This window comes from Rana temporaria, chromosome 2 (assembly GCF_905171775.1).
Source record: "Rana temporaria chromosome 2, aRanTem1.1, whole genome shotgun sequence".
NCBI classification, from domain to species: Eukaryota; Metazoa; Chordata; class Amphibia; order Anura; family Ranidae; genus Rana; species Rana temporaria.
In genome coordinates this window covers 56,846,517-56,918,605 of record NC_053490.1, presented here as the reverse complement: position 1 = coordinate 56,918,605, position 72,089 = coordinate 56,846,517, and the positions used below count along the sequence as shown (strand labels likewise).

The 72,089-nt window shown below is 42.3% G+C and overlaps 1 protein-coding gene across 2 annotated transcripts; it reads left to right on the top strand.

Moving 5' to 3' along the window:
* Nucleotides 1-23,233: 23,233 nt before the first annotated feature.
* On the top strand, nt 23,234-59,209 carry LOC120929039. 2 transcript variants are annotated; one of them, XM_040340223.1, is made up of 8 exons: nt 23,234-23,452; nt 29,024-29,125; nt 30,406-30,561; nt 37,794-37,874; nt 42,955-43,080; nt 47,274-47,369; nt 51,165-51,236; nt 59,008-59,209. In XM_040340223.1, the coding sequence occupies exons 1-8, from the start codon at nt 23,363-23,365 to the stop codon at nt 59,197-59,199; spliced, it is 915 nt and encodes a 304-aa protein (XP_040196157.1). In that variant the 5' UTR covers nt 23,234-23,362; the 3' UTR covers nt 59,200-59,209. The 2 variants fall into 2 exon arrangements, with proteins under 2 accessions (XP_040196157.1, XP_040196158.1); XM_040340224.1 differs by lacking the exon at nt 47,274-47,369 and having other exon boundaries at nt 23,235-23,452.
* The last annotated feature ends 12,880 nt before the right edge of the window (nt 59,210-72,089 follow it).

The following is a 72,089-nucleotide window of genomic DNA, read 5'->3' as shown; positions in this document are numbered from 1 at the left end:
CTTTTATAGTAGGCTGTGGTGTACCCATCTGGGCCAGGACTTTTTCCCATCTTAATATTCCTTATAGTTTGACTTATTTCATCTGTTGTAATTTCCCTTTCCAGATTACTGATTACTTCCTCCGATAGACCCGGGGTCTTTGCTTTTTCTAGATATTGTTTAATTTTCATTCTCCTATTCTGGGTTTCTATTGTACCTTGTTCTTGATTAACCTTGTATAGATTTTGATAGTACTCCTGAAATATTTTAGTTATTTCCTTAGTAGAGTGTCTTAGGGCCAAATCCACAAAAGGGATACGACGGCGTAATTGCTGTAACGCCATCATATCCCTGTTTCTAACTATGGAACTGATCCACAGAATCAGTTTTCCATAGTTAGGCAGAAGATCCGGCATGTGTAAGGGACTTACACTGCCGGATCTTAGGATGCAGTACCGCATCCGCCGCTGGGGGCATTTCGTGACGAAATGCCGCCTCGGGTATGCAAATTAGCACTTACGGAGATCCACGAAGCTTTTCAGCTTCGTTTTTTCTCCGTAAGTTTTAGTTTGCATACGCAAAATTAGGGCTGCTTTTACATGGTGTAAAGTTAGTACACCATGTAAAAGCAGACCTTTCTGTCCAGCGACGCGATTTTTTTTAAATTTTGATTTTTTTTTTTCGCCGTATCTTTTTTTTTTCCCGACGCAACTTTATTGACCCGTCGCAATCCACAAAGCTCGTCGTAACGTAATTTTGCGCTATGCACGTCGGGAAAATGACATCACGAGCATGCGCAGTTCGGCCGGCGCGGGAGCGGGCCTAATTTAAATGGGAATCGCCCCCATTTGAATAGGAACGCCTTGCGACGGCGCAATTTAAGTTACACAGCCCAAAATTTCTAGGTAAGTGCTTTGTAGATCGGGCACTTAGGTAGAAATTTTAGGGCAGTGTAACTTAAATGGAAAAAATTAAGTTAGGCACGATCTTTGTGGATTTGGCCCTTCTTTATCTTTTATTTTTAGAATAAAATTTTGTGAGTTTCTTGGTTTAATAGTCCTTGCCAAGAATCTCCCTGGTTTATTCCCCATAGCATAGAAGTTATTGTTCATTTTATTAAACACCCATTTAGTTTCCTGTTCTAATAGGCTACATAGGTCCTCTCTCTTCCTAGTTAATGATTTGTATACCTTTGTATACCTCTTCTTCCTGTGATCTTTTATGTAGCTGTTCTAGGCTCCCAATTTCTTCTAGTAACCTTTGCTTCTGTGCCTGCCTGATTTTCTTTCTTTTAACTTTTTCAGCTATCAGCCTACCTCTCATGTATGCCTTGTGTGTCTCCCATAGCATTGAGGGAGCGACATTTTCTATATCATTCTCCTGGAAGAATAGGCACATATCCTTTTCCAGATCATCGGCTATCTTGATGTTATTTAAAAGAGATTCGTCTATTTTCCATGTTTTCTGCTCCCGCGGGACTTCCCCCACATCTAGGGACATCACCACTGGAGCATGGTCAGATAGCATTATAGATTTTATATCCACACTTCTCAGTCCTTCTAATAGCCGATGATCCAGAATGATATGGTCAATTCTTGAGTATGACCTATGAACTGATGAGAAATATGTAAAGTCTTTCTCTCTTGGGTGTAAAATTCTCCAGGCTTCTACTAAATGCATTTGGTGAAGTTTATATTTAATTGCCCTTAAGTATTTTCCCTCTGACCTCAGTGATACCGGCTGGGTATCCAGCAGTGGGTCAAAGAGGTTTTAAAGGCAACAAAAAAAACATTCTTTACATTCTTAATGCATTCCCTTCATCAAGGTGAAAAATGTCCCAGTAGAAGTATTGCCCCCTCACCCCCCTTGTATTTACCTGGATCTTATCTCAATCCATTGCTGTGACCGTCTGCAGCTGTGCTAGTCTCTCTTTCTTCTCACAGGGCAAAGAGGCAGCAGCAGGAGCCATTGACACCTGCTGCTGTCAATCAAATCCTGTGTGTGTTTCAGGAGTGAGCCCGCAGGTGTGCCCCCATAGGAAGCAGCTTCCTATATTTGAGCATGGAGAAAAGGATGAGCCAGGAGCACCGGCAGGGGACCCCAGAAGAGGAGGCGTGGGGCCGCTCCGTGCAATACCATTGCACAAAGCAGGTAAGTATAACATGTTGGTTATTTAAAAAAATTAGATCACCCCGCGGTATCTACTCCCAAAAAAGGGTAATTTCGGCGGGTTTCAGAATGGAATTTTTATATTAATAGAAAACAAGGGAACCCGTTTAAAAAAAAAAAGTATGGTCTTTTTTTCCCTTTTATAGGAAAAATAAAAACCCACCGGTTATTAACCACTTCAGCTCCAGAAATGTTTTACCCCCTTCATGACCAGGCCATTTGTTGTGATATGGCACTGCGTTATTTTAACTGACCTTCGTGCAACGCTGTACCCAAATAAAATTTACGCCCTTTATTCCCCACAAATAGAGCTTTCTTTTGATGGTATTTGATCACATCTGCGGTTTTTATTTTTTGCGCTATAAACACATTTTTGGGGGAAAAAAAACACCCTGAGGAAGTCACGTAGTAGTGGTGATATACGTTGGGTGGAGTCGGGTGATGTAGTGCATCGGGAGTGCACCAGAGCCACAGCCTCGCCGGAAATAGGGAATAAATGCACTGTCTCTAATTTATTTTATTTTTTTATTCTTTTTATTAGATTTTGGTGTATTTCAACATACATACGAATATACAACACAACAAAACCTTCCGGTCCCAGGCACTGAGCCCACACAGAGTATATAATACACAGAGGCCTTGAGGACTGTAATAATATACAACAACAAAAAAAACACTAGAAGACCTGTGTACATCTAATCACTCTAGTCACATCAGTTACTGAGCTAGAAAGTTTAAACTGTAAATAACAAGTGCCCATGTTAACTATCCAAAGCCGTTGGTTTTGATTTATAAATTTATACTGAAAAATTCTATAATTCAAAACCAACTCCTCTTGATTTAAAACAGGAGGAGTTGGTTTTGATTTATAAATTTATACTGAAAAAATCTATATTTCAGCAACTCTATCCTCCCTCAATGGTTGCAAATCTGGTCTCCTCCTTATAATCCAGACTTCAATTCAGGAATTAGAATTATATTGCTTGCGTGATAAAAGACGTATGGTAGGCGTGCATTTTCAGCTCATTATTATATATTTGTGTTTTTTTGATTTTTTGATCTACTCATGTATATTTATATAAATATTTTTTGACAGTTTTCTCTCAAAATTTGTAAAGTATAATCTTCTTATGCTTGTTGTTTATGTTGTAGTATTTAAACCTCATGCAACACTTATGAAAGCTCCTAAGAAAACTCTTCTGAGCGAAACATGTAGAGTGAGAAGTGGTTGCACATGTTACAGTATTTGGGTGATATGTCTTTATGCCATTGTATTTTAAAAAGAACATATTCTAAAATAATATGTATATTTTTATAAAACTGAGATGTTTTACTGTTGTTGGTACCTTAAGAGCCGGTTCACACTGGGGCGGCACGACTTTGGGGGTGACTCGGCAAGGCGTCCTGAAGACGACTTCAGAGGCGACTTGCAAAATGACTTCTGTATAGAAGTCAATGCAAGTCGCCCAGAGTCGCCCCCAAAGTCGTACACGAACCTTTTTTCAAAGTCGGAGCGACTTGGGTCTCTCCTATTAGAACGGTTCGATTGAATACAATGGGACGCGACTTGTCAGGCGGCTGAGTCGCCTGACGAGTCGCCCCAGTGTGAACCGGCTCTTAACGTCCCGCCTTCCGATTACAAATAATCACTACACAGAGCAGTTAAGTATAACATGTTTGTTATTTTTAAAGAAAAAAAAAGACTTTGGTATCACTTTAACCCCTTAAGGACCGCCCCACATCGCTTTACGTTGGCAGAATGACACGGCTGGGGACAATCACGTACAGGTACGTTGCCCTTTAAGAGCCCAGCCGTGGGTCGCACACGCACTGCTGGTGGCACGCTCGTAACCCGGGTCACAGAGTTGAAGAACGGGGAGAGGTAAGTGTAAACAAACCTTTCCCCGTTCTTCCTAGTGTGAGTGTCACTGATCGTCTGTTCCCTGTCATAGGAAACAACGATCAGTGACGTCACACACCAAGCCACGCCCCCCCCACAGTAGTAATCACTCCCTAGGAAACACTTAACCCCTTCAGTGCCCCCTACAGATTAACTCCTTCACTGTCAGTGTAATTTTCACAGTAATCAGTGCATTTTTATAGCACTGTTCGCTGTAAAAATGACAATGGTCCCAAAATAGTGTTAAAAGTGTCTAATGTGTCCGCCATAATGTCGCAGTCATGATAAAAATCGCTGATCGCTGCCATTACTAGTAAAAAAAAAATTGTTAATAAAAATGCCATAAATCCATACCCTATTTTGTAGATGCTATAACTTTTGCGCAAACCAATTAATAAACGCGTATTGTGATTTTTTTTACTAAAAAGATGTAGAAGAATACGTATCGGACTAAATTGAGGAAAACATTTTTTTTTTATATATTTTTGGGGACATTTTTTCTTATAGCAAAAAGTAAAAAATATAGAATTATTTTCAAAATTGTCGCTCTATTTTTGTTTATAGCGCAAAAAATAAAAAACGCAGAGGTGATCAATTACCACCAAAAGAAAGCTCTATTTGTGGGGAAAAAAGGAAACCAATTTTGTTTGGGAGCCACGCCGCACGACCGCGCAATTGTCAGTTAAAGCGACGCAGTGCCGAATCGCAAAAAGTGGCCTGGTCCTTTAGCAACAAAATGGTCAGGGGCTTAAGTGGTTAGGGGGCAATCCTCCAGCATACTGCCACATGTAAGTCTGCCTACTTGAACCACCTTGTTACAGAATTGTAAAAGTGCAGTAAGTACATATGGATGCTTTGGGATCATTACTGCATTGTTGTACTATTTAGTAAGCATTACATAAACCAGGAAAACTCTTATGCCGCGTACACATGATCGAAATTTCCGACAACAAAGATTTGAGAGCTGGTTCTCGTAAATTCCGAGCTTGTGTAGTCAATTTTGACGCACAAAATTCCACACATGCTCTAAATCAAGAACGAGACAAAATCGATCGGTCTGGTAAAACTAACGTTTGTAATGGAGATAGCACATTGGTCACTCTGCAAATTTTTGAATCTTTTAATCAGTAATGGACTGAAAAGCACGAGGCTGAAAAGCGTGCGTGACCGCGTTCTTGGTGATCAGAATTTCCGACAACATTTTTGTGCCCGTGTGTATGCAAGACAAGTTTGAGCCAACATCCGTCAGAAAAAAATCCACGGTTTTGTTGTCGGAATGTCCAATCATGTGTACGCGGCATAAGAAGACATTGGCTTAACTGGTCCCTTAAAATCATGCCACTCCGTTAGCCCCACCCACAAACTATATTAGGTTGATAAGAATTTACTGTAATGACTTACTGTACATGAAGCCAGCTGTGAGTAGTAAAAAAAATCTTCCCCACAATCAAAGATTGATCTTAGATATTGTTATTTCCTGTTTTCCCATCCTCTTAGACAAATATAGGTTTTCCACAGAAATAATATTTCTTTGGCCCTTTTGCAGTATCCGTATAGTTGATTATTATATCCTCCTTTAATTTACTTTGGTAAATCCATAACTGCTTATCTACAGACAGCCATAAAGTGACTGATAAATGTGACCTCACTGCTCATCATATTATGGGGAGAGATAAGGAGAGATTATTGCGATGAAGATGGAATCACATGGGACAGAACATACATACTAATGAAACACATTACTGCAGCACCTGTGGTGTAATAGGCCGTGGCCCTTTATTATAGGTATAATATATTTAAAACTTCTTAAAATCAAATATTTAATTCACTTAAATATATTAAGTACAACTTATAAAATATTTATCATACATATAAGTCTAAATATAGCGCAGCTATATATATAAGCTCAAGCTATTACATAACTCAATAAAACAACATCCTACAATATACCAAGTAGCAATATTCAAATAAACACCCCCTTTCAGTGAAAGGGACAAAACCACATAACTAGGACCACGACAAAAATGGGGGGGGGGGGTTAGGGCGGGACAAGTTATCTTCTGTCTTCTTCTCGCCGTCTGCCACAATATCAGCGTATTTATTATCATGAATGCATTATAAATCATACAAAATGATAGCATACAGTAGAAACATGGCTACACATATATTTACATGTTAGATTTGTAGCACACAGGATAGAGATTTTTTTAACTTTTTCTTTTTAATGTTCTTCTTTACCGTTGTTCTATTACTTTGCCATGGCCTTCTCTTTCCTCACTCTATCGAACACTAAGCAAAAAAGTTGTAGATAAGGGCCCGGATTCAAAGAGAATTGCGCTTTTTTTGCGGAGGCGCAGGGCAACGATTTTGCCCTGCGCCCCCGCAAATTTGCTCTGCTGCCCTCGATTCACGGAGCAGTAGCTCCGTAAATTGCGAGGGCACGCCGGAAAAATTGCCCGGCGCTAGAGCACGCAATTTAAATTATCCCGTAGGGGGCGGGAATCATTTAAATTAGGCGCGCTCCCGCGCCAAGCGTAGAGCGCATGCTCCGTCGGGAAACTTTCTCGACGTGCATTGCGGCAGATGACGTCGCAAGGACGTCATTTGCTTCAGAGTGAACGTGAATGGCGTCCAGCGCCATTCACGAATCACTTACGCAAACAACGTAACATTCAAATATTGCGACGCGGGAACGACGGGTATCCTTTAGCATTGGCTGCCCCTACTATTAGAAGGGGCAGCCTTACGCTAAAGACGCCGTACGGAAACGACGTAACTTGCATACGCAGGGCTCGCGCAACATTGTGAATTGGTGTTAGTATGCAATTTGCATACTATAATAAAAAGCAAATATCCGCGCTTAGGAAACACTAATTGGAAATATGTGACAGTATTTAAAATTCAAACATGGAATAGGTTTTCCAAAGTAAAATAAAATTATAAAATTATAATAAGACTGCAGCCCCCCCAAGAATGTGATCCCCTAAAGGATACAGAAATAATGGGCAATGGTGTGGGGGTGGTGGCGCTGTCTAAGTGGAGGCTGATGTTACCCAGAGGTGGTATGAACAAGCTATATGGACCTCAAAAACAATAAGTGATATATGTGTCCTGAATATAGTGCCTCTTGAAATATGTGATGTGCCAGTGGTAAATAAATAACTCAAGTGTGGCTAAGACCACATGCTACAAATATACAAATTAGTATATACAACGTGGGATAAAAGTATTAATACTGAAAAGTGATAGCATACAGCACGAGTGCCAAGAAAAGTGTCCAAAAAAGTAAAAAATCCAAAAAATCCAAAGAATGTCTAGAAATTCAGAAAAAAATGTATATAAAAAATATATATATAAAAAGCAACAATCCGGGTGTGTAAACCAATATTACATAAATTAACAGCAGTCCAGAGTGATAATGGTGACAATGTGACTTTCCAAGTAGATAGGTGATCACAGTATGCAATAGTGCAGTGATGCGAAGTGGATCCGGTGCTCCCCCTCCTGGGTCCCTACTCACCAGAGGCCCTCACCCCTGCAGGGGTAAAGTGCATAGAAGATATCCAACCGACTCGGGTCCTCGCTCTCCTAGTAGGTCCTACGGTCAAGCTGGTACCAAAAAGTTCCTGGGTGGCCAGATTCCTCCAGGGGATGAAAAAAAGGGTCTCATAGAGTAGTAGGTTCAGGTTCCAGTGGGTAAGTTTATTAGTACAGCCAAAGGCTTATACTGAAACAATGTAAACAATTTTATGGCAAACAGGAGGCTCATATTATGCTATAATCTTTCTTTACTGTCATCCAGCAGCAAGAGAGTTAATGAAAAGAAAAAACGTTACACAGATAGGTATGCAAATGAACATAGGTAGACTGTCCAATCAGGTAACAGGAGTATGTTATAAAGGTGAGGTACAGGTGATATTCTTCCTCTTTCTTGCTGCTCCAGCCAGATAAGTACATTGAATTTTTTATTTTTTTTTCCTCAGGTGCTTCTACATATATTATATATATATATATATTGTGACAAGGTCGCACGGAATAGCGGTAATGTAATGCAGCAAAGTCACTGAACTTAAGCAATAAATATGGCTTTATTGCACTCAAAAGAAATAATACAAAAACAAAACGGCCTACTTCAGCTTAGGAAGCTAACTAACAGTACGGTCCCTGACTACTGTGTACTGGAGGGGCTATTCCAGCCTCCAGTATAAAACAAATAAACAAATAATAGTCCAAATAAGTGTTTGTCTGTGACAGACCTTTTTTCTCCAAAGAAGACAGTCTCCAACCTGTCCTGTTCAGCTCAGCATGCCTCAGGCTGAGCTCTCCCTCCTCCAGTCTCTATCAGGTGTGCGTAATTAATAGGGAGAGAGAGGAGGTTTTCCTGTTGGCCAGGCTTAACCCTTTCTAAGACAGGGAAAGCTGATCTTTACAACCTCTCACTGACATACATGGAATCATGTACCCTGTCACAATATATAACTCATTACATATATATATTTTTATATTCATTTTCTGCAGAGTTTTCCCTGCAACCCTGCGCTTGTCACAGTTTGCAGGGCCGTACTTTTTATCCTTAATGGCAGTCCCAGCATTGCCCACCCCCCTTCTATTCATTATCTTCCCAGGTGGTCTCCTCACCATTCCAATACCCCCGCTTACAGCACACTCACTTGTTCTCTGACGGCCCGTGTCCCCTCACCGCGGCCGTTCGGCGGTATCCCGGCAGTCCGGGATATCGTTTCCTCACAGCTGGTGCTCAGCTGTGGCGCGGTCCCGCGCGCATTCGCGGCCCGACACGCAGTGTGTCTCCTCACTGCGCTGCAGCGCTGCTATACTGCCGTTCCCTGACAGAAAGTCCGTTCTCCTGTGTGGGTGTGTGCCTGCCACATACCAACCCTGAACCCGGTTTAGGTTCAGGGGTGTATGTTTGGCACACACAAACAAATAGTAACACATTTACACAAACAAATTTAAATAAACATATGTTTGTTCATATGGATATGTGCATATAGATATATGTATATATACTTTTATATATATATACTTTTATATATATATATATATATATGTATATATATGTAGATATAGATGTATGTATATATATATATACATATATACTTACACACTTTGAACTGCAGTCAGAATATTAGTAATAAATATATATATATATGTATGTTTGGGTATACGCTCATAATATATGTGCCCTCTTGCTGACATATATATTGTCTGCTGATACAAAAAATATATATAGTTCTGCTGCATATATATTAAATAGTTGTTTATTATTTTTTCTCTTTCAGAATAATTTGTCTTCAGTCAATCACATTTACTCACACCTCACTATGTCTAATAAAGATTCCACTACTGTTACCCCCTCAGATATCCCTGAGGAAAACCAGAAAATCCAATCCATAATAGATAAATCCATCCAATCTGCTATGCAGACGGCCATACATGATTCCATTGCACAATCGGTAGTCATGGCCCTGTCTCAAAGTAAACCTCAGGTTACCCCTGAACCTTTACCTATTACCCCATCTGACATTTATTGGTCAGCGGAGGACTCTACATACCACATGATTCAGGGATTGAAAAAAGCGGGTAAAGTGTCTCAAAAACGACATCATATATCTCATACGGGTCCCTCCGATTCTAAAAGAATGGTCCTGATGGAGAACCAGGGTGAATCTTCTAAGCCTCCTAGTAAAGGAAAAGCTACTGTCAGTGACAAGAGGTCACACGTTATACCCTCTGCCCGGGAGGAGTTGATCTTACAACGGGTAAAAATGGCCTCAAAGAGGCAAAAACCAGACTCTTACCGTACCTCTTCCAGCAATTCTTCTTCTGATGAGGAATCTTTATCAGAAGAAGGAAGAGACTCTGAATATGAGAATGTCTCTGATGCAGAAGAAGGAATACCCTTGAAAAGGAGGAATCCGAGGATGCTATTATAGACGGCTCTGGTGATCCGTATTTCGACCCAGGTCAAATTAAACATCCCCGTTCAGGGGAATGGGTTACCCATTCCCTAGTTATGAAATGTTTAAGCCTCTGGATCCAGAAACCATTAGATAAGAACGAGGCTAGTAAGTTAAGAGCAGAGTGCCCGAGACCGTCCCTCCCAAAGAAATTAGCCAATACACCCTAATTAGACCCCGCATTAGTTAAATTCCTTCTAAAATCAGGAAAACACCCAAAAAAGGGGGTGGACAGATCATATCGTTTCTGTCAAGATAAATTATTAGACATGTTAGGCCCCTTAGCTAAGATTCTAGATTTAATAGAAGAAGCAGTTTCATCTAACACCCCAATAGATTTAAATGTCCTGAAAGGTTGGGCTCAGCGAGCCATTGTACTATTTGGCAACGCCAATGCGGCCATCTCTAGCGAAAGGAGAAGATCGATTCTGATGAAGCTGGATCCACAGCTTATGCATCTCGCTTCATCTCAACCATCTTCCATCACCAAGGGTCTACTTTTTGGTGACTCTTTTATTAAAGAGATCAACAAATACGTAGCTCTCTTTACTTCTTTAGACAAGGCCCAATCATCACTCAAAAAGGTTTTCCAACCAAAGTTTTTCCAAAGGGAAACGCAAGGGCCGATTTCCCAACAGATCTTCTACCGAAGGTCATTTCCCCAGAGGCCCTCTGAACACCGTGTTAGGTTACCAGATAGATTTCACCTCTTTACCGACTCAAAGTCAGGATCCTATTCCAATAAGGTTCTCAGAAGAGGAGATAAAAGAGCTTTACTCCAAAGGGGCCATAGTTCAAGTTCCCTTGCAAACTCCAGGTTTTGTGAGCAACCTGTTCCTGGTCAAAAATAAGGATGGAGGTTTCAGACCAGTAATAAATCTGAAATATCTAAACAATTTCGTCCATTACCGCCATTTCAAGACCATAAAAGACCTTTTATTACAAGGAGACTGGTTGGCAAAAATAGATCTGAATGATGCCTATCTTTCAGTGCACATGCACGAGAATTCCCAACCATTTCTTCAATTCCTGTGGCAAAACAAGAAATGGCAATTCACCAGTCTACCATTCGGTCTGTCATCTGCCTCCTGGTGCTTTACGAAACTACTGAAACCAGTAGTAGCAGCTCTAAGGAGCAGGGGTGTTCGTCTAATAATATATTTAGACGACATTTTGATCATGGCACAATCACTTCAGACTATTCATTTACACATTCAATGGACGATATCCCTTCTGAACATGCTGGGATTCATAATCAATTACAAGAAATCCATCCTAACCCCTTCAAAGGAGGTAGAATTTCTGGGTTTTCTTGTCAATACCCAACTATCCCTTCTGAGTCTTCCAAACAGGAAATTGAAGACGATCAGAAGAGAGATTCGCTCAGTCCTGAACAAAAGTCAAATATCTCTTCGGACAATTGCGAGGATTGTCGGTCTATTATCAGCTTCCATTCAAGCGATATTTCCGGCACCTCCACACTACAGAGCACTACAGAGACTAAAAGTCCAACATCTAAGAGACGGCTTGGCATATTCCGACGAGATAACACTAACTCCGGACACCAAAGAAGAATTACTTTGGTGGCTGACTCACATCCAGATGTGGAATGGGAAGACTATTTTCCATCCACATCCGGATTTAATAATAGAATCAGACGCAAGCAACTCAGGTTGGGGTGCTCGCTGCGGCCCTCTTACAACAGGAGGGAAATGGTCTCCAGACGAAGCTCTGTTACATATCAATTGTCTCGAACTCTTAGCGGGATCATTTGCTCTCAAGAGTTTTGCGAGAGACAGATCCGATTGTTGTATTCTACTGCGCATGGACAACATATCCGCAGTACAATACATCAATCGCTTAGGAGGTACAAAATCCAAACCTTTGGCGAACATTGCGAAGGATTTTTGGCATTTTTGCCTGGACAAGAACATTATATTGAAGGCGGAATACATCCCAGGCCTATCCAATTCCATTGCAGACTGGAATTCCCTGTTATCTAACAGATTCCAGCGATTGGATGTTGAACCAGACAATTTTTCAACATCTAAAACTCCCTGTGGGGTCCTTTCCAGATAGATCTGTTTGCATCACGCCTGAACAGACAGATTCCAACATATTTCAGTTGGCGTCCAGACCCAGAAGCATTGGGGACAGATGCCCTTCTACAAATTTGACTGAAAGGAACATCTTACGATTTCCCCCCCTTTGCTCCAATATCAAGTGCTCTCCTTCTGACACGTTACCTAGAATCGAACATAGTTCTGATAACCCCTTACTGGCCATCCCAAACATGGTTCCCTCAGGCTCTGGAGATGAGCATAGACTACCCACGATTACTCCCAGTATTCCCTTCTATTCTACTAGACCTATTTCAGAATCCTCATCCTCTTAAATTTTCTTAACTCCTGGGGTGATAATGAGAATCTGTCTTTAAAACTTCTATCTTTCAAACTAACAGTACTACTTTGTCTCATCTCCCTTAAAAGAGTAGCGGATGTAAAAGCCCTAGATATATCCCGTAGACAATTCTCTCCCCAGGGTGTTCAATTTTCCATTTTCAGACGCACATAGACCAACTTACATTCGGTCTTCTATCCGGCCTTTCCCTTCAATCCAAACCTTTGTGTAGTCCAATGTCTAAAAACCTATGAAACCAAATCTCAACCTTTTAGAGACCCTGACTCATCTCAATTACTAATTTCCTACTGCAAACCCTTCCATCCAGTTTCCTTACCCACCTTGGCTAGATGGGTGAGACAAACCATGGATTTGGCAGGCATTGACATTTCCATATTTGGCGCCCACTCCACCAGAGGTGCAATGGCCACTAAGGTATTTCAATCAGGTGGTTCTCAGATTTAATGCGAACCGCAAACTGGTCTTCAGAATCCACTTTTAAGAATTTCTACTTAAGACCTGAATCTCATGTGTCTATGAATGTATTATAACTATAGGTTGTACGTTTATTTAATGCTCTAGAGTATACAGCTTTGAACAAGCATAATATGAGCCTCCTGTTTGCCATAAAATTGGAGATTTTCCTACCCTCGGGGACGGAAAATATAGATTTTGTTAAAAACAGGAGGCGAGTATTATCCCACCCTAATACCCTACCCTTCAAGATTTATTTTGCTCTTACATAATGCATTCTTTTTCAGCTTAATGCGCCTATTCAACTGTGGACTTCATGACATATTGAAGAATGAGTTCCAGTTCAAGTTGTTCCAATTAGTTTCCAGTTCAAGTTATTTCCAGTCTAGTTTTATCATCAAGAAAGAGGAAGAATATCACCTGTACCTCACCTTTATAACATACTCCTGTTACCTGATTGGACAGTCTACCTATGTTCATTTGCATACCTATCTGTGTAACGTTTTTTCTTTTCATTAACTCTCTTGCTGCTGGATGACAGTAAAGAAAGATTATAGCATAATACTCGCCTCCTGTTTTTAACAAAATCTATATTTTCCGTCCCCGAGGGTAGGAAAATCTCCAATTGTATATAGACAAAAATAAAAATAAAAAATATATATATAAAAATAGATTTAAAAATGAAATAAAAACGGGGACCAGATAGAATGCTTGTGGATACAAGCAGACAATTATCTGTGTAATAGCAAGCTTCCCAGCACAGCACAAGCTCCACAAATAAAGATCAGAGCCAGCATGGGAACGGCGTGCGTTCCACCAGGTGAACTGCTGGTTAGTCCAGGAAGTGCGTGCGGGCGTGCGTGTATCCGCTTTACGCACGTTTCGTTCTCTTACGTCTTCTGAAGCGGGTCATTCAGAAGACGTAAGAGAACGAAACGTGCGTAAAGCGGATACACGCACGCCCGCACGCACTTCCTGGACTAACCAGCAGTTCACCTGGTGGAACGCACGCCGTTCCCATGCTGGCTCTGATCTTTATTTGTGGAGCTTGTGCTGTGCTGGGAAGCTTGCTATTACACAGATAATTGTCTGCTTGTATCCACAAGCATTCTATCTGGTCCCCGTTTTTATTTCATTTTTAAATCTATTTTTATATATATATTTTTTATTTTTCTTTTTGTCTATATACAATTGTATACATTGTTTCAGTATAAGCCTTTGGCTGTACTAATAAACTTACCCACTGGAACCTGAACCTACTACTCTATGAGACCCTTTTTTTCATCCCCTGGAGGAATCTGGCCACCCAGGAACTTTTTGGTACCAGCTTGACCGTAGGACCTACTAGGAGAGCGAGGACCCGAGTCGGTTGGATATCTTCTATGCACTTTACCCCTGCAGGGGTGAGGGCCTCTGGTGAGTAGGGACCCAGGAGGGGGAGCACCGGATCCACTTCGCATCACTGCACTATTGCATACTGTGATCACCTATCTACTTGGAAAGTCACATTGTCACCATTATCACTCTGGACTGCTGTTAATTTATGTAATATTGGTTTACACACCCGGATTGTTGCTTTTTATATATATATTTTTTATATACATTTTTTTCTGAATTTCTAGACATTCTTTGGATTTTTTGGATTTTTTACTTTTTTGGACACTTTTCTTGGCACTCGTGCTGTATGCTATCACTTTTCAGTATTAATACTTTTATCCCACGTTGTATATACTAATTTGTATATTTGTAGCATGTGGTCTTAGCCACACTTGAGTTATTTATTTACCACTGGCACATCACATATTTCAAGAGGCACTATATTCAGGACACATATATCACTTATTGTTTTTGAGGTCCATATAGCTTGTTCATACCACCTCTGGGTAACATCAGCCTCCACTTAGACAGCGCCACCACCCCCACACCATTGCCCACAATTTGCATACTATACACTGAGCACAATGGGAGCGCCCCCTAGCGGGCATCACAAGAATGCAGCCTAAAATATGCGTGGCATAAGAGCCTTATGCCACGCAGATTTTAGGCTGCAGTCGGCGTTACGATGTTCCTGAATCAGGAGCATTCGTAACGCCGGAGCAAGTCAGCAATTGCGCTGCGTAACTATGGTTACGCAGGCGCAATTGCTCTCTGAATCCGGGCCAAGGTTTATTGTCATTGTAAAAAACAAGTTCTGGCTATCGCGGGCACGAGAGCCAGAACAGGGATGTGTGTGTAAACACACACATCCCAGTTCTGTGAGAGCCCATTCACACAGGGACGACTTTGGATCCGACTTCAAGTCACCCCAAGTCGCCCCTAGTCGCCTCAAGTCGTGCTGCATGAGAAAATCAATGTAAGTGAATGGAGCCGTCTTAATGCACACTACTGCAGTCGCTCCGACTACAAAAAAGGTTCCTGTACTACTTCAATCCGACTTCTAGGTGACTTGTAGGCAACTTGTACCCATTGATTTCAATGGAAGTCGCCTCAGAAGTCGGATCACTGTCTTAAATAAAATAACAATACAGGAAGAGAACATACATTTCTCAGGCAAACCCCTCCCTCCCCCTCCCGACTTTAAAGCTGATTGTTGTTTGATTGGCCACTGGAAAGCCTTCTGTCCTTTGATGGCGACTTGAAGTTGCCTTGTACTGTCCTGGAGGCAACTTGAAGTTGCCTTGTAAGTTGCCTGATGATTCATACTCAAGTCTTGTCCAAGTTGCCTCCCAAAGTCGTGCTGGGAGTCGTGTTGCCCCTGCTCCATGCAGTGCTAAAACTATAGGGTCTTCTGTACTTCTATTTATGCTGCGTACACACGATCATTTTTCGGCATGAAAAAAACGTTGGTTTAAAAAAATTTCAATTAAAATGATCGTGTGTGGGCTTTACATCATTTTTCGGCTTCTGAAAAACGACAAAAAATAATTTCGAACATGCAGCATTTTTTAGCGACGTTTTAAACAATGTCGTTTTTCGGGTTGTAAAAAATGATCGTGTGTGGGCTAAAACGACGTTAAAAATATGCGCATGCTCAGAAGCAAGTTATGAGACGGAAGCGCTCGTTCTGGTAAAACTACCATTCATAATGGAGTAAGCACATTCAGCACGCTGTAACAGACAGAAAAGCGCAAATCCTCTTTTACTAACACGGAATCAGCTAAAGCAGCCCAAAGGGTGGCATCATCTGCATGGAACTTCCCCTTTATAGTGCCGTCGTACATGTTGTACGTCACCGCGCTTTTGCTAGAGCATTTTTAAAAACGATGGTGTGTGCCTAAGCCTATATGCAAACTGATAGGGATCTAAACTGTCTGGTAATCTACTTCTGATGTATTTCAAGACCAATCTCTCAAAGCACTTTATCAATACTGAGGTCAAAGCTATTGGCCTATATTGTCTAAACTTTCAACAGTTGACTTTTTTGGATAAGGAATTTCTGTTTTTAAACAGGACGGAACAACAGCCATTAATAATAAATGATTAAAGATCTTAGAAAAGACTCCAGCTGATTGACCAACAGGCCTTAACAACCCTCCCTGGGATTCCATCTGGACTTGATGATTTTCTTATATTAAAAGCCTTAAATGCCTGCCTCACCTCATATTCCTGTATAGTACATGTACAGTTTCCTAGATCTAAGAGACACCCCATATCCTGCTTGGGTAACACAACCTCAAACCATGGGAAAAACCTAGTTAATTCTTCAACCAGAGAAGCACTGGCATTTTCTTCCATTTCCCTCTATGGTTTGTTAAATGCTGTATGCCCCTCCAGCCCTCCCTCGTGTAATTTTCATGAAAATAATCCTACATTTTCCTTTTATAGGCTAATTTGACTTCTTTTATGCCTCTCTTCAAGTTAGTTCTCGCAACCCTATACTTTCCCTTACCTCCAATTCTAAATGCTCTATTCCATTCTCACCCTTTCCCGAGGAGCGAACGCACATATGTGTCCTCGGCTTTCGGGCGTTATACTGGGATGCTGCCCACAGCTGCAGGCATCATCCGGTATCATTTTTTAGAGCCGGAGATTGGCTATCCAGGGATAACAATCGATGCAGCTAAAAGCCGATTGGTTGTTATGCCGGAGGAGCGGGAGGGGACATCCCCCCTTCCGCCGCCTCCGCCGCTCTTACCGCTCTTACTGGTCCCACCGGGAGACCCGATCCTCGATGCGCCACCTCCGGCGCCTAGTGAGAGACTGAATCGAAGCCGCGAACGGCTTTGATTCAGCCTCTTCAATATAAACATAGAAGCGACGTCATGACGTCACTTCCAGGTTACTTGGCTGCCAATGGCGCCGGATTTAAAAAAATATATACAGTATTCAGAATCGCTGTTTTCGGCGATCTGAATACTTTGAAGTGCAAAGGACCCCCGATCCCTCCATAAAGAGTACGTGTCACCACTTATTACTGTCGCAAGGGATGTGTACATTCCTTGTGACAGCAATAAAAGTGATCACATTTTTTTTTTTTAAAACACAATTTTATAGTATAAAAATAAATAAGAAAAAATAATTATTATTTTTTTAAAGCGTATATGTAAACAGTGTTCAAATAACACATGTGAGGTATCGCTGCGATCGTCAGAGCGAGAGCAATAATTCTAGCCATAGACCTCCTCTGTAACTCTAACCTGGTAACCGTAAAAAAAATTTAAAGAGTCGCCTATGGAGATTTTTTGAGTACCGTAGTTTGTCGCCATTCCACGAGTGCGTGCAATTATAAAGCATGACATGTTTGGTGTCTATTTACTTGGCGTAACATCATCTTTCACATTATACAAAAAATTGGGCTAACATTTTTAATTTTTAATGTGAAGAGTTGGCTTCTGCTTGCTTTGCCAGTCAGAAATGTATAAGTGGGAGATAGGTAATGAAGGAAACTGTTTATAGGTGCCAGGCCCTGTTTGAGGTAGCAAGTTGTCCTCTGTTGAGTAAGGGGGGACTTCTAGGGTCAGGGGGAGCCAGCAGGTACTTTGTGAGGATTTTGTTCCGACTGTGGAGTAAACAATGAGCTCCACAAAGATGTTCAGACTTTACAGGCTGCTCTTTCCTCTGATGGATGACAGGCAGTTGACGAGGATGCAAAATAAAGTCTGAATTCAAATTCTGCAGTATTTTCCATATTTGATGCCATATTATTCCTTTCTTTGTAAAAAGGGTTTATGCAAGTGAGAGAATTAAAAATTAATGGATCATGTAGTGTTGGGTGTGGACCTGTGACCAGTTGCTACGTGGAACTAGAAGGGAAATAAAAATGAGCTACCAACACATTGTACAAGCAGGCAGACTATAACTATCTTCTGGGAAAACCTGAAGGGAAGTGAAGACCCTACTCATGAGGGGAGAAGCTACTCCATAATACAGAGACCATGAGTTCTGTCCACTGAAAAGGAAGATCTAGCTAAAGCAAATGGGCAAACTGGGTTTGCTGTGAGGATCACTGTTATGTGCTCCTCATTACATTAACACAAATCAAAATGTTATCAATCTTGTTAAATAAAAAAGTTTGAATAAAAGGTTTTTATTTTATTTTTTTAATTGATGATCTTTTGGATCTTTGTTTGTAAGTAATTTTCTAGTTCTTGTTGTTAATGCCACTTTTCTGCAAACATAACATTTTATTTATGCAACATTTTAGACATTGATACCATTGCTCCATGTGTCCATTGTGAAACATTTCAATGGAAACACATCCGAATATATGAAATCATGTTTGCAACCACAGAGGTGTAATTTTACCTAACAGGAATTATTGTTTGTGTAAGAAGATTAAAAGGAATCATACTTATTTCAAAAGAAAGCTTTCATTACTACTGAGAAGTATAGGCTGAACACATTTACAATGTTATATACTACCATGCCCCTTCTTGTTTAATAACTACACAGAAACTATTAGTTGGAAGGGCAATGCCACAGCTTTATTGATTTATATTATAAATAATAAAATACGCAAATACCATCAACATCAAGACTAACATTCACATGGATTCTTAGTAAGTTGCTAATCTCACCCTTTAATTCTTTAATGCAAACCACTTGCCCACCCAAACTACAAAAAAACGTAAATACCCAGGAATGAACTTTTCTCTTACTGCATTCAAGAAGGCTAGAGATGCCATCCACCCAAACCCTACGGGGCATCATTTTGAATCAAACTTTAATAACTTTAATAAAAAATGGTGCAACAGCATGTAAGTTTTTTCTTTTCCATGCAATAAATGAGGTCAACAACACAAAAACAACCAAGGTCATCACCTCCAGCAATTGAAACAATTCAGAAAAAGCTGAGACCAGAACATGCCTCAGATACGACAACAGATGACCTCAGAAGGAAAGCTCAGGATTCATCCATGAGTTCTGCATTCAGCACAATGATAGACCCAATAAATAGCTGAATCTCTGATGATCCAAGTCACAACCAGATGGGAATCTAAGGCCTTGTACACATGACCGTTTTCCTCGGCAGAATCCATCAAGAAACTTGGTGGGAGAGATTTTTTGCTGAGGAAACCGGTCGTGTGTACATTTTTCATCGAGGAAACTGTCGAGGAACTCGTTGAGCCAAAAAGAGAGCATGTTCTCTTTTTCCTTGACGGGAATGGAGAAAATTGGCTCGTCGAGTTCCTCGACAAGCCTAACAAGAACTCGACGAGGAAAACGATGTGTTTCGCCCGCCGAGTTCCTCGGTCGTGTGTACGAGGCCTAAGGCTGAAAACGAAGTTGAGGTCTTAAAAACAAAAAGTAACAGGAGGCTTCCCATCTACCCAGATGACGTTGTTTCTCATCACTAAAACACGAATTAAAAGCAGCCATGGCCACACCAGTATGGAATAAATGTGTGCAGAAATAATTTACTAATAAACCCAAATTAGTCAGTCATAATCTAAAAACTTGAAGGAATTGAAAATGGTTCAAACTTTTTGAATTGGTGTGTACTATAAAAACAGGGGAAGGGGGATGTATAGATGTGTATAGATGTGCCAAAGGGGCAGAAGGGACCACCACATTTAAAAAATATAACTCATTTACCCTGGTCTAGTTGGTCAGTTTTTGAGGTATGAAGTAAAATGGGGGTCTTGCAAATATTTTGGAAGGTGGATAGAGTGTAGCGCTAACCCTTATGTGAAATAGGAATACACATAAAAGGATGAATGTTCCAAAAATCATTCAGAACTAAATGAGTAAGAAAGTCACATGTAATAATAATCATTCAGTATAAGAAGAACAAGGAAGTCCAACCTAATATATAAAAAAGTGAATGCAGTTCTACCGTATTTTCGGGTGTATAAGACAACCTTTTGTGCTTAAAGCGGCAGTTAACCCAAATTTTTTTTTTTTAACATTCGATTGGGCCTAATTACGGGAAACAGAATCGGGTGTTTTGATTAAAATCAATGCAGTACTTACCTTTTTTAAGATAGATGTTCTCCGCCGCTTCCGGGTATGGTATTCGGGACTGGGCGTTCCTATTTGATTGACAGCCTTCCGACGGTCGCATACAGCACGTCATGAGTTGCCGAACGTCGGTGCGGCGGCTGGTCGGCAAGCAGTTAATGACCAGGCCATTTTTTCCGATACGGCACTGCGTTATTTTAACTGATAATTGCGCAGGTGCGTGACGCTGTACCAAAATAAAATGTATGTCCTTTTCCCCCCACAAATAGAGCTTTCTTTTGGCGGTATTTGATCACCTCTACAGTTTTTAATTTTTGCTCTATAAACAAAAGAATACCGACAATTTTGTATATATTTTTTTACTTTCTGCTATATTACATATCCAAAAAAACCAAAAAAAAAACAAATGTCTTCATCAATTTTGGCCAATATGTATTCTGCCACATATTTTTGGTAAAAAATAACGCAATAAGCGTATAGTGATTGGTTTGCACAAAAAGTTATAGCGTCTACAAACTACGGGATAGATTTATTGACTTACATTTTTTATTATTGTTTTTACTGGTAATGGCAGCGATCAGTGATTTTTAGTGGGGCTGCGACATTGCGGTGGACACTTTTTGGGGACCAGTGACACCAATACAGTGATCAGTGCTAACATCAGGGGTGATCAAAGGTTTAAATGTTTTCTCTCAGTGTGTTTCTAACTGTGTGGGGGAAGTACTGACAGAAACAACACAGAGATCGCTGTTCCTGATTACTAGGAAAAGACGATCTCCATGTTCTCCCCTGTCAGAATGGGGATTTGCCTTGTTTACATAGGCAGATCCCCGTTTTGCCTCTCTGTGAAGCGATCTGTGAAGGGTGGCCGGTGGACATCGGGTCAACCAGAAAAGTGCATCGGCTCCTCCTCCGTGCAGCGACAGGTACATTGTTTCGTGCAATAGAGTCGTCCTGCCACAGTATAGATTGCAGCAGTGGTGGCTGGTGCGCAAACAAACGAAAAAAAAAAAAAACAATTGCAGCCTCACTGTGCCCATCAATTGCCGCCACTGTGCCCATCAAACGCAGCCACTGTGCCCATCAAACGCAGCCACTGTGCCATAAAATTGTCGCCACTGTGCCATGCCATCAAATGCAGCCACTGTGCCATGCCATCAAATGCAGCCACTGTGCCCATCAATTGTCGTCATTGTGCCATGCCATCAAACGGAGCCACTGTGCCATCAATTGTCGCCACTGTGCCCATCAATTGTTGCCACTGTGCCATGCCATCAATTGTCGCCACTGTGCCATGCCACTGTGCCCATTAATTGTCGCCACTGTGTCATGCCATCAATTGTCGCCACTGTGCCCATCAATTGTCGCCACTGTGCCATGCCAAACACAGCCACTGTGCCATGCCATTGTTGCCACTGTGCCCATCAATTGCCACCAGTTTGCCCCTAAAATGCCGCCAGATTGCTCCAAAATACCGCCAGATTGCCCCCGCCCGACACTTACCTTTCTTGGTCAGCCATCCTCCTCCACAATTCCTCGATGTCTTCTCCGGCCCTCGATGTTGCTTCAGCCAATCAGGTTACCATTATTGTCGCCACTGTGCCATGCCATCAAATGCAGCCACTGTGCCATGCCATCAAACGCAGCCACTGTGCCCATCAATTGTTGCCACTGTGCCATGCCATCAAACGCAGCGACTGTGCCATCAATTGTCGCCACTGTGCCATGCCATCAATTGTCGCCACTGTGCCATGCCAATAATTTTCGCCACTGTGCCATGCCATTGTCGCCACTGTGCCCATCAATTGTCACCACTGTGCCATGCCAAACGCAGCCACTGTGCCATGCCATTGTCGCCACTGTGCCCATCAATTGTCGCCACTGTGCCATGCCAAACGCAGCCACTGTGCCATGCCATTGTCGCCACTGTGCCAATCATTTGTCGCCACTGTGCCATGCCAAACGCAGCCACTGTGCTATGCCATTGTCTCCACTGTGCCCATCAATTGCCACCAGTTTGCCCCTAGAATGCCGCCAGACTGCCCCAAAATACGGCCAGATTGTTTTATGTGCAGGGGGCTGTGTAATCTGCAGGGAGGCTGTGTAATATACAGGGGTCCAGAGGTACAGGGGCTGTGTAATGTAAAAGGAACAAGAGGTGTGGAGCTGTGTAAAGTAAAGGGGCCCAGAGGTGCGGGGGCTGTGCAATTTAAGGGGGTCCAGAGGTGTGGGGGCTGTGTAATATAAAGGGGTCCAGAGGTGCAGGGGGCTGTGTAATGTAAAGGGAACCAGAGGTGTGGGGGCTGTATAATGTAAAGGGGTTGAGAGGTGCAGGGGGCTGTGTAATGTAAAGGAAACCAGAGGTGCATGGCTGTGTAATGTAAAGGGGTCCAGAGGTGCAGGGCTATGTAATGTAAAGGGGTCCAGAGGTGTGGGGGCTGTATAATGTAAAGGGGTCCAGAGGTGCAGGGGGCTGTGTAATGTAAAGGGAACCAGAGGTGCATGGCTGTGTAATTTAAAGGGGTCCAGAGATACGGGGCTATGTAATGTAAAGGGGTCCAGAGGTGTGGGGCCTGTGTAATGTAAAGGAGTCCAGAGGTGTCAATTATTACTATGTTAAGATTATTATTATCTTCATTTATTAGCAGGTAAATGCGGCCCTCCATGCATTCACATACATTGAACCCAGCCCTTAAGTGGAAAAGGGTTGCTGACCCCTGCTGTAGGCTAAGATAAAGATGTTTTTTAGTGCATGGCCATCTTTACTTATTTGTTCTTGTCAATAAGTGCTCTAGAAGCAGTCTTTATTTCAGTTTATAACACCTGGGTGACCGTTTTACTTTTGCAAGTCTTTTTCTCAATCCCCTGGTCTGTTCCGCAACTCTACCTTATCGTATGTAATTTGCAGGAAGCTGTCAGCAACACCTATATTCTCCAGAAAAATATGGTTTTATCTGTTTCTTTGCGGTTCTAAATTTCCTTGGAATTAGGAGAAAAGGTGATATAAATTGATGGCAATCTGGACAGACGCACTTCTTTTTACAAGTCCAATAAGGGAACAATGCGTTGTTTTCCAGTTGTGTTGTTATTCTGGGCTCTATCCGTCACTGCACTCCCTCCTCTATGGCAAGAGAACCAATCACCTGAAGAGGTACATTTAAAATTGGATATAGAGCTTTAGAGACTTTAATAATTGTACTTTTTTTTTTTTTTTTTTTTTAAGATTTGTATGTGAATGTATAGAAATTATTTTGGACAACTAAAAATAAATACAATTTAGGATAAAAACAGAGCATTGAATACAAAAATATAATATATAGCATATAGTAATCTATTTTATTACAGAAACAATTTTTGCTGTTGTATGTATAACAGAGGGAGAATACTGTTTACTGTGGGTATTCCATTGTGATTTAAAATTGCGTTATCATGGGTTTTGTTTTTTTATGTTTTTATGGGCTTGGGTGTATATATTGTATGTTTTGTAGTGTTTTTATTCTTTAGTCGTTTTTTTTTTTTTTTTACTTGTATAAATATACTTTTAATAATTTTAATGCAGGAACTTTCAGTTTCAGGAGTGCTTTCCAATTTTTGTGAGTCTCATTTGTAAAATTTTAATAATAACAAAAAAATCTAAAACATAGATAAAATGCCTATGTATATCAGAGTTTTTAAAATCGAAATTCCATTGTTACTTTTATTGGCAAAAAAGTAACAGTATATTTTAGTGAACTTCATTACTGTTGTTTTTATTTTTATACTGGTGGCTAATGTTTGTATTTGCATATTAATTAATATGTTTCCTTTACTTATGAATTATTCCCAGTCTACATGGTTATAAATGTGTAAATACACATTTTCATGTAGTTAATGGTTCATGTAGTAAACCTGGTGTAGAGTTATTGACACTCAGGTCATTACAAAGGTCAAGGGGACTCTTTACGCCGGGTTCACACCTATACGAATTGGTTGCGGCTTAAACCGCATTCAGTTTGCATAACATTATAAAATACATTGATTTCAATGAGGCTGGTTCACATATGTGCGATGCATTCGCACTGCATATTGCCGCAAAAACGTGTGTGTTTTCTAGGCATTGCGGTGCGGCTCAGGTGCGAATTCAGGCCCATTATCTTCTATGGGCACGCATCTGATTTGCAGATGTGTTAATTTCTCTTCAGGATTTCTCTCATTCACCTCAATACACTTCCCCCCTCCCCCTTTCCTCTCCCAGGTCTCCAAATTCACAGCTAAAACAAAGATGATCTGCTGAACAGTTCTCTTATGTCTCCGCAGAGATAAGAGAGCTGAAATTCGCACCACACGAGTGTGAATCCGGGCCTTAAGTCTGGAGGAAAAGAGATTTAACCTTGACATACAGAAAGGCTTCTTCACAGTAAGGCACCTTTCACACTGGGGCGGGAGGCGCGGTGGCGGTATAGCGCCGCTAAAAATATCGGCGCTGTACCGTCGGATTTGCCGCGGGATTCGGCCGATGGCGGTGCGGTATTAACCCCCGCTAGCGGCTGATAAAGGGTTAATACTGCCCACAATGCGCCTCTGCAGAGGCGCATTGCGGGCGGTATTACCGCGGTTTCCCATTGTTTTAAATGGGAAGGACCGGTGAAGGAGCGGAATACACGCCGCTCCTCTCACTGCTCCAAAGATGCTGCTGGCAGGAGATGTTTTTCTCTCCCGCCAGCGCATCGCCTCAGTGTGAAAGCCCTCAGGCTTTCACATTGAGTATGCAGTGCAGAAGTTTTTCAGGCGGTATAGCAGCGCTATTTTTAGCGCTGTACCGTACCGCCTGAAAAACTCCTCAGTGTGAAAAGGGTCTAAGGGCCAGATCCACAGCCCAGCAGCGCAACGTAATTTAACCGATTTAAGTTACACTGCCGCAAAGTTAGGTATCGATCCACAACACACTTACCTGGAAATTTGCGGCGGTGTAACTCAAATCCGTCCGGCGCAAGGCGTTCCTAATCTAATGGGGCGAGTCCCATTTAAATTAGGCGCGCTCCCGCGCCGGACGTACTGCGCATGCTTGTGACGCAATTTTCCCGACGTGCTTTGCGCGACGTGACGTAATTTTTTGATCGGCGCGTAGCGTAGTTCCGTATTCCTGTACGGCTTACGCAATCGACGTAAAATTTAAAAATTCGACGCGGGAAAGACGGCCATACTTTACACAGCATTACGCCTGCTGTGTAAAATTAGGGCTGGTTTACAAAAGTGTAACTAAGCGACGGGAAACTAACGTAGCGGCGATGTAGCGAACGCGAAAAAGCTTTGAGGATCGACGTAACTCCTCATTAGCATACCCGACGCGTAATTTCGACGATGAATGCCCCCAGCGGCGGTCGCGGTACTGCATCTTAAGATCCGGCAGTGTAAAACTATTACACCTGCCGGATCTTCTGTCTATCTCTTGGAAACTGATTCTGTGGATCAGTTCCAAAGATAGAAACAGGGATACGACGGCGTATCAGTAGATACGCCGGCGTATCCCTTTTGAGGATCTGGCCCTAAGAGCTGTGAAAATGTGGAATAAACTCCCTCAAAAACGAATTCGACCAGCTCAGAAGATTGTTCTAAAAAAGAGCTCTACCTATACCAGTGAGGACAGATATCAGATACATGGGTTGAGTATTATATGATTAAGGACAGACAAAATCTACAGAATCTTGTGTTTTTCAATGACTGGACCCAGGGATCCATATGAAATAAGAAAGATCTTTGACATTTACATTCTAAACATTTTCATTTTCGGCACTATCTAGAAAGGTTTAGGATTCGGAAAAGCCAACATTCAACTTATAATAATGGATTCAATGGCAAAAGTCAGAATGATCCGGTCACAGAGGGCAAACAGGGAAAAATAAAGTATAAAAACTAATTATTTAATATTCCAGGAACATTGATTTTTTTTTACAGGACTATCTAAAAAGACTTAAAAGGGGTTATTTACTAAAGCCAAATCTACTTTGCACTACAAGTGCACTTGAAAGTGCGCTGACAGTGCACTTGGAAGTGCAGTTGCTGTAGATCCAAACTTTTACCTTTAAAAACCTCCATAGGCTTTGTTTAAAAAATTCTACAGGTTGCATGTTTTGAGTTACAGGGCTAGAATTATTTGTCTCGCTCTAATGATCGCGGTGATACTTCACGATTTTAATATGCGGGCGCTACTCACGTATGTGTTCGTTTCTGTACGCGAGCTTGACGGGACAGGGCGTGTTTAAAAAAAATATATATATTCTCATTTATTTTACCTTTTATTTAAAAATGTTACACTGTTTTAAAGAAAAAAAAAATGTAAACATCCCTTGTAATAGAAAAAGGGCATGACAGGAACTCCTAAATATGAGATCTGGGGTCAAAAAGACCTCAGATCTCATATTTACACGAAAATGCAATATTAACCACTTCGTTACCGGGCCTATTTTGGCACTTCTCTCCTTCATGTAAAAATCACAATTTTTTTGCTAGAAAATTAATCAGAACCCCCAAACATTATATATTTTTTTTTAGCAGACACCCTAGGGAATAAAATGGCGGTCATTGCAACTTTTTTTCTCACATGGTATTTGCGCAATAATTTTTCAAACGCCTTTTTTTAGGGAAAAAAACAGTTTCATGAATTAAAAAATACCAAAACATTAAAGTTAGCCCAATTTTTTTGTATAATGTCAAAGACGATGTTACGCCGAGTAAATAGATACCTAACATGTCACGCTTTAAAATTGCGCACACTCATGGAATGGCGCCAAACTTCGGTTCTTAAAAATCTCCATAGGCAACGCTTAAATTTTTTTTACAGGTTACTATTTTTGAGTTACAGAGTAGGTCTAGTGCTAGAATTGTTGCACACGCTTTAACGCACGCGATGATACCTCACATGTGGGGTTTGAACGGTGTTTACATATGTGGGCGGGACTTGCATGTGCGTTCGCTTCTGCACGCGAGCGACCGAGACAGGGGCGTTTTAAATTTTTTTTTTTTTAATTTTTTTTTTTTTTTTTACTTCATTTTTTTTATTTTTACACTTTTTTGTCATTTTTTTTTTTTTGATCACTTTTATTCCTATTACAAGGAATGTAAACATCCCTTGTAATAGGAATCAGTGTGACAGGTCCTCTTTATGGAGAGATGTGGGGTCAATAAGACCCCACATCTCTCCTACAGGCTTACAAGCATGAAATCGGTGAAAAAAATTTCACCGATTACATGCCGACAGCCGCGATAGCGGCTTTGTTTACTTCTGGGTACCAGGCGTGACGTCATAACGTCGCGCCCGGCCCTCCGACGGTCATAGAGATGACTGTGACCGTCTGGTCACCAGTCATCTCTATGGTTCACCAACGAGCGCCGGCCGATTCGCTCTCCGGGCCCCCGATGGCACGGGAGAGCCCGGAGAAGCACCGGATGGCGGCGGGAGGGGGGACGTCCCCTCACGCTGCCTAGAAGAACGATCGAGCGGCGGAACCGCCGCTTTGATCGTTCTTCTGGTGCACAGAATCGCCAGCTGAAGACAGCGATATCTGAATGATGTCCTACGGTCCTACGGATCTGAAGTGGTTAAAAAAAAAAAAATGTCATTTGAAAAAAAAAGTCCCTGGCAGAAGTGACGTTTTGACATCGCTTCCGCCATGCAATAATATGGAGACGGGTGGGGGCCATCTTCCCCTCACTTGTCTCCATGCCAAGCCAGGGACAGGACGCGATCACCTCTGCCGCTGCCAGCAGCCGGGCACCGAAAAGCGTCAGGAGGGGGGGGTGTCCCTCTAAAAGTGATCGTGCGGCGAATCCGCCACAGAAACCACTTTTATCTTGAAGCAGACTGCCCGCTGAAGAAGAGGATACCGGGGTTATCGCCTGTAGTGTTAACCCCTTCCACTGCCAGTGCATTTTTTTACAGTGATCAGTGCATTTTTATAGCGCTGATTACTGTATTGGTGTCACCGGTCACTAAAAATTTTCACTTAGGGTCAGATTTGTCCGCTAAAAATCCTGCTAAAAAATCGCAGATTGTCGCCATTACTAGTGTAAAAATAAATAAATAAATAAAAGTCCCTAAATCTATCCCGTAGTTTGTAGACGCTATAACTTTTGCGCAAACCAATCAATATACGCTTATTGGGATCTTTTTGACCAAAAATATGTAGCAGAATACATATTGGCCTAAACTGATCAAGACCTTTTTTGTCCTAGGGCCCTTTCACATGTACGGATCCCGTCAGGATCTGTACCTTTATCATCCGCTTGCTCAGCGGGGATCACTCCGTTGATCCCCGCTGAGCCAGCAGATGACAGGGTCTGCCCTGTCAGATCTCTGCTCTCCTCTATGGGGGAATCGGATTAACACGGACCGTCTGTCCGTCTTCATCCGATCCGATCTGCAGACGGATGGAAAAATAGGATTTTCTTCCGTCTGCAGAAACGGACCATAGAGGGGACTGATGAGATCGAATGTCAGCGGATGTTCATCCGCTGACATCCGCAATCCCATAGGGATACATGTATGTCTGTATTTCATCTGAAAACGGATGGATGAAATACGAACCTATGGTCCGCCGGTGTGAAAGGGCCCTTACTTCTTTTTACCCCAACTGGCCACAGCCTGGCCGCTCAACAGCCTAATACAAAGTATGCTAGTCTTATTTGAATACGGATTGCTATACAACATACATTTTGACATTTAAAATAGATTTTTATTTTGCAGGACTATCTAAAACGTATTAAGGTTCAGGAAAACTTACCTTCATCTGAGAACAATGGTCAATACCCTGGCAATGCTCAAAGCCTGGACTCAGAGGTCTCACAGGTGAGCAAATGTAGCTGTGGTTTCATAAACGTTGCAAAATACAGTCCAATCGCTCGGATGTCCATATAAAAAACTGTTTAGGAAGATTAAAACCTCTGCTTTTTTTAATCATCTGTGTTCCATTGGGGAGATTTAGCTTACTTTATGTCCCATAGACACAAGAGGAAGTAAGAAGAAACTTCTGTAGGAATAAGGTCACTGGAAAAGTATTGTCTCTACTGTAACATTGTTCATTTATTTCTGGTATATATGCAAAAATGTAAATGAAAAATTTGTAGCGCTGTGTTCATAAATCCCATAAACATATCTAAAACATGTAAATAATATAAACTAAATCACCACGTGAAAAAGTGTCAAAAAAATGATTAAACATGACAATAAAAAGAAAATATAGAAAATATATACTACAAATTATATATTATCTCTAAACCAGTGTTCATAAGTGGTCATCCACGGGTACGGTCACGGGCGCCCGCTAGGGGACAGGATTTAAAGCAACATATATATACATTGCTTTGCCCAGGGATGTATTTAGGTTTTGTGCTGCCCTAGGCCTGACTAAACTTGTGCACCCCCTAATTTAAATGTGACCCACCCCTTCCTGCCAAGGCCACACCCCTTGCGGTTTAAGACCCACCCTGAAATTTTCAAGTGGGGACACTAGTTCTTTTGGCCTGTGGGGGGGGGCAATGGATTCCCTGAATTTGCATAGATTTCCTCTCACTTCCGGTTTGGCTATGGGACAGGAAGTGAAGGGAAATCTCTGCAACGGGACAGGAATGGTAAAAAAAATGTAAGCAACGCCATACCCCCCCCCACAGTTGCAGAATGCCAACCGCCCACATACTGGAAGCAGTGCGGCCGATTTATGGGGGCGTTAAACTAATTTGCCTAACAGTGTAGCGCAAGCCGGCAGAGACACTGTCCGTGCTGCCCCCCTACAAAGTGCTGCCCTAGGCCTGGGCCTTGTTGGCCTAGGCCAAGATACAGCATTGGCTTTGCCTGCCCGTGCCATTCTGCCTACGTATATCTGTGTTAGGCAGTCGGCAAGCGGTTAAACTCTCCTAAATGTTTTCCACCTCTTTTCTCTTTTTTTAAATAAAACAACCAAACGTTCTAGTTATCCCCCATCCTTGCTCAGCTCTATGACTAGAGAGCCTAACGTCTTACTTCTTTTTATTCCTACTGGCCACAGCCTGGGCCCCAACAGTGTGACAAAACGTATGCCTGTCTTATATGAATACGGATTGCTGTACAACATACAATTTTTCATTTTGCAGGAATATCTAGAACGTATTCAGAGAAACGAACCTCCAGCTCAAAATCCTAACGTTATTCTACGCCGGGTGACACCTCAATATCCTGGTATTGTTTTTCGCCGGGTGACACCACAAAATCCTGGCCATATTCTACGCCTGGACCCAGAAGTCTTGCAGGTAAACAAATGTAGCTGTTGTTTCATGAACGTTGTAAAATACAGTCCAATCACCCGGAGGTCCATATGCAAAGGTGTTTGGGAAGGTTAAAACTTCTGCATTTTTTTAACCATCTGTGTCCCATTGGGGAGAATCACCTTACTTTATGTCCTGTGTATCTATTTGTTTTTATTTCAAATTTTTTTTTTAAAACATACACAATTCACATTATATTACATTTATGTTAAACGTGTACAAAAAATTCATCTTTAAATACACTCAACATGACTTAAATATACATTACAACATTAAAGACAACATTCTCGATTTGGGTCTATCTTACACCTTTTTATCTTTCTCCCTCTCCTTTATCCTCCCTCTTCTCTTATGCTTTCCCTCCATCTCCCTCCAAAAAAAAAAAAAAAAAGGGGGGGGGTTTTATTAACCCCCACCACACCCCCTTTCCTATTCCCATTAAGTGTTAAAACCATATTTAATTCCTTATTAAATCTCTTGTGAGAAAAAAAAAAAAAAGGGGGGGGGGGGGAGGGGGGAGGAATTAAATACTACGTGTATCTTTATCCTCTTCTCCCTTTCGTGATACCTATCAAAATATCTTTATGTGTTTTACTTTATATTTGTTCCCAGTGACTAAATCCATTTATTTTTATTTTCTCTTCCTTTCCCTTCCTCTTAAGGGGGAAAAATTCATTAACATTTCTCCCCTTTAAATCCACTCGTGCAAAAAAAAAAAAAAAACCCACGACTCCCACCCTACCCACTTCCCTTTTCCTGTTCAGTGTCAAATCATTATTTAATTCCTTATTAAATCTCTGTGAAGAAAAAAAAAAAAAAAACCCATGACTCCCAACATACCCACTTCCCTTTTCCTGTTCAGTGTCAAATCATTATTTAATTCCTTATTAAATCTCTGTGAAAAAAAAAAAAAAAAAAAAAGGGGGAGGGAGGGGGGAGGAATTAAATACTACATGTATCTTTATCCTCTTCTCCCTTTCGTGATACCTATCAAAATATCTTTATGTGTTTAACTTTATATTTATTCCCAGTGACTAAATCCATTTATTTTCATTTCCTCTTCCTTTCCCTTCCTCTTAAGGGGGAAAATTTAACTAACATTTCTCCCCTTCAAATCCACTCGTGAAAAAAAAAAAAAAAAAAAGGGGGGGGGGGGGGGAGGGAAAGACAAAAGAGAAAAAAACCCTTTAGGGGGTGACCTCCCTCTCTCTCCAGAGGTACTAAACCCTCAGGCATACCTACATCCTATCTTCCCTGCTCATAAGATCTTGATAGAGCTGGGATTGCTTAAAGTCCACCCAGCCTCTCCAGATCCCTGCTTCTCTCTGGTTTATTTCCCAGTACTGGTCTTCCTCCATATTTCTAATTTTTTCTACTTCCCTTAACCATTCTTGTATTGACGGGGCCTGTTTTTCCTTCCATTTTTTCGGAATCAGTAATTTTGTTATATTTAGTAAAATAGGCACGATTGATGTTTTATATTTTTTCCTGGGTATGGTTGTTGCATGGAACAAACACTGCCAGGGCTCCAAAATAATCTCTACTTTACTAATCTCTTTTATTAATTCTAATATTTGTTTCCAGTATTGTTGGATTTTAGGGCACTGCCACCAGATATGGGCATGGGTTCCCACCTCCCCACACTCCCTCCAACACAAGGGTGAGACCTGGGGGTTTATCTTATGTAGTTTTGCTGGAACATAATACCACTTAACTAATAATTTAAAATTCATTTCTTTTATCCGGGTATTTATTGATGTTGAATGTACATAATCTACAACTTTATTTCTCATATTTTCTGGTAATATTTGGTTTAATTCCCTTTCCCAGCTTCTTGTTGGGCATATAGCTCCAACTTCTTGTTGTATTATCAGAAGCTTATAGATGGTTGAAATTCCGTAACCCCCTGTGTCTGTTTGGTCCACTAATTTTTCCCATACATTTAATTCACCAATCCCCCGGAGTGGTCTAGGAAGGGAACCTACAAAATGTTGCAGTTGTTTATATCTCCAGACCTCCCAAGGGGAGGGCCCATATATTTCACGGAGTTCATTTAGTGAGCAAAGGACATTACATCCCTCAATCTTAAATAAGGTGCTGTAGTCCATTTTAGATATAATTTGTTGTCCTTCCCCGGAGGAAAGTAGTTGTTTCCTGTTAAGGGCATTAAGGGACTATTTTGTTGTAGCTGTGAACCTTTGGCTAGTTTATCCCAGGTGGTAAATACTACCGAAGTAATTGATGCCATTGGTTCCGTCAACCCTCTAAACTGCCTTGGGATCCAGAGAATCTGCCCCAACACTACTTTAGAGGTTTTTTCTTCCAAATCTACCCATTTTTTATTTTTTTTCCCCTGGGAAGCATATGCCCAATCTACAGCTCGCCTTAAAATCGCTGCCTCGTAATATTTTTCAAAATCGGGGAAAAAGACCCCCCCCTTTTCTTTAGTCTTTGTTAGTATCCGAAAAGCAATACGATTTTTTTTGTTATTCCATACAAATCTCTGTATTACTGATCGTAATGTTTTAAAGAAGGTCCCAGGAATATCTATTGGTAAACTCTGAAAAATATATAGGGCCCTTGGGAGGATCATCATTTTGACTACATTTATTCGCCCGAACCATGATAGTCTATGGGCAGGGTATCCTTTGAGTTCACTATTAATATTATTCAGCAGGGATATATAATTATCTTGATATAAATCTGTATTTGATTTTGATAGTAACACCCCTAGATACTTCAACCCCTTTGTCTTCCACTTGAATGGGTACATTCTCTGAAGGTCCCTACTGTGATTTGTTGGTACCGAAATATTCAAGATTTCTGTCTTATCCATATTCACTTTTAGATTTGATACTAAGCTGTATTTTCCCACTTCCTCCAAGGTTTTTGGGAGAGTTTGTATAGGATTTCTTAGATATACTATGATATCATCTGCAAAAGCCGATATTTTGTATTCTTGTCCCCCCACCTCTATACCTTGAATCTCTTGATTAGTTCTTATCGAAGTCAGAAATGGTTCCAAGGACAACACAAAGAGCAGGGGGGACAATGGGCAGCCCTGTCGCGTCCCATTAAAAAGCCTAAAGCTTTCAGATAGGGTCCCATTAACTTGAATTTGCGCCGTTGGAATAGAATATAGGGCCCCTATCCATTTAAACATTTGTGGGCCTAAACCATATTTCTATAATGTCTGTAGCATAAAATCCCAGTCTAGTCTATCAAAGGCCTTCTCGGCATCTATTGATAGAAACAAGGCTGGTCTTCTGCTTTTTTTGGCTTTGTGTATTAAGAGAACAGTTTTTAAGATATTGTCTCGAGTCTCTCTACCCGGTACAAAGCCTGCTTGATCTTCCTCTATAAGATCTGGCATAAAGGGTTTTAGTCTTTCGGCCAATATCCTCGCATAGATTTTCATATCTTCGTTGATTAAAGATATTGGCCTAAAACTAGAGCACATTGTGGGGTCTTTTCCATCTTTTGCTAAGAGGGATATATAGGCACCAAGGGCTTCTCCCCGTATTTTCTGTCCTTCCCCTATTGAATTCATATATCGGTGAAAATGTGGGCACAGGATATCAACAAATTTCCTATAATATAAAGATGTGTAACCATCAGGGCCGGGGCTTTTTCCCAATCTGCTGTTTTTTATGGCCAGCTCTATTTCTTCTCTAGTAATATTTTTATCTAATCCTTTTGAGTCATCCTCAGTTATCTCTGGTAACTTAATTCCCCTTAAATATTTGTTTATTTTATCTTTTCTATCTTGGATATCCCCTGGATCCTGTACGTCATTTACTTTATATAGTTGTTGATAGTATTCCATAAAAATCTTACTGATATCTCTGGTGGAATGTTTAATTTCCCCCAATTTGTTTTTAATCTTAGCTATATAATTTGGTTTTCTCCTGGGTTTAATCTGTCCTGCCAGCATTTTCCCCGGTTTTTATGCCCCATTTATACTGTTTTTTAGCCATTTTATTAAAAATACGTTTAGTCTCTAATTGTAACATATCTCTCAGGGCTTCCCTTTTTTCCAGCAGCTTAATCAGTACGTCTTTATCATTTATTTTTTTATGTTTCTGTTCTAAATCCTGAATATCCTGTAATAGTTGTTGTTTTTGTGCTGTCCAGATTTTTTTCCTCTTTGCTCCCTCTGCAATCAATCTCCCCCTCATAAAGACCTTATGTGCTTCCCATAAAACAGATGGAGCAATGTTCTCTATGTTGTTCTCTATAAAAAAGAAATTAATTTCCTTTCCCAAATCCTCTGCTATACTCTGATTATCCAGAAGTGTTTCGTCCAGCCTCCAAGATCCTTGCCTTTCCGGTACATCTTCCAGCTCTAGGCTGATTATGACCGGTGCATGATCAGAGAGGGTGATCGACTTCACCTCTGCCTTTTTCAATCCCTCTAATAACAAATGGTCTAAAAAAATATAATCTATTCTTGAATAGGAAGAATGCACCTGGGAGAAGTATGTAAAGTCCTTCCCTTTTGGGTACAGGACTCTCCAGGCATCTACCAGGTGCTGCTGATATAGTTTTTGTTTAACTGACCTTAGATGTTTACCCTCTGATCGGAGAGAGATGGGTTGGGTATCCAAACATGGATCGAACACAAAGTTTAAGTCCCCCGCCATGATCACTTTTCCCTCCCTAAAGTTCTCTAGCCTTTTCAATACATTTCTTAAAAATAAACTAGGATGAGCATTAGGGCAATAAATGTTTACCAGCGTGTATTCCTTATTAAATAGGTAACCTTTTACAAACAAAAATCTCCCCTCTGGATCTGACTCCATCGCTTTTAAAGTAAATGGGGTGTTCCTATCAAAACCTATGGCCACTCCTCTAGATCTCTTGTCCGAGGAGTAACCATGCATCCATACTGGGAAACCAATAGTATTCAGTCCTACCTTGGTGGAGTGTTTAAAGTGGGTTTCTTGCAAAAAAAACGACATTCGCTGTCCAACTTTTTAATTCTTGCAGTATTTGATGTCGTTTGCTAGGGTTGTTTAGACCTCTGACATTATAACTAATTATTTTTAAAGGAGTCATTTCTCAGATATAGGCAATATTTTTCTATGGAGGAATTAACTCTTTTATTTTTATCCGTGTTGACCCAATCGACTGACAACATAAAAACAGAAATTACTAAACTACACATTCCTTCTTCCCAATATCCCCTCCCTCCCCCTCCCCCCTACATTGAATATCAATGTCATATCCCATCCAGCTGTCGCCAAAGACAGGCGTCCAACTGGTTGGGGTTGGCTCCTAGGGGTCTCAATATGACCTGCCGATCGCCGGGTCCTCATCCCCGCTACGGGAATGGTCCACGGAGACCGGCAGGGCATAAGCCATCCCGCCGTACCCTCCCCAAGAGGACACTCCCTTACTCCCTCCCCCACCTGCAAGAGACTCCTGTGGACAGAAGAGGATGTAAAGGGAAATCTCTGTAAGAGGAAAGTCACTGGAGAAAAGTGTTCCTATTGAAAAAAATTCCCTCCATCCCTATTGCATTGACAACTCAATTTTTTTTTTATTTTGCCTCAATTTCAGTCCAATTTACAGTGGTTGCCAGGACACATAGTGGTTGATTTACTAAAGGCAAAAATAGACTGTTGCTCCAGAGCTTAGTAAGTGAGGTAAAGCTTCACTTTGCAAAGAATACCCAATCACATGCAAATAATATATATCAAATGAATAAATAAAACAGCATTTCTGCTTGCACAGGATTGGATGATGGAAGTCAGCAGAGCGTCTGCTCATTTACTAAATTCTGGAGCAACTGCCCTTGCAGAGTACATGTGTAGGGTTTGGGGTGTATGTGGAATAACAAAAAGCTCCTACAGAGACACCAACCCCTAAGAATATACAACTATGTTTCAACAAAAGGGTTGATAGGGGTGGGACTTTGAATGTGCCTCAGAGGAGGGGTGACCCTGACCCTGATGAAGTCACGTGCTGTGACGATACGCGTCGGGATTGGAGGGCTTGACACACTCTAGCATCCGACGAATGGACATACGAGTTCGCCACTCGTCAGATTGATGCAGAAATTTCGATTTTAAATGTGAGTTTTTAATTGTTTTTAATAAATATTTCACGTCTGACCGGGCTACGCTATGGTTGTCTATTCACTTCCCCCTATGTATGACTGCGACATCTGAGCATTCAGCCTGAGCCATAGACAGAGGGGAAGAGGTGGAGGCACATATTCATTGCGAGTCCGCACTCGTGGAGGAAGGTCCTTTCTTTCATATTGTTTATGTGAGTGCATTACCATCTGGGCATTCCTGGGGTTTTGTTGTTGTTCACGATATCACACGATCAGGCTTGTCCTTCTTTTTTACCCCACATACACCACCGAGATCCTCATACACATCAAGAGTTGATCCGCGAACCATTGGGGACACGGGACTCCTAATCTTGGAGAATTAGTAAGGGAGAGGAAGGAGGGACTGACGAGCTCGGCGCTCGTGGATAAGAGCCCCAGTTTTACACCCACATGTGAGTGCATCTCCACTGGTTTAGATCATAGATATTACCACCCCCCTCTGTGACGTTATCACACCATTTGGCTTTTACCCCTTCTACTTTTTCATGTAATACACTTTATGGAGACCCGAATGTGATATCCAACTCCGGACCATATCCATCAGGACCAGGCTGATTAAGTCCAGCTTGCCAGATCCGAGGTGAGCTGCTGGGATCACTAGAGGTGCATATATGAGATCTTGGTTACGGCTCACCTTCTGTCTTTCACCTTAATTTCGGATACAAGGCCTCCTTCTTCTGAATTACTTTGACCCTTATTTTTATTTTTAATCTTTATTTTTATTTTTATTGCTGTGTTTTTCAATATTTTTTATCTTACAACGCTATTGATTGGATCAAGCATTGATGAACTGCACTTTTACACGGCTGGATTGTGCTGTACCTGGACCTTTTTAGCACTGTGTCCTTGATTAAGGACCATTCAACATTATTGTTCACTGGTATATTAGTGTCACCCCTTTTGGACTTTCCCCACTCATTTTTGTACTTGTATATGTATGTGGTTATATGCACACACACATTAATTTGTATAACACTTTACAGCGCAAATATTTCACTTGTTACAGTGTGACAGAACGTATGCCTGTCTTATATGAATACGGATTGCTATACAACATACAAGTTGCCAATTAAAACCTCTCCTTTTCATTATGCAGGAATATCTAGAACGTATTCAGAGAAATAAACCTCCACAAAACCCTGGCATTCCTCGGTACTTGGACCCAAATGCCTTCAAGGTGAACAAATGTAGCTGTTGTTTCATGAATGTTGTAAAATACAGTCCAATCGCTCGGAGCTCCATATAGAAAGGTGTTTGGGAAGGTTAAAACCTCTGCATTTTCTCACCAATCTGTGTCGCATTGGGGAGAATTGCTTTACTTTATGTCCTGTAGACAGGGCCGGTGCAAGGATTTTTGCCAACTAAGGCGAAGGTGCATTTTAACCGCCCCTCCCGGCGCGCGCACGCACACACACACCATACATTATATCTGTGCGCCACTAAGCTTTAATGGTTATGATGCTTAAAGTGATCGTTTAACTTATTTATCTTTTACAGAGAAAGATAGCATAGATGGCGTTATTCTGCATTGCGTTGTATATAATGGACTATTGCTGGGATTTCTAGTCCTCTATAGCTGGTGGTATTCTCCATTGCGTGGTATAATGATTATACTGCGCAATGCAGATTACCACTGACCAGTTATAGAGGAACTACAAATCCCAGCAATAATACATTATACAGCGCAATGGAGAATACCAGCAGCTATAGAGGAACAACAAATTCCAGCAATAGTACATTATACAGCACAATACAGAATACCAGCAGTTAGAGAGGACTACAAATCCCAGCAATAATACATTATATAAAACGCAATGCAGAATACCAGCAGTTACAGAGGACTACAAATCCCAGCAATGATACATTATACAGGCTGCTTAATATATTATTGCAGGGATTTGGTGTTTTTTTTTAAACAGGAAACTTTAAAACAGGTCCCCCTTACCTGTTTCTGAAGCCTTGTAAGTCACGGCGGTGGCTCTGCGGGCATGTGTCCGGCCTGTGTGGTGAGTGCGGCGTGGTCTGGACTCGTCCTTCAAATGCCGCCCGCAGCAGCAGCCCACACACACTGCTGCCCCCCAGGACAAACCACCCCCCTACCCCATTAGTACAGACCCCCCCCCCACAGGACAAACCACCCCCCCATTAGCAGAGACCCCCCTTCCATTAGTACAGACCCCCCCTGACAAACCACCCCCTCCATTTGTACAGACCCCCCCACAAGCCATCCCCCATTAGTACAGACCCCCCCACAATTGGTACAGACCCCCCCACAAGCCATTCCCCACAATTAGTACAGACCCCCCCCCCACAAACCACCCTTCATTAGTACAGCCCCCCCCACAAACCACGGTCACCCCCCTCCATTAGTACAGAGGCCACCACAACCCCCCCCAGGACAAACCCCAGTCTGGAGAGGAGAGGACAGTGTGCAGCTGCGCCACCCGGGTGGAAAAGATAATGATCGTGAGGAGGAGGAGGACTCAAAATACCGCGGCGGTGGAGAGCTCAGAGCGCAGCCTCAGACAAGGAGAAGAGGAGGGAGCGGAGCACTCTGGCGCTTGAGCGCCTTCACCTCTGTGGCGCCTGGGTGAACTGCACCCCGCGCGGCGCACTCATAGTGGAAACGGCCCTGCTGGATTTGTTCTCTTTCTGGAGGTGGAGGTGGAGGTCTCGTTCGGGCGTCTGCAACCGATTTTCTGCCCTGACCCCTGGCTGGCGCTGGCACCGTAAGGCAAGCGCCAATGTTGCCTTGCCCTAGCGCCGGCCCTGCCTGTAGACAGAAGAGAAAGTTAAGGGACATCTCTGTAAGAGGAAAGTTACCGGAGAAAGGTGTCTCTATTGGAAAAATTCCTCTATTCCTGTTGCAGTGATAACTCAATTTTTTTCATTTTGTCTCAATTTCAGTCCAATTGTCAGTGGTTGCCAGAACACATAGGGCAGGGATAGGCAATTAGCGGACCTCCAGCTGTTGCAGAACTACAAGTCCCATGAGGCATAGCAAGACTCAGGCCTCGTACACACGACCGAGGAACTCGACGGGCGAAACACATCGTTTTGCTCGTCGAGTTCCTTGTTAGGCTGTCAAGGAACTCGACAAGCCAATTTTCTCCATTCCCGTCGAGGAAAAAGAGAACATGCTCTTTTTTTGGCTCGTCGAGTTCCTCGACAGTTTCCTCGTCGAAAAATGTACACACGACCGGTTTCCTCGGCAAAAAAAACAGCAAGTTTCTTGCTGGTTTTTGCCGAGAAACTCGGTCGTGTGTACGAGGCCTCAGACAGCCACAAGAATGACACCCAGAGGCGGAGGCATGATGGGACTTGTAGTTTTGCAACAGCTGGAGGTCCGCTATTTGCATATCCCTGACATAGGGGTTACATAGTTACATAGTAGGTGAGGTTGAAAAAATACACAAGTCCATCAAGTCCAACCTGTGTTTGTGATTATATGTCAGTATTACATTGTATATCCCTGTATGTTGTGGTCGTTCAGGTGCTTATCTAATAGTTTTTTGAAATTATTGATGCCCCTCACTGAAACCACCGCCTGTGGAAGAAAATTCCACATTCTCACCACTCTTACAGTAAAGAACCCTCTACGCAGTTTAAGGTTAAACTGCTTTTCTTCTAGATTTTAGTGAATGGCCGCATGTCATGTCTTAAATTCCCTTCCACAAATGTATTTGTACATTGAAATCATATCCCCTCTCAAGTGTCTCTTTTCCAGAGAGAATAAGTTCAGTGCTCGCAACCTTTCCTCATTACTAATATCCTCCAACCCCTTTATTAGCTTTGTTGCCCTTCTCTGGACTCTCTCCAGTTCCAGCACATACTTCATAATGACTGGTGCCCAGAACTGGACGGCATAGTCCAGGTGTGGCCGGACCTCTTGTAGATTGGGAGAATTATCGCTTTATCTCTGGAGTTAATCCCCTTTTTAATGCATGCCAATATTATTTTTGCTTTGCTTGCAGCAGCTTGGAATTGCATGCCATTGCTGAGCCTATCATCTACTACAACACCCAGGTCCTTTTCCATCCTAGATTCCCCAGAGGTTCTCCCCCTAGTGTATAGATTGCATTCATATTTTTGCCACCCAAATGCATTATTTTTCTACATTAAACCTCATTTGCCATGTAGTTGCCCACCCCATTAATTTGTTCAGGTCTTCTTGCAAGGTTTCCACATCCTGCAGATACGTTATTGACCTACTTAGCTTAGTATTGTCCGCAAATACAGAGATTGAGCTTTTTATCCCATCCTCCAGGTCATTTATGAATAAATTAAATAAGATTGGTCCCAGGACAGAACCCTGGGGGACCCCACTTTCCACCCTGGTCTATTCCGGGTACTTCCCATTTATCACTACCCTCTGAACTTTACTAAAGGCAAATGGACTGTGGGGAAGGGGGAGGGGGTAGTGAGAGAGAAGGAAGGGGGAAGAGGGGTAGTGAGAGAGGGGAGGTAGGGAGAGGGAGGTTGAGAGAAGAGGGTGGGTTGATCAGTATGTCTGCTATGTATGTCCCACCATTATACAGAACAAGAATGCTTCATAAAATTGTTACAGCAAAGGAAAGGATTATAAGTGAAGTCTCCGCAGATTGCAACATGGCATTCAATAAAGAAAGCATGACACATGGGGGAAATGCATAGGACTTGGCATTTTACAACTTTTTTTTTTAAGTACAGTACATTCCCCACTCACATACACAGGTATCCTCTCAGAGTGGTCTCACCCTTCTCCATGTAGAAGGCGGGCTGTCACACTACGGTTCTTAGCTGCTCGCCGGTCCCTCCTCCCACCGTCACAGTCAGCAAGTAACACTTCAGTCCAGGAAGTGTCCTCCTCCTCCTTCCCGGGCTCTCTCGGTCCCTCTCTCTCTCCTCTCAGGACCAGGAGCCCGTTCACGCCATCCATCCTGCCCCGTCCATCCTGGAGTCTCTCTACTTGCCTCGGCTCACGGGTACTCACGGGTACTCAGCCCGAGATCCTGAATGGTCAGTCCACCCCTGGGGGTGGGCCTGTCACTGAGCAACCACGGCCGGCGCTGCTCGCTCGGCATTGCCTCGTCCCCCTCAATAGTTGAAAGAAGATGACAGAAGGCCGGGAGAGGAGTGGAAGAGGCATGGGAGATCAAATTTAGAACAAGCGGCCCGACGGCCAGGCGGCCTACCGGGCAAATGCCCGGTAAGCCCTATGGCCAGTCTGGGCCTGCCCCCTGGCATTTCTGGTGTTGGCCATCTTGGATAATGTACCATTTTCTTCCTCGAATCCATCTGTCCTTGGCTCAGGCATGTAGACAGGAGGACGTGCTTAAAGCAGATGTAAACCCTCTCATATACCCAGTGAAGTGAACAGCCTCAGATGATACACAGGGTTGAAACAAATCTCCCTACATAAGTTTTACATGTATATCTGCTTGCTATAGTCTTTAGAATTCTAACATCGGGTTAGAATTTCTACTTCCTAATTTTTAGCTGTAGGAGTGAATTCTTGGCATACACTGGGAAACAGCTGATTGGAAGAAAGGCACATAGGTACATAGGTAGAGGAAGGAAGATACTTGCAGAGCTGTGCTGTGATAAGACAAGCTCTCTGCTAATCTATTTATAGCAACCTCCCACCACACAAATTTCAGAAGAACTTGTTAGAAGTTATCATGCTGATAACAGAGCAATGAAACAGCAACAACATGCGGGACTTAGAGCTATATATATGTGCCAGGTCAAATTTCATGAATTGGGTTTACATCCACTTTAACTAAGAAAACCCTCCCCCCCTGAAGACCCCCGGGATGTATGACATAATTTGCCTAGGCATATAAACCAGGAAGTTACTGAAATAAAAAAATAAAAAAATTAAAACAAGTAAATATGATATACTTTATTATCCATTTACTAATGCTAGCAGCATAAGGATTAAAAATAGTCAATGTTGATTGAGAGAGTGAAGTTCCACTTTAATGATCATCATGCTGGAGAAACCTACCCTGAGATTTCTTTCTCCTTAAAACTCTCCTGAATGTTTTCCACTTTTTTTCTCTTTTAAAATAAAACCACCAAACGTTCTAGTTATCCCCCATCCTTGCTCAGCTCTATGACTAGAGAGCCTAACGTCTTCCTTCTTTTTATTCCTACTGACCACAGCCTGGGCCCCAACAGTCTGATAGACCATTCGCCTGTCTTACTGTATATGGATATGGATTGCTATACAACATACATTTTGATATTTAAAACCTCTGATTTTCATTTTGCAGGAATATCAAGGATGTATTAATTGTAAAACTACTACGATAGCAGCTCAAAAGCCTAACATGATTCTACGCCGGGTGACACCTCTAAATCCTAACATTATTCTACGCCTGGACCCAGAAGTCTTGCAGGTGAACAAATGTAGCTGTTGTTTCATGAACGTTGTAAAATACATTCCAATCCCCCGGAGGTCCATATGGATTTTTTTTGAGAAGGTTAACCTGCCTAGCGGTATTCCCGAGTGTGGCTCGAGGTGAATTTTTCATACCAAAAGCGGTAACCCCCGGATCGCATTCCAGGATACAGGGGAAGTTACTTACCTTGTCCCTGGATCCTGCGATGTGTCCCCGCTGTGTGTCTCGCTCGATTCACACACTGGTGACTGCCGAGTGCCACCGAGCACTGTTCCCGAGTGGCGCGATGCACGGGGGGTGGAGTTCGGCGCCAAATTCAAAAAAGTTAAAACACAGTATAGATACAGTATACTGTAATCTTGCACATTACTGTATACAATATGTACACATGTCCCTAGTGGTATGTCCAGTGTCCTGCATGCACTTTTATATAATAAAAAACATTCTTTCTGCCTGGAAACTGGAGATTGTCCATAGCAACCAAAAACTGTCCGTTTATGTCAAAAGCGATAATAAATAAGAATCACTTGCAGAATTGAGCGATAGTAATTTGTGGGGAAATTCGTCATCAAACACTAAAAGTAATGACAGCGACAATTCTGCAACTGAGCAAATTTCAATGTTTTTAATTTGTTTGCATTATTGAATATTTTTTATTATAATTTTATTATAATGACTCTTGTTTGGACAGATTTAAGTGAGTTATTTCTAAGAATTACAGGCCTACAATATAAAACGCCAAATTTTCATGCAAAATAATTGTACCGCTTTCAGCACCAAAAATCTGAAAGAATTATACCGCCACGGAGGTTAAAACCTCTGCATGTTTTAAACAATCTGTGTCCCATTTGGGGAATCACCTTACGTTATGTCCTATAGACAGAAGAGGATATCTTTGTAAGAGGAAAGTCAACGGAGAAAATTGTCCCTATAGAAATAAAATTCCCTCCATCCCTATTGCAGTGAGAACTTTTGCTTCAGTTTCAGTCCAATTGACAGTGGTTGCCAGGACGCATAAGGGTTGATTTACTAAAGGCAACTTCCCTAGCAAGTGCAGTTGCTCCAGAGTTTAGTAAATGAGGTAAAGCTTCACTTTGCAAAAAATACCCAATCACGTGCAAGAAAAATAAAATAAACAGCATTTCTGCTTGCATGAGATTGGATAAGGGAAGTCAGCAGAGCTTCTGCTCATTTACTAAGCTCTAGAGCAACTTTACTTTCCAAAGTGCAGTTCACCCCCATAGTGAGGGTGAATCTCACTGTTGGAGACACAGACAAAAAAAAAGCCCGCCCGCCGTCGTTATACGTCGGTACTTTGAAGCGGGATATTGTTGTTATGGCAGCAGCTAGCTACCATAACCCCAGTATCCTCTTCTTCAGCAGGCGGTCCGATTTCTGATAAAAGTGGTCTCTGCGGCGGAGTCTCCGCAAGATCACTTTTATCGGTGGCGGGGGAGGGGCCCCCCTCCCTCTGTACTCCGGTGCCCTCTGCCACTTACCGGAGCCGTCGGTAGTGGCGGAGGTAATCAGGTCCTGTGTCCTGTTAGGTATGGAGACGAATGAGGGGAAGATGGCCCCCACTTGGCTTCACACCATTGGAGGGTGGAAGCGACGTCAAAATGTCACTTTTGCCCATAGCTCTTTTTCCAAATGACATTTAATTTTTTTTTTTTTATCAAATTTTAGTGTAAATATGAGATCTGAGGTCTTTTGACCCCAGATCTCATATTTAAGAGGTCCTGTCATGCTTTTTTTCTATTACAAGGGATGTTTACATAAATAAGCATTGTTGAAACAACTAATAGTTACGTATGAGTAGCAATTTATAGCTCAGGTACTTTGAGAGTACACCTAGTAAATAGGAGTCGTAGCGACAACTAATAATTGCATCTGGGAGGCAATTATAGCTCAGGTAATGGTAGATGCATATAGAAGGCAATATAGCTCAGGTAATAATAGTTACATATGAGAGGCAAATATAGCTGAGGTAACAATAGTGTGGATGTCCCTTTAAGTTCTTCCTTAGCAAACAGTCCTTAACAAAGGGGTATATCCCACATAGTATGTTGATAGCCACCAGACATTACAAACAATAGCAAGTGTGTTAGATGAAAGATAAGCAACAGTTCTCGCTATAGCACTACAAGTGACTCAACAGCTACTTATCCGTTTGCAGGCTTCAATGCAGGAGTTAGGGATTCCGTGGTGTGGGGTGTTCAGCAAAGGCCTCAAGGTTGTCCCCAGCAATGCCGTGTAGTAATAGGTGCAATAGCACTAAAGAGGTAGTTGTTGCATGGAGCGGTGTTGCAGCATGGGGAGCGAAGGCCGCCTGGACGCAATAAGGCTCTTATGCTAGCTGGCCATAATGTTGTAGCGTGGCCGTAACGGCTGACAATAATAGAACGAGGCTTGTGTTTGAAATGGATGCCTTTATAGGCAGTGAAAAGTCACATGCAGGTGCAGTGCATAGCACTGATTCCAAACAAGAAGCGCCGATTCGCGGCGCACTTCCACGTTCCAAGCTGGAACTCACTACGGCGGCCGGGCGATGACGTTATCGCGCGAGCGCCGTATGCGTTCCAGCATGGAACGCATTACGGCGCCGAAAGCACCTGTCACTGCAAATAGTAACAGGCGCGCGGAGCGCCTGTTACACCCCCATCCTTACTCTATACGCAGGCATTTTTTTCTCAGAAAATGGGTGCAGGAACTCAAGCATAGAACCCAAAACCTCCTCCCCTTGCACACACACACCCTCCAAGCCACATTAAATAGTGGGTATGGTGAAATCATACTAATAGTGGAGGGTTTTAAAGGGGCATTAAATACCAGGGGCCAGATTCACGTAGGAGAGCGTATCTTTATGCGGGCGTAGCGTATCCTATTTACGCTACGCCTCCGCAACTTAAATAGGCAAGTGCAGTATTCACAAAGCACTTGCTCCGTAAGTTGCGGCGGCGTAGCGTAAATGGGCCGGCGTAAGCCGGCGTAAAGCAAATTTGGAAGAGGTGGGCGTGTTACATTCAAATGAGCCGTGACCCCACGTAAATTACGCGCCTAACGAACGGCGCATGCGCCGCATGCTCAGTATCACGTCAAATTTACGCCCTTAAATACGCCAGGCCCAATGCCTGTGACGTGAACCTATGCACAGCCCCATTCACGTACCACTTACGTAAACGACGTAAAAAGATATGCTTGTCGACGTCCATACTTCGCATTGGCTGCGCCTCATATAGCAAGGGTAACTTTACGCCGGACGTAAGCCTAACTTAAACGGCGTAGCGGGCGCAAGTACGTTCGTGAATCGGCGTATCTACCTAATTTACATATTTGACGCGTAAATCTACGGAAGCGCCCCTTGCGGCCAGCGTAAATTTGCACCCAAGATACGACGGCGTAGGAGACTTACGTATCTTGGCCAAATCTGTGCGTAACTGAGTCTAAGAATCAGGCGCATAGATACGACGGCTCGCATTCGGACTTACGACGGCGTACGTGGAGATACGCCGTCATAAGTCCTTTGAGAATCTGGCCCTAGGAGTTTATTATGTACAGAGTGCAGAGTTCGGTAGGTTTACACACAGAGTGCAGAGTTTAGGGTTGTGCTACATACATAGTGCAGAGTTCAGGGATGTGCTAAACACAGAGTGCAGAGCCTTCTCCCATAGCTGCTTACCACTGCATCCTCCATCCACATCTCACCTTTATCCCTCTTCTTACCTAGTACCTCCCCACACACTGTAGGTGGCTCCACCTCTCTTATTAGCAAAGAGATTATCCAGCACCCACATTGTCAGCACCCACACTGCACCCCAGGCACCTGCATCTCCCAAGTCTCCATCCTGCACTCAGTGGGAGCCGCTCAGGAGATCAGATCTGTGGGAGCCATTGAAAGACAAGCTGTCACTTGTAAACACAGAAGCCGGACTTTTGTTTTCACAAGTGATAGTGGTGAGCAGAGAGCAAAGGGCCTGAGCTATAGGTGGTGGAACTGAGATCCACCAAGTTCCAGCTGAAAAAAGCCCTTGCTAAATGACTAGAGAGCCTAACGTCTTACTTCTTTTTTTTCCTACTGGCCACAGCCTGGGCCCCAACAGTCTGATGGACCATACATCTGTCTTATATGAATACAGATTGCTATACAACATACATTTTGACATTTAAAAACTCTGATTTTCAATTTGCAGAAATATCTAGAACGTATTCAGAGAAACAAATCTCCATCTAAGAAACAAATTCAAAAACCTGGTCTTCCTCGAAGCCTGGACCTAGAGATCTTACAGGTGAACAAATGTAGCTGTGGTTCCATGAAAGTTGTAAAATACAGTCCAATCACCCTGAGGTCCATATGGAAAAAATGTTCAGGAAGATTCAGACCTTTTTTTTAATCATATGTGTCCAACTGGGGAGAATTACCTTACTTTATGTCCTGTAGACAGAAGAGGATGTAATCTCTGTACGAGTGTAGCACCTGGTTACTTCTAAGAACTGGTGCTAATTTAAATTATGAGGGGCTCAGAGAGTTAGTTTGCTCTGACCAGGCTAATCTGTTCAAAGTTGGGTCTCTGTCTCAGCTTGGCTGTGCTGTGGGCTCATTCTGTTGTCTCTGTGGTGCTGATATCACCCCAGCGCGACAGGTGGCAACAGTGGAGTCAAGGTTTGGGTGCTTTTCCCCAGCAGCCTTTCAGGAGGGGTTTTTCTCACTGTGCATGCTGGGGGAGGATATTTATGAGACAGATGCCATTGGTCTGGGTCTTCTTCCAGTGTGGTACCCACCTTTAGGGTGACCACATCGCGGCGCCCCGGCGAAATGGCCTTCAAGGCCGGAGTGCACGTGCCACGCAGTGTTCCTGGTTCCGGGACCATGTTGGTCCAGAACATTTGAGCTGTGGCTGGCCCTCAGTGATTGACTGGGTCCATAATCCTAAGAAGATCATCCCAAGCATTGTTCCTTTGAGAGGAAGCTGTCCGGTGAGGAGTCCACCTGAGGAGAGCCAAGAGAGGCTGGCAATCCAATAGGGTCTCGACCATCCACCAGGGATCAAGGTAACCGGGTACTGAAAGGCTGGACGTTGGTCACCTATCAGTCGGTAACCTAACTACAAACTACCTGAAGAAGATCCAGGTGTAGAGTCTATTAAGGAGGATTATCTCCGCTATCTCAATTCTAAGGAGGGCCTGTGGCAGAGACTTTTCCCTTAAAGTTCGAGTGATACTCTGGCTGCCAGGTCAGTGAGAGAGGCCTGTCCAGGTACACTAAACCCACTCTGGGTGGAGTGGCGAAGAAGAAAGTGTTGTTGGAAGTAGGACTGTTTCCCTATTGCTACGCCTGAATCTGCTATTTCTCCTTCTGCTGAATCTTTACTCTTCACCACAAGTTGTATTGTTTTTACCCGGCTGGGTAATAAAGAGCACAGAAAAAGACACCTGTCGTGGACATTCCATTACTACTACTTTCACCATACACCCCTAGATGTTGGAGGAGCCACGAGGTAACATGCCACCCAAAACAAACCAGTAGCTCCTTCGGGGGTAGTGCTACACGAGCAAAGTCACTGGAGAAAAGTGTCCTTTCTTGAAAATGTTTCCCTCTATTCTTATTGCAGTGACAACTTAAAATTTCGAATTTTTCCTCAATTTCAGTCCAATTGACAGTGGTTGTCAGAACACATTGAGAGGGTGAATCTCCCTGCTGGACAGCAATAAAAACCTGACAGGGTTTTTAACACTTCTCTACTTTATCCAAAACTGAAAAAAAATATGGCTTTAGATACCTTTTAATACCTTCCTGCCCGGCCTATAGCAGATTGATGTCCGGGGGGGCTTTACCATCCTGACTCATACGATGTCCTTCACATCGCGCCATTCGTGCACACCGATCAGTGGTGGTCCCTCGGACACAGCTCTTCAATGGCTAGGTTAAAGAGCCGATGATGTAGGCTATATAACATGTGACCAGATGTGTCCAATCACAGCTGATCACATGTAAACAAATGCTGGTTGTCGGCATTTCCTTTCTTTAGTGCTGTCAGTGTCTGAGAAAAGTTACAGGAGACATTTACACTGATCATTAATGCAGCCCTATCAGTTCCTATCAGTGACTCCTATCAGTACCCATCAGTGCCACCTTATAAGTGCAGCCTCATCAGTGCCAATCAGTGCCGATCAATGCAGCCTCATTAGTGCCCATCAGTGCAGCCTCATTAGTGCCCATCAATGCAGCCTCATGAGTGCCCATCAGTGCAGCCTCATCAGTGCCAATCAGTGCAGCCTTATCAGTTCCCATCAATGCAACCTATTAATGCCCATTGGTGCAGCCTCATCAGTAGACATGTGCAATTCATTTAGTTCCGACTTAGTTTTTGTACACATTTCGACAAATTAATTAATTCGGAAATATCCGAATTAATGAAAACCCATAAATTCAAATATTCAAAAATTCATGGATTCCTAAATTCAAAAATGTGTAAATTCGTAAATTCAAAAATTTGTAAATTCTAAATTTAGAAATTTGAGAATTCGGAAATTCGAAAATTCAAAAATCTGAAAATAAAAACAAAAATTCAAAAGAACTAAAATCTGAAAATAAGAACAATAAAAAATGAAAATTCGAAAACCCACCATTTTAAAATTTTGAAATAATCACTAACTAATAATAACTTAACTATTACTAACTATCAAATTATAGGTATTGGAATTTCCTTTCAAATTTGGCTGTTGAATGAAACAAATACGAATTTATCCCAAGTTACGAATTATCCAAAATAACAAATGCCGCATCTAAACGAATGGAAAGTAAGGAATTATTAATAAGAAATAACAATAATAATAAAAACGTGTTATTATTATTTTTTATTAATTTGTTCCGTTCCATTTGTTTGGATGCGGCATTCGTTATTTCGGATAATTTGGAACTTTGGATACATTTGTATTCGTTACATTGACTAACAGACAAATTTAAAAGGAAATTCCAATACCTATAATTTAATAGTTAGTTATTATTAGTTAGTTAGCTATTATTTTAGATTTTTGTTCTTTTGAATTATTTTGTTTTTCTTTCTTATTTTCGGATTTTCACTTTTTCAAATTCTCAAATTTTCTAATTTCCGTATTTCTGAATGTTCAAATTTTTTAATTTACGATTTTACAAATTTTTAAATTTACGAATTTTTTAATTTTTTTCGGATTTTGATCATAACGAATAAACCCGTAAAAACAGAAAAACGAATAAAACAAAAATGAACACATTTTGTCTACTCATCGTTGCCCATCAGTGCACAATTTGACGTATTTGCAAAATTGTGAAGCAGGAGCAAAGAAAACTTTTTTGTTGTTTTTTTCAAAATGTTCAGTATTTTTTTGTTAAGAGAAAAAAGGAACCCAGTGGCGATTAAATACCACCAAAAGAAAGCTCTATCTGTTTATTTATTTTTTATAAAAACTTAATATGGATACAGTGTTGCATGACCGCCCAATTGTCTTTTCAAAGTGCGGCAGCGTTGAAAACTGAAAATTTGCCTGGGCAGGAAGGGGGTGAAAGTGGCCAGTATTGAAGTGGTTAAAAAGATTCTCATTGGGGAAGAAAAGTAACCAATGGCTGCAGGTGTGGAATACAGGGACCTAGAGGTTCACATAGCTTTCCCTTCATGGCTGAAAACCTGGCCATTTTAACAGGCAAAGCTTCAACACTTTAGGTAGAGTTGGAGTTGGTGGTTAGGTGTCTGCACAGTGACAGAGTCTCCCTAAGAAATACACCATTGTTTCACAGCCTGAAAATCAGTAGAATTTAGTGTTGTGGGTTTGACCTATCTGGATTTTACTTTCTCCTTTTAATCCCTCCTAAGTATTTCTCACTCCTGTCTCCTATAAAATAGAACAACCAAATGTTCTAGTTATATCCCCGATCCTGCTCAGTCTTACCCCTTTTTATGTCTACTGGCCACGGCCTAACCCCACCCCCCCCCCACCCCACCCCAACAATCTGGCCGACAATACACCTGTCCTATATAAATATGGACTGCTATACAACAAGCATTTTGAGAACTTGACATTTAAAAACTCAAATTTTTATTTTGCAGGACTATCTAGATTGTATCAAGATCCAGAAAAATGTAGCTGCACCTGAGAACAATGGACTCCTGGACCCAAAAGTAATATATTGTAGCCTACCATTCATTATGTGTGGCTGAATTTGTTTTATTTTCTTAGGCTTTTTTCCTGTTTTCATCTGGTGATCTGGCCAGAAACACACCTCCTGTATTAGAGCGCTTCCACTCTGGATGAATGAGCACAGAGGGCACCTTTGGACAACAGTAGACATGTGCCCTGCTGAAAAAATTGTTTGTGTTTCATTTGTTTTGTTTTTTTCACTTTTTCGAGTAAATTAGAAAATTCGTAAATTCATAAATTCATAAATTCGTAAATTCGTAAATTCGTACATTCATAAATTCGTAAATTAAAAAATTCGTAAATTAGTATATTTCGTAATTCGAAAATTTGAAAATAAGAAAGAAAACCAGAAATTTTGAAAGAATAACTAACTAACTAACTAACTAACTAACTAACTAACTAACTAACTAACTAATAATAACTAACTATTAAAGGGGTTGTAAAGGTTTGTCTTTTATTTTCTAAATATGTTCCTTTAAGCTAGTGCATTATTGGTTCACTTACCTTTTCCTTCGATTTTCCTTCTAAATGTTTTTTTTTCTTTGTCTGAATTTCTCACTTCCTGTTGTTCCTCAGTAAGCTTGCCCCCATCATCCGAGCTGTTAAAGGAACATATTTGGAAAATAAAAAACGAACCTTTACAACCCCTTTAAATTATAGGTATTGGCATTTCCTTTCAAATTTGTCTGTTAGTGAACGTAACGAATACGAATTTTCCTGAAGTTACGAATTATCCAAAATAACAAATGCCGCATCTAAACAAATGATACGGAACACATTAATAATAAATAATAATAGAACATTTTTTTTATTATTAATAATATTGTTATTTATTATTATTAATTTGTTACGTTCCATCCATTAAGATGCTGGCATTCGTTATTTCGATAACTCGTAAGTTTGGATAATTTTGTATTTGTTACGTTTACTAAAAGCCAAATTTAAAAATGAAATTCCAATATCTATAGTTAAGTTATTATTAGTTAGCTATTATTTAAGATGAATTTTTGGGTTTTCAGATTTTTGAATTTTGAATTTACGATTTTATGAATTTACAAATCTTAAAATGTTTTAATTTTTTGAATATTCGAATTTACGAAAAATTAGCTAACCGGGTTTTCGTTAATTCGGATATTTCCCAATCAACAAATTTGTTGAACGAATTGCACATGTCTTGACAACAGCATTGTCAGTCTTGGTGGGAAGGGAAGGTTAGATGTACTAATAGATTACTAATAGATACAAATACTCAAATACTACATAGATACTAATAGATAGATACAAATTTAAGTTGAACTCCAGCTAATACCTTTTAAGCAGTCACAGCAAACATTTTATTATTTTTCAATAAAGGTTGTACATAAATAAATAAAAGCTGATCCTTGTAAGCACACCTGCTAGGGTTAAATAGTTTGTTTAATCCCTGTAACTTGATACATCTGCAAGAGAGCTTGTTCTTTTGAAAAATGACAGACTCACTGGCTGGATCACGAGATGAAAATAGAAGAATTGTGTGGCAGATGAGCGTATAGGCAACAATCAAATTATTATACTGGCTTCATGCCACAGGTTGTATTCTGCAGGAAGCCTCTGAACTGAGTGGTAGCACTAGCAATATGTGTTAGGCACTGTCAGGCAAGTTGATCTCCTGTCCAATAGGGCCAATATAGAGGAGTAGCATAACATGGAACATGGACTGTATTCATAAATAGGTAACCACTGATTATTGCCAAGGGGGCATTTCTAATCCCTCTGACACCAATTATGGAAAACTATTCTTCCCAGTGACACCAATGTTGGGGCATGTCAGGGAATGTCTGAACGAATAATTTAGTCAGCTAGATTGACCATTTAAATTGATTGATTAACAACAGTGCCTCCAATGCAAAAATAATTTATAACAATTAAAAAGCTGACCTAATTATTCTCAAGTTGTTTTGCCTATGCAGAAATTCTTTGAATAACACAACACAACCGGGTGTAAGTATGGACTGTAAATATTTATTTTACAGAAGTTGCTCACAAACACCATATAACAGTGAAATTGAGATTTGACATAGACACTATGGGCCAGATCCACAAACGAGAGCGTAGAATATGCAAATGAAAACTTACGGCGATCCCCGAACGTCCCGAACGGCCCGTCGATCTAAATCTACGTAGTTTCCGTCGGGTTACGCCGCGTAAAACTAGGGCTGAGCCCTAGTTCTCCTAAGCCATGTTAAGTATGGCCGTCGTTCCCGCGTCAAAATTTAAACATCAATGTCATTTGCGTAAGACGTCCGTGAATGGCGCTGGACGCCATTTACGTTAACGTCTAAGCAAATGACGTTGGTGCGACGCCAGTTAGCGCAATACACGTCGGGTAATTTACCCGACGGAGCATGCGCAGTACGTCCGGCGCGGAAGCGCGCCTAATTTAAATGGGACTCGCCCCATTCGATTGGGCCCGCCTTGCGCCGGACGGATTTAAGTTACACCGCTGCAAATTTCCAGGTAAGTGCTTTGTGGATCGGGCACTAACTTGGAAAAATTGCGGCGGTGTAACTTAAATTGGGAAAGTTAAGTTGCGCCCGGTCTACGTGGATCTGGCCCTATGGGCCAGATTCACAGAAGAAGTACGCCGGCGTATCTACTGATACACCGGCGTACTTTCAAATTTCCCACGTCGTATCTTTAGTTTGAATCCTCAAACCAAGATACGACGGCTTTTGGCTTCGATCCGACAGGCGTACAGCTTCGTACGCCTTCGGATCGTAGGTGCAATACTTTGGCGCCCGCTGGGTGGAGTTTGCGTCATTTTCCGCGTCAGGTATGCTAATTAGCTTTTTCCGGCGATCCACGAAGGTACGCACGGCCGTCGCATTCTCTTACGTCGTCGCTAGTCGGCTTTTCCCGGCGTATAGCTAAAGCTGCTATTTCGTGGCATATAGATAGACTTGCCATGTTAAAGTATGGCCGTCGTTCCCGCGTTGAATTTTGAATATTTTTTTTTGCGTAAGTCGTCCGTGATGAGGAAAGGACGTAACTCACGTCTACGTTCAAAAAATGACGTCGGTGCGACTTCATTTCGCGCAAAGCACGGCGGGAAATTTCGAAACGGAGCATGCGCATTTCAATCGGCGCAGGGACGCGCTTCATTTAAATGAACCACGCCCCCTACCCGCCCAATTTGAAATACGCGCCGAGAAATGCACTACGCCGCCGTAGCTTACGGCGCAAAATCTTCCTGGATTCGAAATACGGCGGCGTAGCGTATGTCTGATACGCTGTGCCAGGGCAATTCTTTATGAATCTGGCCCTATGAATTTGCAATAAATTGCTAAAGATATTATACAAAAGCCTTGGTATATATTAATATATATAGGATTAAACTAAACTAAATTAATTTCCCCTCGCAGACAACATAACTGTTTATATCTACCTGGCAGACAATATTCTGCATTTTACGTATTCCCATTGTTATTCTCCTGCTGAAAGAGTAAGCTTTGAAATATGTAAAAGTGTGCACCAATATGGCCAAAAGAAAAGAAAAAAATTATAAAATGAAATTAAAAAAATTATCTAACTCTCATGGTTATGTTATCGTGGGAGAAATATTACAGCTAAGACTAATGCAATTGGCCCCATTAATTTAAGCAAACAAAAACCACCAAAAGAATATGTATGTGTGTGTAATTATGTCTAAGGCCTTGTACACACGGTCGTTCCAAACCGACGAGAATGGTCCGACAGGCCATTTCCATCGGTTCACCGCTGAAGTGGCTTGACGGCCTGATATGCGTACACACCATCAGTTCAAATTCCGATCGGGTCAGAACGCGGTGACGTAAAACACACGACGTGTTGAAAAAAACGAAGTTCAATGCTTCCAAGCATGCGTCGACTTGATTCTGAGCAGACGCGGGTTTTGAACCGATGCTTTTGTGTACTAACCATCGCTACAAAAAGTGTAGCTGCTGGCTTTTAATAAACTGACACTTACCTGCTCCAGCGTTCCAGCGACGCGCCGGCCGGGGGTCCGCTCCTCTCCCCCCTTCCCGGCCGGTGTCTTCATTGTCACTGTGGGCACCCGGCCGTGACAGCTTTCGGCTTCACGGCCGGGCACCCACTGCGCATGCGCGATCGGCACTGCGCATGCACGAGCGGCGCGGCCCGGCGCCGCGCTGTTTGATTGGACAGGCGATCGCCTGGGACCTGTCACGTGTCCCAGGTGATCGCCTACAGGGAGGGGCTGGCAAAAGGCGATATGACGTATCGCCTTTGCAGCCCCTCGGCGGAAGGAGGAAGTGGGACAGGAAGTCCCCTTCTCCTGAAGCCCCCACTCCCCCCCCAAAAAAATTACATGCCAAATGTGGCATGTAAGGGGGAGAGGAGTGGGTTACGAGGAAGTTCCTTTTTTGGGTGGAACTCCTCTTTAAGGAGGTATCATCTCTATTTTAAATTCAAAACAGAAAATATATATATATATATATATATATATATATATATATATATATATATATATATATACAGGTCATTCTCAAAAAATTAGCATATTGTGATAAAGTTCATTATTTTCTGTAATGTACTGATAAACATTAGACTTTCATATATTTTAGATTCATTACACACAACTGAAGTAGTTCAAGCCTTTTATTGTTTAAATATTGATGATTTTGGCATACAGCTCATGAAAACCCAAAATTCCTATCTCAAAAAATTAGCATATCATGAAAAGGTTCTCTAAACGAGCTCTTAACCTAATCCTCTGAATCAACTAATTAACTCTAAACACCTGCAAAAGATTCCTGAGGCTTTTAAAAACTCCCAGCCTGGTTCATTACTCCAAACCGCAATCATGGGTAAGACTGCCGACCTGACTGCTGTCCAGAAGGCCATCATTGACACCCTCAAGCAAGAGGGTTAGGCCCCATACACACGAGAGGATTTATCCGCAGATGCGGTCCAGCGGACCGTATCCGCGGATAAATCCTCTCGAGGATTTCAGAAGATTTCTATGCGATGGCGTGTACACACCATCGCATTGAAATCCGCGCTGAAATCCTCTGGCGATGACGTGTCGCGCCGTCGCCGCTATTATGACGCGGCGACGGGCGCGACGCTGTCATAAAAGGAATTCCACGCATGCGTCAAATCATTACGACGCGTGCGGGGAATCCCTTTGGACGGATGGATCCGGTAAGTCTGTACAGACGAGCGGATCCATCCGTTGGAATGGATTTCAGCAGATGGATATGTTGTGCAGCACAGCAAATATCCGATCTGCTGAAATCCATCCCAGAGGAGATTTCTCCGCGGAAACAGATCCGCTGGCGTGTACACACCATAGGATCTATCCGCAGAAACCCATTTGCTGGGATTTATCTGCGGATGGATTCTATCGTGTGTATGGGGCCTAAGACACAGAAAGAAATTTCTGAACGAATAGGCTGTTCCCAGAGTGCTGTATCAAGGCACCTCAGTGGGAAGTCTGTGGGAAGGAAAAAGTGTGGCAGAAAACGCTGCACAACGAGAAGAGGTGACCGGACCCTGAGGAAGATTGTGGAGAAGGACCGATTCCAGACCTTGGGGGACCTGCGGAAGCAGTGGACTGAGTCTGGAGTAGAAACATCCAGAGCCACCGTGTACAGGCGTGTGCAGGAAATGGGCTACAGGTGCCGCATTCCCCAGGTCAAGCCACTTTTGAACCAGAAACAGCGGCAGAAGCGCCTGACCTGGGCTACAGAGAAGCAACACTGGACTGTTGCTCAGTGGTCCAAAGTACTTTTTTCGGATGAAAGCAAATTTTGCATGTCATTCGGTAATCAAGGTGCCAGAGTCTGGAGGAAGACTGGGGAGAGGGAAATGCCAAAATGCCTGAAGTGCAGTGTCAAGTACCCACAGTCAGTGATGGTCTGGGGTGCAATGTCAGCTGCTGGTGTTGGTCCACTGTGTTTTATCAAGGGCAGGGTGAATGCAGCTAGCTATCAGGACATTTTGGAACATTTCATGCTTCCATCTGCTGAAAAGCTTTATGGAGATGAAGATTTAATTTTTCAGCACGACCTGGCACCTGCTCACAGTGCCAAAACCACTGGTAAATGGTTTACTGACCATGGTATTACTGTGCTCAATTGGCCTGCCAACTCTCCTGACCTGAACCCCATAGAGAATCTGTGGGATATTGGGAAGAGAAAGTTGAGAGACACAAGACTCTGGATGAGCTTAAAGCCGCTACCGAAGCATCCTGGGCCTCCATAACACCTCAGCAGTGCCACAGGCTGATTGCCTCCATGCCACGCCGCATTGAAGCAGTCATTTCTGCAAAAGGATTCCCGACCAAGTATTGAGTGCATAACTGAACATAATTATTTGAAGGTTGACTTTTTTTTTATTAAAAACATTTTTCTTTTATTGGTCGGATGAAATATGCTAATTTTTTGAGATAGGAATTTTGGGTTTTCATGAGCTGTATGCCAAAATCATCAATATTAAAACAATAAAAAGGCTTGAACTACTTCAGTTGTGTGTAATGAATCTAAAATATATGAAAGTCTAATGTTTATCAGTCCATTACAGAAAATAATGAACTTTATCACAAGATGCTAATTTTTTGAGAATGACCTGTATATATATATATATATATATATATATATATATACAGTGGGACTTTGTATATACCCCCAAAAGTAATAACAAATACATTTTTAAAAACAATGATATTTTATTCAAATATCAAAAGGACAACAATCGCGTAAAGGCATTATTTTTTTCGAAAAACTATATCACACGAGTGTATTTAATCACAATTATTGAGAGAACCTTCCTAGAAATTTCCACTGAAGGTATCCGAGATGTGTGACAGGTGCGATCGACACGTTTCGCGGGAATACAGCTTCCTCAGGACCTCTTTAGCCTTTCTTATATATTGCATATGACATAAAGCAACGTTAAAACTATAATTAGACAAAATATTGTAATTAGTGATATACAAACAACAAAACTCCATATAATCAAAGTCAAAAAGATATGGGTTCAATGAAATAGAGAAAAAGTGAGCCAAGTGTATGATAAAGCATGAAAAGTACCTTAAAACACATATGCATGTCACATAAAACGTAGTAGGAGACAGTGCTGTTTTCCCAGGTGTATAGCCCTGGGTGGCCCATGGGGGAAGTCATACACCTAAGAAAACAGCACTATTTCCTGTCCTGAGGAAGCAGTATATTCCTGCGAAACGTGTCAACCTCACCTGTAACACATCTGGGATACCTTCAGTGGGAATTTCTAGGAATGTTCTCTTAATAATTGTAATTAAATACACGCATATGATATGTGACTAATAGTGTTTTTAAAAAAAATAACGCAATTGTCCTTTTGATATCTGAATAAAAAATAATTGATTTTAAAAATATATATGTTACTACTTTTGGGGGTATATAAAAAATCCCACTGTACATATATATATTCTGTTTTGGAATGGCTGTGGACCAGACCCTCAGAAGATGACTGCCAATCAATGGGCAGAATTGTCAAAATGGTGTCTATCTATGCTGGAGATGTGTGTCCTGGCTTTAGTGAAGTGTGTCAGGTGATGAGTCTCTCTTGATGATAGGGTGTTCTTGTGTCTAGTGACCACTGAAGCTGGGACATCTTTACTGGCCACAGTCTTGTCCCACAACAGTTTGACACTCAATGCACCTGTACAGGCTGCTATACAACATACTTTTGGGGATTTTGACATTTAAACCCTTTATTTTCATTTTGCAGGACTATCTAAAATGTACTAAGTTTCAGAAAAGCATGCCTCGCCCTAAAGGCGATTCAGCATATAACAAAGGTCAATATCCGTCACCTGGTCGACGCCTAGACCCAGGGGTCTTACAATTCAACAAATTTAACCGTGGTTTCATAAAGTTACAAAATACAGTCCAGTTGCCCGCAGGTCCTTATGGAAAATAAAGGTCTAACTGACAGGTAATTTCTTTAGAATGTAACATCTTCTCAATTTTTTAATTTCTGCTTAATTTGTTTATGATTACTGTGAAGAACACATAACAGCCTGCAGCATCCTTGCTGTTTGATGTATTTTGTATTTTGTATGTTCCCATGTTTGGTCCTCGTGTTTTTTCCAATTAGTATAGTCCCTTTTTTGTCACTCCCAGCCACTCCATGCAAGAATTTAGGGCCTGATCCACAGCCAGCGGGTGTAACTTAAATATTCGGATTTAAGTTACACCGCCGGAAAATTTCTACCTAAGTGCCCGATCCACAAAGCACTTACCTAGAAATTTTCTGCGGTGTAACTTAAATCCGGCCGGCGCAAGGCGTTCCTAATTTAATGGGGCGAGTCCCATTTAAATTAGGCGCGCTCCCGCGCCGGACGTACTGCGCATGCTCCTGACGTCATTTTCCCGACGTGCTTTGCACGGTTTTACGTTGCGCCAGGTTTTGAGAATCGCGACGGGCGTAAAAAAAAAAAATACGAGTTGCGTCGAAAAAAAAAAATTGAAAAAAAAAGACAGCGACGCGGGATAGAAGGGTCTACTTTTACCAGGTCTAAACAGTTTAGGCCTTGTAAAAGCAGCCCTAATATTGCGACGGCAAACTAATACTTACGGAGAAAAAACGAAGCGTAAAAGCTTTGTGGATCTCTGTAAGTGCTAATTTGCATACCCGAAGCGCCATTTCGACGAGAAATGCCCCCAGCGGCGGCTGCGGTACTGCATCCTAAGATCCGACAGTGTAAGTCCCTTACACATGTCGGATCTTCTGCCTATCTATGTGAAACTGATTCTGTGGATCAGTTCCATTGATAGAAACAGGGATACGACGGCGTATCAGTAGATACGTCGGCGTATCCCTTTTGAGGATCAGGCCCTTAGTTTCCTTTTTATGCTTCAAGAGACTAGAATAACTTCCTGTGTAATGTACTAAGCTTGGTAAAACTACAATGGATTCTTCTTCTGAGTCTTATTTGAGAGTGAAACCTCCTGTGGGTCCTTGCCAAGTAAGCAAGTCATCAAATTCTCCTTAGACTCGGGAGGTACCGTATTTATTGGCGTATACCGCGCACTATTTTGCCCTGAAAATCAGGGCAAAATCGTGGGTGCACGATATACGCCGATACCCGCTTTCCGGCCACGAGTTTGAATACTGCGCCGGAATATACAGAGCGCAGTACACTCATGAATCTTCGGGCAGTCTCGGCGCCTCTCGCACTGACGTCCTGTACGTACAAGACGTCAGCGCGACAGTTGCCGAGCCTGCCTGCCTGCGCTCGGTATATGCCGGCACAGTATTCAAACTCGTGGCGGGAAGGACGCGAGGACGCCGCGAGGACGCCGCAGAAGGACGCCGGACCCGCCAAAGAGGACACCGGACCCGCCGAAGAGGACACTGGATTCGCCGAAGAGGACACCGGACCCACCGCAGAAGGACGCCGGACCCGCCGAAGAGGAAACCCGAAGCCGCAGAAGGACGCCGGACCCGACGAGGCCGCCGATGGACGCCGCGCAAGACACCAAAACTGTAAGTACAAAAAAACAAAAAAACTTTTTTTCCACAGGATTGGGGGCCACTTTAGGGGTGCGCGGTATACGCGGGAGCGCGTTATACCGCGATAAATACGGTATGTCTTTTGCATTTAGTGACATTTGAGACAGAACACTATTTTTACTTATAATGCCCAAAGTTCAAATTGTTCCATTTATAGGGTGACCATTTGAAAAGTGTAATGTGCTAAGTACAGGCATACCCCGCTTTAAGTACACTCACTTTACATACACTCGCGAGTAAGGACATACCTGTGAGTGTATGTAAAGTGCCTTACAATTACTCTACAGACATTTTACAACCGCAGTAGAAGGAGCTGAAGCTCCGAGAGCATAGCCCGCCCTGTTCCAGTGTGCCCCTGACACCCCCACTACAGCCGCTGAGACCTCAACTACAGCTCTTGACACCCCCACTACAGACCCTGACCCCCCACTACACCCTAGAAGTGAAAAAGAGTATTGTTTCACTTTAAGTACATTTTCGTTTTACATACATGCTCTGGTCCCATTGTGTACTTAAAAGTGGGGTATGCCTGTACATTCCTAATTCCAATTTTTTAAACTCTCCATTAGCTGCCACTTAACAATTTATGTTCAATCCCCTTTTTCCATTAGCATTTCCAAACCAGATTAGGAGAGATATTCATATAGGGATATCAAACACATAGAAGGATCATTATTATTATACACGATTTATATAGCACCAACTGTTTGCGCAACGCTTTAAAATAAAAAGGGGGACAGTACACTCACAGTGCAATACAGAAGGAATAGGAGGGTCCTGCTCATGGAGCTTACAGTACGATAACACCTTTCGGATCGACGCATTGTCAATTGATGGGCAGGCGGCGGCCTCTCTCGTTCTGGGACCACTTCATATGACATCATCCCACTCTCACCAGCGATTCATGGTGCACTCTGTCCCTGGGACACAGCGAATTAGCGATCTCGGTAAAGAGCCGATGACAAGGCTCTTTACCCATGTGATCAGCTGTGTCCAATCACAGCTCATCACATGTAAACAAGGAAATGCTGGTTATCAGCATTCCTCTCCTCACACTGAGCATGTGAGGAGAGGAGAGCCTATCAGCAGCATTTTCTCACAGGGGAGATCTGCACAGATAATCAGTGCCCTGATAATCAGTGCAGCCCCAACAGTGCCCAGCACTGATGCCAATCTGTGCCCAGCATTGATGCCATTCAGTGCCCAGCAGTGATGCCAATCAGTGCCCAGCATTCATACCAGTCAGTGCTCAGCAGTGATGAGAATCAGTGCCCATCAGTGTTGCCAGTCAGTGATGCCTTTCAGTGCCCATCAGTGCCTGCTCATTAGTGCCGCCCAACAGTGCCTATCAGTGCCGCCAATCAGTACCCATTAGTGCTGCCAACCAGTGCCCATCAGTGCCACCGATCCATACAGCCGATCAGTGCCCATAAGTGCGGCCTATCAGTGCCCATAAGTGCAGCCTCTCAGTCCCTAATATCAGTGCCCATCAGTGCTGCATATTAGTGCCACCTAATCAGTACTGTGTCTACCGTGTCGATCAGTGAAACCTCATCAGTGCCCATTAGTGGTGCAGCCTATCAGTGCCCATCAGTGCAGCCTCATCAGCACACATCAGTGAAAGAGAAAAATTACTTACCATATTTATCGGCATATGACACAAACTTTTTCCCCTAAAAATCAGGGGGAAATCCTGGGCGCGTGTTATACACCGATCCCCGCTGTCTGTGAGGGGAAGAGGAGAGAGCGCCGCCGATATACACATAGCCCAGTCCTGCCATTGGACCTATGTTATGTGCATCATAGGAGCCTGGGCAGGGGGGGGGAGAGGAGCCGAGTACAGCCGAGTACACAGGACATCCGGTTCTGTCTATCTCTGCGCCGCGGCTGTAATTTTAAACGTTCAAGGTGCAAGGACACTAGGCAAGGCTGCATGGACACTGGGCAAGGCTGCAATGACACTGGGCAGGGCTTCAGATGGACACTGATCATTCTGCAATGATGGACAAGGCTGCAGATGGACACTGATAAGGCTGCATTGATGGGCATTTAAATTTAAGTTTTTATCCTTAAACTTCCCTCCTAAAAGTTTTTTTCCTTAAAATTCCATCCTAAACTTGGGGTGCGTGTTATACGCCGATAAATTTTCGGGCTTTTTTCTTTTTTTTTGCAAAAAATGTTAAACTCAGCAGTGATTAAATACTACCAAAAGAAAGCTTTATCTTTGTGAAACAAATGTGCAATTGTCATTCAAAGTGCTGAAAATTGCCATGGGCAGGAATGGGGTAAAAGTGTCCAGTAGGTAAGTAGATAAAGCGGGAGTTCACCCAATTCCTTTTTTTTTTCTACTTTCCCCTTAGATTCCTGCTCGTTGTGTCTAGGGGAATCGGCTATTTGTTTTAAAATATGATCCGTACTTACTCGTTTTCGAGTAATGCATGCATACCCGTCGCTTCCGGGTATGGGTCTTCGGGAGCGGGCGTTCCTTCTTGATTGACAGTCTTCCGAGAGGCTTCCGACGGTCACATCCATCGCGTCACTCGTAGCCGAAAGAAGCCGAACGTCGGTGCGGCTCTATACTGCGCCTGCGCACCGACGTTCGGCTTCTTTCGGAAAATCGTGACGCGATGGATGCGACCGTCGGAAGCCTCTCGGACTGTCAATCAAGAAGGAACGCCTAGTCCCGCAGCCCATACCCGGAAGCGACGGAGAAGATGCATCTCGTAAACGGGTAAGTACGGATCATATTTTAAAACAAATAGCCGATTCCCCTAGACAAAACGAGCATGAAGCTAAGGGGAAAATGTGTAAGCTATGGGTGAACCTCCGCTTTAAGCACTGCATCCTAAATAAAAACACAAAAAAAACCACTGTGGACTTTAACACCTTTACGCCCAGCCTATAGCAGATTGATGGCCGGGTGGGAGTTTCCCCCTTCTGAGTGGACATCTTAAGATGTCCTCTCAGAAAGCCTCGGTTGCACGACCGTGGTGCTGCACAGCGGCACACTCTGTCACACAGCTGATGACTGATCACTATACCAGCTCGCTACCAGTGTCATGTGATCGCTGTGACCAATCACAGCAGATCACATGATTATTGTAAACAATGTCTGGCTTCATTTCATGCCATATCCATTGTATACAATTGTGTTGCTAGCTGTGATTGGTCACATTTATCACATGGTACAGACAGGGCCAATCACATCCCATCTGTATCACGTGATTAGCTTTGGCTAATCACAGCTAATCACAACAAAAGACATTGAATGAATTAGTTTCATTCAGTAAAAATGGTTTCTTATACCAATGAAATTCATTGCTATAAGCAATCATAATGTAAAAAAACAAAACAAATCCTAATCACTTCCCCAGAGTAGTGCAGTGTTAATATAGTAAAACTGTATTGCTCTGGTAACAGTGTGTAAAAAAAATCTTAAAAAAATAAATAAAATACATTTAATAAAAAAATATTATTATTTTGATTTTTTTTAACATACTGTCACCAGTCAGTGTCCCTGATAGCCACCACACCAATTCTATGATAACGCCGTACTGCACTGGTGACAGTATGTAAAAAAAAAAAACAGTGGTGATTACATAGCACCAAAAGAAAGCTATATTTGTGTGAACAAAATGATAACAATTTCTTATATTTACGGTTTTGCATGACCGTGGAATTGTCGTTCAAAGTGCGACAGCGCTGAAAGCTGAAAATTTGCTTGCGCAGGAAGGGAGTAAAAGTGGCCGGTATTGAAGTGGTTAAGGTGCTGAAGGACAAATCTGCTTCTTCAAGAAGATTTCAAGGGATGTGGGATCTAAACAGTTATAAGATATAGGAAAAAAACATGTACATAAATAGTACATGTACAGTATATTGCAAACATACATCACAGTACATATTACGATAGCAACGTTCCCTATCTTACTCACTAAGGCCAAGTTCCAATCTGCTTCAAACCCAGATCAGGGGAGAAACCTCTCTACCATCAAAACCACCCTGGGGCAAGTGCAGGGGCACCCCACAGGAGTAGCTAAGGGATAAGAGAACAAGTCACTATTACTACACCATTAGTAATAGGTATGTCTTTGATCAATGAACACAAACCAAGGCTGCTTGGGGCCTGATTAATTGACCATAGATCGAGGAAGAAAAGGAGGGAAGGTTGTTTGGGACTTTGAAGGCACTGGTATACAACAATATAAAAAATATATATAAATATTTATTTGGACAGATTATATTAATACAAATTGTACAAAAGATATACAAAACAATTGGGACAAACCCCACTAATCACATTGATCACAGGACCATTGTCTAACTGGTGGAGTTGTAGTCTCGACCGGTTTCGCAGTGTAAAACTGCTTCTTCAGGAGAATGTCTATAGGGTATCTTAATTTGCCAAGGTGATCGTGGATCGGCCAGGGCGGTGGCCCCCTAGGGCGCACGTGGGGGATAATAGGAACGGGCTCGTCCAGGATAATTTAATCAATTTAATTGATACTGGGGTGATGGACACATAAAAGTAACAGGTATATACCGGTAAGCAGTCGAGATGCACGGAGCTCTCCCTGGGGACGGACTGACACTCCACACTCTGTGATTGGTTCCTGCCGGTGCTTATTCACACTGGCTTCTTGACTGCTTACCGGTATATACCTGTTACTTTTATGTGTCCATCACCCCAGTATCAATTAAATTGATTAAATTATCCTGGACGAGCCCGTTCCTATTATCCCCCACGTGCGCCCTAGGGGGCCACCGCCCTGGCCGATCCACGATCACCTTGGCAAATTAAGATACCCTATAGACATTCTCCTGAAGAAGCAGTTTTACACTGCGAAACCGGTCGAGACTACAACTCCACCAGTTAGACAATGGTCCTGTGATCAATGTGATTAGTGGGGTTTGTCCCAATTGTTTTGTATATCTTTTGTACAATTTGTATTAATATAATCTGTCCAAATAAATATTTATATATATTTTTTATATTGTTGTATACCAGTGCCTTCAAAGTCCCAAACAACCTTCCCTCCTTTTCTTCCTCGATCTATGGTCAATTAATCAGGCCCCAAGCAGCCTTGGTTTGTGTTCATTGATCAAAGACATACCTATTACAAATACTAGGGATGTTGGCATAGTTTATAGATTTTGTTATTCAATTTTAATGAGGCAATACTCACAACTTTGACTACTACACCATTAGCCAAAATATGTGTTTTCTATTAACCTCCCTGGCGGTATGATTCTGTCTGGAATTTTGTACCAAAAGCGGTACAATTATTTTGCAAGGAAATTTGGCGTTTTATACTGTAGGCCTGCAATTCTTAGGAATAACTAATTTAAATCTGACCAAACAAGAGTGTAGTAGGCATCCCGGGTATGATTTTTTTTTAAAAACAAAATTATAAATTATAATATAATAAATAATTATAACAAATAATAATATAATTATAATAAAAATTATTCAATAATGTAATCAACTCAAAATCACTGAAATTTGCTCAGTTGCAGAATTGTCGCTGTCATTACTTTAATTTTTTTATGACGAATTTCCCCACAAATCGCTTTCGCACAATTCTGCAAGTGATTATAATTTATTATCGCTGTTTTCTAGCTGCTCTAAAACCATTTTTGACATAAAGGAACACTTTTGGACAATCTACAGGTTTCAGACAGAAAGAACAGTTTTTATTATACAAAAGAACATGTAGGGCACTGGGCAGACCACTAGGGACAAGGGGGATGTGTATTTTTTACATACAGTACTGTAATCTATAAGATTACAGTATACTGTATGTAATGTGTTTGTTTACTTTTTTTAATTTGGCGCCGTTCTCCGCCCCCGTGCGTCGTAACGTCGGATACTGTGAATCGCGCGAGGACCCGCTCGCTCACACAACGGGGATGCATCGCTGGATCCAGGGACAAGGTAAGTAACTTGTCTGTGGATTCAGCGAGCAGGTAAGCCGCGCCGCTGCACACTCTGCACAGCTACCCCGAGCGTGACTCGGGGATACCGATCCTGGCATGGAAAATCCACCCCGAGTCACGCTCGGGGGTACCGCCAGGGAGGTTAAAACCTATATGGAGGGATTAGATGAATGGGGTGACCAACCCAGTGTAGTAGCAGCTTAAACCACTATGGGGATTTACTAAAATCAGTGCTCTCAGAAACTGATGCAGTTGCGCATGGTAGCCAGACAGCTTCTAACTTCAATTTGTTCAATTAAGCTCTGGCAATAAAACCTGGAAGCTGATTGGTTTCTTTGTAGAGCTGCACCAGATTTTGCACGGTCCAGTTTTAGTAAATAACCCCCTATCTCTGGTGGTTACTCTGACCAATAAAAGACAAGGTAATGGTGGAAAACACTGGATAATTATAAAAAAAACTCTATAGGGATTACAGGGTAAAAAAGACCCTAAAACACAAAGATCTTACCAAAGATGAGTCCCTTATATAGAGATCACTGTACTGGTCCAGATGTGATCCTAATTTATGAGTCTGGTTTAAACCACTGGTTTATCAGTGGTTTAGGATCAGCTCAAGAAATAGGTTTCCATCTAAAAAGTTAAGATAAAAGGAAAAATTCTTTAGATAATGTTCAAAGAAGATCTGTGTGTATTTCTCCTTAAATATCTTGACCTCCAGTTCTCATCCACCTACGTCACATTCTCATTCTTCTATCCCCATATATCACTAAACCCTTCCATTGGCCACACAACTCAATTATATCAAATCCACCAGTCCCCACCTTTAAATTACCGTGTTATCTATCCACTCCAAGCCACCCAACCCCATCCACTATATGCATGCCACTTTCATACTGTACATGCATCCCCCAGCCACACAGCAACAATTATCGCATATTCTGCCAAACCTCATAACCTCACAATAGCCCTATCACATCCACCAGGCTAAAGCAACCAAGCTAAAACATACATCATACCGATAAAGCCTCGTACACACGCTCGGTTTTCTCTGCAAGAACCAGCATGAAGACTGCTGGCAGAGCTTTCTTGCCGAGTAAACCGAGCGTGTGTATGAGGCTTTCAGGTTTCTCATGTGGAAATCTGGCCAGAATCTCGACGAGAAAAATAGAGAACCTGCTCTCTATTTTCTCGTCGAGATTCTTGTCGACTTGTTTCCTGACGAGAAACCCGAGAGTGTGTATACTTACCTGTCGCCGTGAAAACCCCTGCATGCTCGAAATGACTTTGACGCATGCGCGGTAGCTTCCACGGCATAGGTAGGGTGAAGCCAAGGCAAGGAACCACGGTTATTTTGAAAGAACCGTGTGTACACTTGGTCTTGCCAAGAATCTCGTCAGGAAAAACAATCTTTTTTTCCTGACGAGATTCTGGCTCGTGTGTACGAGGCCATAGACAAAAACCCATCCTCCCCAAAATGCGGCAAAATCCAAACTTACAATCTCCCCCCAGGAACTTCAAGTGCATGAATTTTGCAATCCTGGTGATCATGTCACATGGTGTAAAAAAAAAATGTTTCTTTCTAGAGGAGCAAGGTGGAAGAAAAAAAGTAGTATTAGGGGTGAGGGAGGTTTTGGAATAAATTTGGGCCATGACTGCAGATCACCTTTAACTACCCTAAACAGAAATATAAGGTTTCCATGAAAGCTTTAGGACTGCTGCTTGAGGTTTGATTTAATCTTTGGAAAACTTTAAGTTTACTGAAAATAATTTTTTTAACCATCACAAGGGTCAGTACTTACATTCAATGAGAAGCGTCACTTGTGCTGTTGGCTGAAGTTTAAATTGAAATCTGAAGTCCTCTTACTCTCCACTACCCTCACAGCCATAATCCAGTGCTGCAGGGGTACGAGCCAAGGGACCTATCATAGGCACTTGTAAATTCAGCACTCCTCCATTCATAGAAGCTGTACTATAGCTGTACTATAGCTTCCAAGAATTAAAAAGAATATATGAATGAAGGATGGGTGAGAGAATGAAAGGTCCACCTCTTCGATTCATAGGCCACGTTTCATTGATGGAAGCTATTTCTACAGCTTCTATAAATGAAGGAGGGGGAAAAAAGTGCAGGCATAGTTGGCACTCTTGACAAGGGGCTATTACAGGTTCCTTGGCTCATGTTAAACCCTGTAGCACCTTGAGATTATGAATGCAAGTGCAGCGATACCCCCGCAGGAGCCGCTGATTGTTTTGGGATCGGCATATTAAGTTACCTCTCAGTGTTGTCTAGGGGTGTGGTTGATAAGTAGAGTAGTGAGCGAATGTCCAGTCAATGAATAAAGGTTTTCAAATGCTTTATTTCCAGGCCCAACATGGCCAACATCAACATCAAATAGGGAGAAAAGGTTGATGAAGTGATAGAGAACTTTGCGGTATCAGGCCTGGATAGGAACCGAGCAATCCTACTCTCAACAGCACAGTAGTAGTAGTTACAGTTCGTCGCCACTCTAACCAGAGTGGGTGAAGTGCCCCCGGAACAGACTCCTGCCACAAGCTTGGCAGACGAAGTGTCACTTTAGATTGCTGGGAGGAACATGCCTCTGCCACAGGCCTGGCTCTAGGGCCTCTGCCACAGGCCTAACACTTGAATGAGGTGAACGGATTGAGCGAATTCTCCCAGTAGATTGAGTAAGGGTCACCGGGTGACAGTTGAAGTGTACCTGTCAATGTCCCGGTCACCAGATCCCTGATGGTTCGTTCAAGCCCTGTTGGACAACCTGCCTCCAGGTTCTCCTCAAGCCGACCCCCCATCGAACGGCACACAGCCTGGGATCTCCTCAGTAAAGTTGGGAACCCAGTAAGTCACTGGGGCCCCTATCAGGAACATGGAGCTCCGCGTAGCATGTGACCCCAGCCTGAAAGGCCATCCCCGGGGTCCGTTGGATGTGCACACCCTGAAGGTGGGTGCCGCACCTGGAACCCGGAACCTGCGAAGAACCAATGAAAATGGCGTCTGCCCCAGATATACCCTCTCCCACCATGCACAGCGAGGCTCAACTCCTCTCATTGGCTGCTGGGAAAAGTTTTCTCCGCCAGAACCCCTCTAGCGCCACCTGTCGCCCAGGGGTGGAATCAGCACCCCTGGAGCGCAGTCTGACCTACAGGACAGTTCAGGAATGACAGCAGCCCAGAATTTAGCAAATTGTGAATGGGAGCAAAGTAACTCTCCCATTCCCCTCTAACTTTAGCGTAGTGTCCATACTGAAAGTAAGGGGGCGCTACACAAGGTTTGGAGGAGATCAGAGGACTTCAGATTTCAACACCTAGCAGCACGAAGGCCCTTTCACATTGAATGTAAGTAGCACCCCTTTTGTTGATATTTTAATAAATGTTTTTGACTAAACTTAGGCTTTAACCCCCTTGGCAGTAATCCCGATTGTGCCTTGGGGTGAATTTTCATTACCAAAATCGGAAACCTCCAGCCCCACTCGGAATTGCATCGCAGTATACTGGGAAAGGTACTTACCTTGTCCCCAGAATCCTACGATGTCCCCCCGCTGTGTCCGTGAGCTGTGTCCGCCCGATGTACTGTGTGCCGGGCTCCGTTCCCCGCGAGCGTCGCAACGCACAGGGACAGAGCCTGGCGGGAAATTCAAAAAGTGCAAAAAACAGAACACAGATTTTACAGATTACATTACTGTATCAAATTATTTCACATCCCTTTTGTCCCTAGTGCTTTGTCCAGTGCCCTACATGCAGTTTTATATTATATATACTTTTCTTTCTGCCTGGAAGCTTGAGATTGTCCATGGCAACCAAAAAGCATCCCTTAACGTCAAAAGCGGTTTTAGAGCAGCCAGAAAACAGCAATAATAAATTAGAATCACTTGCAGAATTGAGCGATAGTGATTTGTGGGGAAATTCGTCATCAGACACTGAAAGTGACGACGGCGACAATTCTGCAAGTGAGCAAATTTTTGTTTTTGATTTGATTACATTATTGAATACATGTTATTATTATATTATTATTTGTTATAATTATTTATAGTTATTTATTATAATTTATGATTTTATGTGTCAAACTTTATCATACCCGGGATGTCTACTAGACTCTTGTTTGGACAGATTTAAGTGTTATTCCTAAAGATTACAGGTGTACAATATAAAAACCTAATTTCCATGAGATACAATGTACAGCTTTGAGACCAAAAAATCTGACATAATAATGCTGCCATTTAGGGTAATGTATTTGTAAAGGCATGACATTTTATTACCTTAATGCATTTCCTGCATTAAGGTATAAAAATGTCCAGGCATTTGTATTGCCACCTTTCCCCCTTCTTCCTAAATACTTACATAAGTCCTCACTCGATCCAGCGCTGTGCCTGCCTATAGTGACCTGGTCACGCCTAGACCCAGGGGTCTTACAGTTCAACAAATTTAACCGTGGTTTCATAAAGTTACAAAATACAGTCCAGTTGCCCGCAGGTCCTTATGGAAAATAAAGGTCTAACTGACAGGTAATTTCTTTAGAATGTAACATCTTCACAATTTTTTAATTTCTGCTTAATTTGTTTATGATTACTGTGAAAAACACATAACAGCCTGCAGCATCCTTGCTGTTTGATGTATTTTGTATGTTCCCATGTTTGGTCCTCGTGTTTTTTTCCAATTAGTATAGTCCCTTTTTTGTCACTCCCAGCCACTCCATGCAAGAATTTAGGGCCTGATCCACAGCCAGCGGGTGTAACTTAAATATTCGGATTTAAGTTACACCGCCGGAAAATTTCTACCTAAGTGCCCGATCCACAAAGCACTTACCTATAAATTTTCTGCGGTGTAACTTAAATCCGGCCGGCGCAAGGCGTTCCTAATTTAATGGGGCGAGTCCCATTTAAATTAGGCGCGCTCCCGCGCCGGACGTACTGCGCATGCTCCCGACGTCATTTTCCCCGACGTGCTTTGCGCGGTTTTACGTTGCGCCGGGTTTTGAGAATCGCGACGGGCGTAAAAAAAAAAATACGAGTTGCGGCGGCAAAAAAAAAAATGTGAAAAAAAAGACAGCGACGTGGGATAGAAGGGTCTACTTTTACAAGGTCTAAACAGTTTAGGCCTTGTAAAAGCAGCCCTAATATTGCGACGGCAAACTAATACTTACGGAGAAAAAAAGAAGCGTAAAAGCTTCGTGGATCTCCGTAAGTGCTAATTTGCATACCCGAAGCGGCATTTCGACGAGAAATGCCCCCAGCGGCGGCTGCGGTACTGCATCCTAAGATCCGACAGTGTAAGTCCCTTACACATGTCGGATCTTCTGCCTAACTTTTGGAAACTGATTCTGTGGATCAGTTCCATTGATAGAAACA

Coding starts and splice junctions, on each gene's coding strand:
- LOC120929039 (XM_040340223.1), top strand. CDS start 23,363: ATGCGTTGTTTTCCAGTTGTGTTGTTATTCTGGGCTCTATCCGTCACT. Junction 30,562..37,793: donor TGGACCCAGAAGTCTTGCAG/GTAAACAAATGT, acceptor TTCATTATGCAG/GAATATCTAGAACGTATTCA. Junction 47,370..51,164: donor TGGACCTAGAGATCTTACAG/GTGAACAAATGT, acceptor TTTATTTTGCAG/GACTATCTAGATTGTATCAA.